General features: G+C 53.5%; 4 protein-coding genes across 5 annotated transcripts; 2 read left to right on the top strand and 2 right to left on the bottom strand.

The window, feature by feature from the left end:
* Positions 1-39,739: 39,739 nt before the first annotated feature.
* On the top strand, positions 39,740-40,660 carry LOC120650159 (non-specific lipid transfer protein GPI-anchored 5-like). The gene has a single exon (XM_039927181.1). It carries the CDS (start codon positions 39,820-39,822, stop codon positions 40,483-40,485), a length of 666 nt encoding a protein of 221 aa, XP_039783115.1. The 5' UTR covers positions 39,740-39,819; the 3' UTR covers positions 40,486-40,660.
* A 2,431-nt stretch (positions 40,661-43,091) lies between these two features.
* Positions 43,092-44,126, top strand: LOC120650158 (non-specific lipid transfer protein GPI-anchored 5-like). The gene is made up of 2 exons (XM_039927180.1): positions 43,092-43,582; positions 43,662-44,126. The coding sequence occupies exons 1-2, from the start codon at positions 43,237-43,239 to the stop codon at positions 43,994-43,996; spliced, it is 681 nt and encodes a 226-aa protein (XP_039783114.1). The 5' UTR covers positions 43,092-43,236; the 3' UTR covers positions 43,997-44,126.
* A 102-nt stretch (positions 44,127-44,228) lies between these two features.
* Positions 44,229-53,836, bottom strand: LOC120650157 (protein CDC73 homolog). 2 transcript variants are annotated; one of them, XM_039927178.1, is made up of 4 exons: positions 52,676-53,836; positions 44,925-45,007; positions 44,714-44,833; positions 44,229-44,585 (listed from the first exon to the last, which is right to left on the bottom strand). In XM_039927178.1, the coding sequence occupies exons 1-3, from the start codon at positions 53,643-53,645 to the stop codon at positions 44,747-44,749; spliced, it is 1,140 nt and encodes a 379-aa protein (XP_039783112.1). In that variant the 5' UTR covers positions 53,646-53,836; the 3' UTR covers positions 44,229-44,585; positions 44,714-44,746. The 2 variants fall into 2 exon arrangements, with proteins under 2 accessions (XP_039783112.1, XP_039783113.1); XM_039927179.1 differs by lacking the exons at positions 44,229-44,585; positions 44,714-44,833 and having other exon boundaries at positions 44,991-45,124; positions 52,676-53,810.
* Positions 53,837-56,763: 2,927 nt separating this feature from the next.
* LOC120647720 (glutathione S-transferase T3-like) lies at positions 56,764-59,471 on the bottom strand. Its single transcript, XM_039924577.1, has 3 exons — positions 58,849-59,471; positions 57,471-57,882; positions 56,764-57,384 (listed from the first exon to the last, which is right to left on the bottom strand). The coding sequence occupies exons 1-3, from the start codon at positions 59,079-59,081 to the stop codon at positions 56,764-56,766; spliced, it is 1,266 nt and encodes a 421-aa protein (XP_039780511.1). The 5' UTR covers positions 59,082-59,471.
* Between the last annotated feature and the right edge of the window lie 10,543 nt (positions 59,472-70,014).

The following is a 70,014-nucleotide window of genomic DNA, read 5'->3' as shown; positions in this document are numbered from 1 at the left end:
CCGATTCTTCCGCTCTACAACTCCATTCTGCTGTGGAGTGTAGGGAGAAGAATACTGATGTTCGAGCCCTTGATCACTGCAAAAGGCATCAAAACGAGCGTTTTTGAATTCTGTGCCATTATCACTGCGAATCGCTCGCATGGCCTGGGGTAGCTCGTTTTTCAACCTCAAGATCAAGTCTCGAACAAACTCAAAAGCCTCATCCTTGGTTCTCATGAAAAAGACCCAAGAATAGCGAGAAAAGTCGTCCACAATCATAAGCACGTACCACTTCCCACCAACAGACATCACCCTGGAAGGACCGACAGTGTCCATGTGTAGCAACTCTCCAGGGTGAGAGGTCATCACCTGATTAACAGGCGGATGTGAAGCGGCAATCATCTTACCGTGACGACAAGGATGGCAAACAAGGTTCTTCTCAAACTTCAATTTGGGAAATCCTCGGATCAGGCCAAGTGAGCTCAGTCTCGTCAACAAATCAAAGCTCAAATGTCCTAGTCTCCTATGCCACTTCCATAAATCAGAAGAAGGACCGGCCATCAAGCAATGAGAAGGGCCAAAAGGAGTTCCAGAGAAGTCAACCAAGAAAACTCGATCACGAGGTGTAATCCGGCAAACCAAATCTCCCCTGGAATCCAAAACACGCGAACAACCCTCCTTAAAGCGAACCTCAAACCCCTCATCAAGAAGTTGCGAGACAGAGAGCAAATTAAAACCAAGACTCGAAACCAAAGCAACCTCTCTCAGGGTAAAGCGATCAGAAACTCAAACAGCGCCAAGTCCACGTACCTTTCCTCTTCCATTATCCCCGAACACAATGTACTCCTTTGAGCGTATCGGGGTGAGGCTGGAGAACCATTTGTCATTTCCGGTCATGTGGCGCGAACAACCGGAGTCCATGATCCACCTGTTCTCCAAGCCTCCGACCTGCACATCAGTAGTGAGACAAAGGGTGAGCAAATGTCTCAACACTGGGGTTAGCAAAGTGAGAAGCAAACCAGTGTCGAGCCATTTGCTCTACAGAAGGGTTAGCAAAACCAGACAAAGCGTATCCCCCGTCCCGTCTACCGCGTGATTGACGAACACCACCGCGAGGAAAGCGTGGAGTCTCAAAAACTCCTCCAACGCTTCGGTCCCGTGGGCCATAGCCGTACTGAAAACGACCAGGAGCACGGCCAGCAAAGCGACCACCTGCTGGAGCATGGTAACCACCACCGTCTCCCTGACCTCCACCTACACGGCGCGCCCTAGCATCTCGCCTATCACCACGCTAAGAAGGACCATGCACCCGAGCAGAGTACATGTCCGCGTTCCGTCTCTCCTACTCTCTCCTCACAGCCCGCTTCCTCCTGAAGCAAAACTCCTCCAGGTGACCTTCCCTGTCACAGAACTCGCAGTGGTACCTCACCTCACGCTTGGGAGGTGGAGGCCTAGCCTGCGGACGAGGAGGAGCAGCCCTCTTCTTCTGGGCAACCTGGGCTGTGGCAGCAGGGAGCGTGTCGAGGGAATTCCTCAGCTCATTGGGCTTAGGAACCCAAACCTGCTTCTGCGGAGGTGCTTTCGGTGGTTCTTTAAGCACACCATCCGCGGGGTCAACAAGCGAAGGCTGCGTGCTCGTGCTAGCAGTGTTTCCAGCAGCCTTGCCAATCTTACCATACAACCTGTCAAAGTCTGACTTCGTGTATGTGTAACCGACCCCAAACCCATCACCACGCTTGAACTGCTTAATCATCATGCCCAACTGCGGCTCACTGCTAGAAACCCAACTCAGAATCGCCCTAAGATAGGTATTCTCATTCTCCAGGTTGGCTTTCTCTACCGCAAGACTATCCAAATCAGAGATCAAACCAGGGCAAACAGAGCAGTCAATAGGTGGGCTAGACTCTACGACCTTAGTCTTTCCAAAAGACTTGATCAAAGCGTTCTTCTCCTCTAGCTCCAACCTAAGCGTGGGACAAAGCTTACAAGCGCCAAGCAAAGCAGGCCTAGATCTAAGCTCCTCTAGTTCACAAACAACAGTAGTAAACTTGGACTGCAAAGAAGCTAGATCAGACTTGAAAATAGGACACTCATCACATTCAAGCACATCGCTAACAATAGGAGCATCCTTAACCAGTTCTAGTTCATGCTTGGCCTTAGCGAGCTCATGAGACACGTCAGCAAGCGAAATCTTAGCAACATCTAAGTTCGCGACGTTCTTATCATGCTTGGCACGGAGAGCAACAAGATCGTTCATGTGAGATATGCAGCCAGCGCACTCATCCTCACTAGACTTCTCCCTAGCACAAGCCAGCTCAGCCCTAAGCTTTCTACGCTCTCTAGCTGCTTCCTTAAGCAGCCTCTTCTGGTTGTCGAGAGCGGCGTACAACTCCCTAACCTCTGTATCAAGCAGGTCGATCGTGGAGTTTACCTCTGAATCGCTCTCGGATCCAGGAGAAGAGCCGGAGTGCGTCGGTGTAGCATGTCCACCCGAAGACGCACGAGCACCATTGGCTTCGCCCGCCATGGTGCAGAAGCTCTTGCGCCGACCGGCCGCCAAGGAAAGGCCGATGAAGCCGGTGGCTTCCTTGTCCCGCTTTTTCTTCTTCTTGTCGTCGTCGTCGGAAGTCGGTGAAGAAGAGCGATCGGTGTCGGAGCTCTTGTCGAGGTCGCTGAGCTGCGCCAGGAAGGCCTTCTCCCGCTTCTTGGCCTTATACTGGAAACGCTTCTTGAGCGACTCCTTGTCGAAGCGTCCTCCCCGGTCACGACTGCGGTGCTTGTGGCACCGACGCTCCTTGTTGGAGCCTCCCTCGTCGCGGTCGCGGTGGCGGTAGTAGTCGAAGGAGTTGTTCTGGCCACCGCCGGACTTCTTGGGGCAATCGGCGATGAAGTGGTTCAGGTCGCCGCAGTTGTAGCACCCGGGATTCTTCTTCCTCTGCCTGTTGTGGTAGACGCGCTGGAACTTGCTGATGAGAAGGCACAAGTCGTCGTCGCCCAGCGTCTCCAGCTGCTCATCTGAAACAGAAGGCAAAGAGGCAAGAGAAAAGCCAAGAGCAGAGTTAGCGTTAGAGCTCGATCCACCTGGGCCAGTCACAAGAGCGACGCTCTTGGAAGGAGGGGCACCATTGAGCTTGGCTCGTGTCTGGTTATCCACCTCCGTGGCCTTGAGCTTGCTGAAAAGCTCGTTCACCGTCAGAGTCTCATAGCCAGCAGACTCAATGATGGTGTTCACCTTGAGATCCCACACAGAGCGATCAAGTGTGTAAAGCAACTTAAGGGCCTTCTCGTGCTCTGTGTACTCAAGGGCACCAGCAGATCTGTTCGCATTGATCTTGTTCAAAATCGACTGAACATCAGGTCAATGCTCTCACCCGGCTCCTGTGTGAAGTTCTCGTACTCACGCCGGTGAGTCTCGAACAGTCTGGCCTTCATCTGAGGTGTACCCTCGTGGTAGTTCTCAAGGCACGTCCAAATTTTGTGGGCTTTCTGAAAACCCTGGACGCGTGAGAACTCCGCACGAGAAACGCCAGCGAACAAGGCATTGACAACCTTGGCGTTAGCCTCGTGCTGGGTCACCTGAAGAGGCGTGGTCCGAACAGCCAGCACCTCGTAGAGCTAGTTCGTGGTAATCTCCCAGACATCAGCTCCCATGCTCTGCAGGAAGGCTCTCATGCGAACCTTCCAGTAGGCATAGTCCTCGCCGGAAAACACCGGGATCTTACCAAGACTCGCCATGGTCGCCGAGTGGTTTTCGAGCCGGTTAAGGTACTGAAAACCTCAACCAAGCTCTGATACCAATTGTGGGACCGAAGCCGGCGACCAGAGGGGGGGGTGAATGGGAGCCGATCAAAATTTCTTCGAAATTCGAATCATCGGCCTATATCCCGAAAATCACCCAAGCCCTCAAGCGTTCTGGCCAAAGTTTGGAATAGCTATGGAAAAGCTAAACCAACACAAAAGGCCTCGAACGAGCGAACGAAACCACGAAGCAAATCGGAAGCGAATTGGAAAAACTGTAGAACTGATCTGCCTGGACCGGTCTGACCGGTGCGCTGGACCGGTCTGACCGGTCGTGCCTACCGGTCTGACCGGTAGCACCCAGAAAACCCCCGAGAAATTGGATTCAAACGGTGAATCCCAAGCAAACGACCACGAAAACCGACGAAACTTGGGGGATTGCTTCGCCCCTACCCCGTGAGCATATCCCCAAAAGATCTCGTCCTAAAGATCAACGATTCTTGAGAATTCGAGAGGAGATCAAAAGGGTTGTGGTTTTCTCTAAACCTCAAGAACTCGAATTCGAAAGAGCTCGTGATTCCAGAGGGTGTAGGACAGGGCTAGATGCACGGAAATCATAGCTAAGAACTCGTAGCCTCCTCTCAATCAAGTGTGCCAAAAATGAAATCGAAAATCCATTGCACAAGGCACAAAACCAGGGGATTGAATCGAATCAAAAGCCCAGAGGGCACGAGGAGGATAGGGCCTCCTTTCCCAATCAAATCCCTTACAAGGTTTCAACAATCCATGGACAAAATCAACTCAAACGAGAGGAACAGAGGGAGGGAGACGCAGGGGCGGCGGCCTGGAGAAACAGAGAGTCCACGAACAGATTACAAAAGCCGCAATTAACCTAACACAAGTGAAGGGGTATTTATACCCGCGGGACGGGTCAGACCGGTGCCAGGGACCGGTCAGACCGGTTGGCCTGCAGCACCCCCTGTACATGATCTTATCCGACGTCCGAGGTTCTTTCTTCAAAATGAAGTCTTCTCCGCGATGCCGCCGTCTTGATGGAGATCCAGTCCGCGGTTTTGGAGGGTCCGCGAAACCCGGGTAGGTGGCCGGTTTTGAGAAAAACCGCCAAAACCTCACGCGCGGGAAGATTCCCGCCTCCACGCCGTGGCCCTAGACGCCGTTCCCGCCTCGGCCTTCTGACAGCCCTAGACGCCGCCCGACGCCCGTCACCTCCTCGCCCGCAGCGAGGCCCTAGACGCCGTCGACGCCCGTCGCCTCCGTCAGTCCCGAGACCGACGCCCGTGCCTCCACGACTCGGCGTCTTCAACCGCCATCCGCCTCCTTGGTTTTGTGGCGCAAACCAAGAAACCCGCCTTCCGTCGCCGCTTGCGCCCTCGATCCAGGAGTGTACGCCACAGCTGCCGCCCGGTCCGAGCTCCGGTCTCGGCTGCCCTTCACCGCCGTCCACCGCACGGTCCATCGGCCACAGCACCTCCACAACAGCTCCCCGTCGACACTCGACGCCCGTGTACCTGCAATCCAAAGACCAAGCGCACGATCACACCGCACGGTTGACAATTCACTCATCACAAGCAGGATAGAGTACTTAACATTCCTCAGTGCTTGATTGGAGGAAGACAAGCTAGGGGTTTGTCTAGCAGCACCATGAACCGAAGTTGCTTGCATTGGATTGAAGCTGCCGAATCGGACCCCGATCCAGTGTCCCCTGGACCTTGTCTGCTCCATTTCTCATATGATCAGCTAGTACATCGAGCTTGCATTGTTCACCGTATCCACGGAGGTTTGCTCGTGTCTCATAATTTTAGTGTTTTGGGGGAGTAGTTGGCACGGCACGTACCGCGTGCAGATCGGCATGCATATCGCAAACCAATTGATATGATGTAGCTAGCTAAATACGGAGTACTCTACGTATAAGCTTACTAGCTAGCTCATATCCAAAGCTGCAGCAGGTAGCAGCAATCGATCAGGCCATCAATGGAACGAATTAGCCGCAGGCAGCTCGTCCTCTTCTTCCTCTTCCTCGCTGCTTCCTCAGCGACGGCCCTTGAGCCGGGTACTTCGCCGTACTGCGGCCCCAGGTTTCTTGCTGAGATGGCTTCCGACTGCGTAGGGGGGCTGGAGAAGCCTCGCCTGCCCTGCTGCGTGATGGTCATGGCGACCGTCGGCATGGGGTTCGACGACAAAGTGCCCTGTATCTGCCTCGTGGTGAGAGACCCCGCCTTCCTCGCCACGGGGTTTAACATCCACGACATCTTTAGCATGTACCCCGTCTGCCATGGTGCCCTTCCTGTAGGCCCCGACACCCCGGACCCCTGCAAAGGTACGGTTGGGCTTCTCTTTTATGCTCTTTTGTACTCAGCTTGGTTCCATTTTTTGGTAATGCCTTTGTGTTTTGTGTGCTTGCTTGCTGCTTCTTTTGGATTGCCGATCAGCAGCTGGGCTCTGGGCTATGGCGCCGACCTAATTGTTCAAGAAAACCCTTTCTTTTTTCAGGAATCAATTGATAAATTGTTCTTCACCGAGCCAGCGGTGAAGCTTCCTTCAATTATTCTTTTGCGACGCGCGTAAGCTGCCGCGGCTGCTAGCAGTCTAGTAACAGACTTGTAGTTGTAGCATGTGTCTCTCTGTTGTCACAAGTCACAATCATTGCAACTAGATCTCACCTCGGTGTCGTCCATTCTTGATTTTGGTAAGTCTTTTTTTTGCGACTTGATTTTGCTAAGTCTTGGTTCGTGTTATCTACTCCTGCATGTCTTGTTATACTGGGGCTTAATTATTGTTGCGAGTCGGCGCGAGGAGATTAATCGATGCAGCCAAGTATCACGCGTTGCGAAACTTGTACGGGGCACCACGCCTCCAAAACCAATCTCTAGTTCTCTCTCGCCGGCGAAACTCTTACCCAATCCCTAACAATTTTCCATCAAGATACGCAGCCTAGGTTGTTCCCTTAATTGGTGGATCAGATCGATCAGGCCAGCGATTTGAAGAGCTGCAAGATGGCCGGACTACCTCTGACCTCGCCGTCCACCGTCGCCTCAGACGCATCAACGTCCCCCTGGGCCTCGTCTCTGCCGGACGATCTGATTCGCCTGGTAGCTTCGCGCTTGCTGGCCGGCGACCTGCTGGACTACGTCCGCTTCCGCGCCGTCTGCGCCCCGTGGCGATCCGGCACCGCTTCCCCGCGCGGCCGCGGCGTCGTCGACCCGCGCTTCCACCCGCGCCGCTGGCAGATGCTCCCCGAGGGCGACGGCCTCTACCCCGGCCACCCCGACCTGCACGGCTACGTCCGCTTCTTCAATCTCGACACGGGAGCCTTCGTCCGCGTCCGCATCCCGCTGTTCGAGGACGACCACCGCGTCCTCGATTCCCACTGTTGGGATCGCCCCTCGCGAAGGTGGCTGAACCCGAAGGTTCGTAAAAAATAGTAACCTTCGCTAATCATAAAAAATCATTTTTTTCTCCATTTATCAGTGAGAGCAGGGACGACAATTGCTCCCGGTTGGCGAAGTTCGAGAAGCTCGTCAAGGGACGACAATCGCTCCCGGGCGGCGAAGGTCTTCACGAACTCGTCAGGGTCGTGCACCCGAAGGTGACGTCCGGGACCTCCGGGACTCAGCGGGCGACATGGAGGTGACAAACGACAGAGGCGGAACATCACGAAGTCCGCCGAAGGTTCTTGCCGAAGGTTGCCATGCGCCATGCTGCATGTGACTCGAGTAGGAGTGTCCAATTCGGACTGTCTTACCTGGTGAAATTACCAAATACCCCTAATGTAATCTCATGACCTTCGTAGTAACCGGAGGGGCATTCCTGGAATACTGTAATAAGGTTGGGGGTTTAAATACCCCCACCCAATGTTGTACGGGGTTGAACACTTGGAGACAATATAGTGCAATTACGATTGTGCAGATCATTCCTTTGTGTTGAACTTTTTGTTCGAAGCTTATTTTCCCCCTTTCTGTTTGGAGATCGAGTTCCGGATCCCAATAGACGCGCCCACCAGTGTTCTTAGCTCGAAAATCACCTTACGATGGCTCCACAAAGAAAGAAAACCACAAACCCAGGCGCCCCAGATGCCGAAGGTCCTAACCTTCACGAAGTCCCCATCGAACAATCCTCACCTAATGAGCTAACCTCCGCAAAATTGATTGAGAAGGAGAAGCGCATCCAAGCAGAATGTGGCATCGAGGCAAAAAAGGCCGCCGCAGCAGGCAAGAAAGCAGCAGCAGCTTCAGCAGTAAGCAAAAAGGCAGCAGCAGCCTCAGCAGCAACAACAGCCGAAGCTGAAACACTGAACAACCTTTCCCAACTCGAAGATGACCAGCTGGAACAAAACTTGCATAGTGAACTCAACCTTGAGCTTCGAGCTCTAGAAATGAAGAAAGCTCACTTAGCCAACCAATTGGCGACCAGAAAGAGGGCAGCCGAGCAAACCCAGAAACTAGCTGAAGCCAAACGCAAAGTCGCAGAAATGCAGGCAGAAATTCAAAAAAATGTAGGAAGAAGTTGGGCAACTGCAAGAGTTACCAAACACACAAGCAGCTGCCGGAACATTCAGACACCACAAAGGTTAAGACCTTCGCCAAGCAAACCACATACACCAACATCAACACTTCCAATCAAACCCTCCATTTGACCGAACATCACCACTGTCAATTGCCTTGCAACGAACATCCTGACCATACGGCTACAAGCCAGTCCAGCTGCCAAAATACGATGGATCAGTCGATCCTGCACAATTCATAATGACTTACGAAGCTACAATTGCCTCAGCTGGCGGAGATGATCCCATCATGGCAAAGTCATTCGTCATGGCCTGTGAAGGTCCAGTTGCAAGCTGGTACTCTTACATTCAACCCCTCTCAATTCTAAGCTAGGTGCAGCTCAAGGAAAGGCTCAAATAAGACTTTCAAGTCTTTAAAAGGTTGTCCATCAACACCTTGCAGCAATTTAGCTACATACAAATGGACAGAGAACCATTACCCGAGTACCTTCGGAGATTTGTGCGGAAAAAAGCACAGACTCCAAATTTTTCTGAGAAAGATGCAATAGAAAAATTCATTGAAGGTCTCCGCCCAAACCAATTGGCATCTCACCTTGACAGAGAACCACCAAGAAGCATGTCAGAGCTGTACGCAGAGGTAGAAAAATATGCAAAGTCCGACGCAGATCACAAAAAGCGCGTGGAACAAAGAAAGTTAATGAGGCAACAACTGAGCTGGCAGCAAAACAATCAAACAAACACCAATCTGCAAAATCAGTACGTGCTCCCCGTGGAACCTTCGCAAGACATGGATTAGCCAGAAGAATTTGACCCTTACATAATCCCACCTTCCACTCAACCCATGAAGGGCAAGACAATAACAACTCCAAAGAACACAACCAAAGGGGTAGGCCCAACAGAGGCCGTGGAAAAGGGAGAGGCCGAGGACGCGGACCTCCGCAAGGCTCGCAAAAATTATGCTGTCACTTTCATGGGGAAGATGCTGGCCACAGGACCAATCAATGCCCCGAAAAGAAAAGAACGTTTGAAAGAATGGAAGCTGAAAAGAAAGCCAAACTGGTGGGGAACACCAGCTAGCCCAACCAGCAGACACAACAATTCCAACCTCCGCAGCCAACTTTCAACAATCTTTTCCAAGCAATGCCAACCTTCGGCTATAACCCCTATCCAATCAACTGGCAACCTCCGCAGCAAAACCACCCAAGCCTGCCTCCTCCACCCACAACACAAGCAACCCAAGAAGAGTTGCCCCCACCTCCGCCAGGTCCACCACTCAAGCAAGAAAACCAAACCACCCAAAATGCCCAGCCTGCAGCACTACCAACTTTCGGCATGATAATGCCAATATCAGGGGGATCATCCCTAGAGTTTGAGAACAAAAAGTAGAGAAGAAACTACTTTTGACAGGTCCATTCCATCATGGTGGATGGACCCGTCCAGAAAACACAATGGTCTCACATGCCCATAGTGTTCTCTGAAGAAGATGTAAACATGCTCAGCTTCCCCCATAGAGATGCATTAGTCATCGATGCCAATATACAAGACTGGACCATTGGAAAAATCCTAGTCAACACGGGAAGCTCCGCAGATATCATCTTTTCAAGCACCTTCGACCGCATGAACATCGACCACAACCTTCTGCAGCCAGCGGATATCCTGCTCATCGGCTTCGGGGGCAAACGAGTAAATGCCCTAGGAAAGATAACTCTTCCAGTATCCTTTGGGGATCTCTCAAACCCAAGGACTGAACCTGTAACCTTCAATGTTGTGGAAATGAACTACCCCTATAATGCAATCTTCGGTCGTGGCCTCCTCAACAAGTTTGAAGCAACCGTCCATCAGCTCTACATGTGCATGAAACTGCCTGCAGTTAAAGGAGTAATCACAGTCCGAGGCAACCAACAATTGGCTAGAGACATTGAAAGGGGTGTCGCTCCCGGACAAAGAAATGTCCATCTGGTCGAAGCAGTCAGAAAACCCCCGCCACTCAAAGAGCCAAAGAGGGACAAAGAAAAAATATTCCAGCAAGACTGCGAAGTAAAAAAAGTGCCACTTGACAAGCACTTACCAGATAGGCAAGTAACAATCAGCGCGGCCCTTGAACCAGAAGAAGAGTGCGAACTCTTGGAGTTCTTAAACAAAAACAATGATGTCTTCGCTTGGTCAGCCAGCGACCTTCGCGGCGTCAGCCGAGACATCATAGAACATAAGCTGGACATTGATCCGAAGATAAAGCCCAAAAAGCAGAAGCTCCGCAAGATGTCTGATGACAAAGTCGTAGCAGTGAAGGCAGAAGTCCAAAGGCTTCTCGACGCGAAGGTCATAAGAGAAGTGAAGTACCCCACTTGGCTGGCCAACACTGTGCCAGTAAAAAAGAAAAATGGCAAATGGAGAATGTGCATAGATTTCACCGATCTAAACAAAGCCTGTCCGAAGGATGACTTCCCCTTACCAAGAATCGACAAAGTTATTGATGATGCATCTAACAGGCAACTAATGTCACTCTTAAACTGCTTCTCCGGGTACCATCAAATCTGGATGAAGAAAGAAGACGAAGAAAAAACAAGCTTCACAACCCCTTTCGGAACATATTGTTTTGTCAGAATGCCCGAAGGCTTGAAAAACGCCGGTCAGTCATTCTCGCGAATGTCCTCAAAAGTTCTGGGCCCTCAACTCAGAAGAAATGTACTGGCCTATGTCGACGACATAGTGGTCACCAGTGCGAAAAGAGAGAATCATGTGGCAGATCTGGCCGAAACCTTCGCCAACCTTCGGAAGGCAAACCTCAGTCTGAACCCAGAAAAATGCATCTTCGGAGTAGCAAAGGCAAAGTCCTCGGATGCCTTGTTTCAACAAAAGGCATAGAGGCAAACTCAGACAAAGTTAGAGCACTCCGAAACATGGAAGAACCACAATCTGTAAGAGATGTGCAAAAACTGACAGGCAGAATCGCAGCACTAAACAGATTCATCCCTCGCTCAGCGGACCGAAGCTTACCGTTCTTCAAAACCCTCTGAAGCTCTAGTAAATTTGAGTGGGGGGGGGGGGCAAAAGAAAGCATTCAGAGAATTGAAAAAATATTTGGAAAACCTAACCAAGATGACCTCACCTAACCCCGAAGAAGCTCTCCTACTCTACACATCTGCTTCCCAAATGACTGTTAGTGCAGCCCTGGTGGTGGAAAGAACAGTCGAAGGTCGACAAAAACAACTGCCTGTATACTTCGCCTCAGAGGCACTTTCCGGTTCCAAGCTATTCTATTCTAAACTAGAGAAAATTTCTTATGCTGTTGTCATGGCATCAAGAAAATTGAGACATTACTTCGAAGGTCACAAAATCGTGGCAATCACTGATCAACCACTACATGACCTCTTCCATAATAGGGAAGCTTCGGCAAGAATAAGCAAGTGGGCCTCAAAACTTTCGAAACATTACATTGACTTTGAAAAAAGAACAGCCATAAAGTCCCAGGTCCTGGCAGACTTTGTTGTGGATTGGACCTCCCCAACCTTCGAGGAAGAAGCCCCAGTTGAGCCCTGGACAGTACACTGTGATGGCGCATGGTGTAACGAAGGAGTCGGTGTCGCAGCAATCATCCAATCACCTTCGGGTGCGAAGCTAAGATATGCCGCGCGTCTGGAATTCAGCGATCCAGACCCCTGCACAAACAACACCACAGAGTACGAAGTACTACTACTAGGCCTCAGAAAGATGAAAGCTTTGGGTCATCCAAATTTTGTTATCAAATCTGACTCGAAGGTCATCACCGACCATGTGGAAAAAGAGTCCGAAGCAAAGAAGCCAGAAATGAAGATGTACTTAGATGCTATAAGAGCCATGAAAAAATATTTTAAAGGCTTCACAGCTATTCACATCCCAAGAAGCCAGAACGAAGAAGCAGACAAGCTAGCAAAGGCTGCTGCTCACAAAGAGCCACTACCTCCGGATGTTTTCTACGAGAAAATTACGAAGCCCTCCACAAAACAAGAAAAAGCAAAACAGATCGACGCCATAGCAAGCGAAGATTTGCGATCACCAATCATGGCATATCTTCGGGGCCATTTCAAACCTTCGGACAAAAAAAAAAGAAAAAAGAATGTTCCAAAGGGCAAGAAGCTACACATTGTCAGAAGGCGAGCACTACAAATCTGGTGTAGTAGCCCCCTGGCTCAAATGCATAACAGCGGCCGAAGGTCAGGAGCTATTGAAGGAAATACACTCTGGGTTTTGCGGATCTCATATCGGCATAAGACCTCTGATCGCCAAAGCCTTTAGGCAAGGTTTCTTTTGGCCATCTGCGTTAAAAGACGCCGAACAGATAGTCAAAACCTGCGAAAGATGCCAAATGATGGCACCTAAATCAAGCAGACCTCCGCAACCAATACAACTCATACCTCCGGCGTGGCCACTCCAAAAATGGGGCATGGACCTGGTTGGTCCTCTACCAATAGCTCAAGGCAACTACAAATACGCTGTGGTTGCAGTAGAATACTTCACAAAATGGATAGAGGCAAAACCACTAGTAAACATCACCTCCGAAGCTGTCAGAAAATTCTTCTGGCAAAACGTAATTTGCAGGTTCGGAGTGCCAAAAGAGCTAACCGTTGACAACGGGAAGCAATTCGATTCTCAACTGTTCAGAGAATTCTGCCACTCGGTAGGAACAAAGCTCATGTTCGCATCAGTTTATCACCCTCAGTCCAATGGTGCCGTGGAAAGAGCCAACGGCTTAATTTTCACCACCATCAAAAAATGCCTATTCGGACTGAAAAAGGGCAAATGGGCAGACGAACTACCGAAGATCATCTGGTCCCACAACACAACTGAATGCAGAGCAACAAAAGTTACCCCATTCAGACTGCTGTATGGAGCCGAGGCCATGAGCCCGGAAGAACTCAAACACAAAAGTGTCAGAGTTCTAAACAACATCGAACCTTCGATGGAAGCAGATCTCACAGAACTCAACATCTTGCAAGCTTTGGAAAATTTAGAAGCATACCAGGAAGAGACAAGGAAATGGCGAAACAAAAAAGTAGTCAACAGAGACATCGCCGAAGGAGACTGGGTTCTAAGAAGAAAGCCAAATGCCGAAACTATCGGCAAGCTTCAATCCAAATGGGATGGACCCTACATTGTGTTATACTCCAACAGGCCAGGATCTTACCACTTGGCAGACATCGAAGGAAACGAGCTGCAGCATTCCTGGAATGCTGACAGTCTCAAAAAATATCCTGGAATGCTGACAGTCTCAAAAAGTATCATGTGTAGAGTAAAAGTTGTAAAAGGCTGAGTGGCAAAAGTATAAGCACGCTCAGACCTTCGCGTCATTTTCTCTTCCTTTTGAGTCTAGGATCGTACTCTTTTCCTCACAGAAGGGAACTCCAATTCGGAGGTGAGGTTTTTGACGGGGCGGTTCCTATATAAATTCCCCAAAATCTATGAATAATTCCATTCAGAAAAATGTCTCATGTCCAAGCGATCACAGGATCGCAAACATCTACCTTCGCATTCACGCAAAGGCTGAAAATAACTAAGTCAGCACAACTCGTAACCGTAAAAAGCTGTACATACTTATTTGAAGGTGTGTATCATACACTAAAATGCCAAGGGGCTGACGACTCGAAACACGAGTCGAAGCCAAGAAACCTTCGGCCAAATCAAAAGTGTATATAAAAAGCCAAGGGGCTGTCGACTCGAAACACGAGTCGAAGCCAAGAAACCTTCGGCCTAAAATCAAAGTGTATACTATACACTAAAACGCCAAGGGGCTGATGACTCGAAACACGAGTCGAAGCCAAGAAACCTTCGGCCTAAAATCAAAGTGTATACTATACACTAAAACACTAAGGGGCTGACGGCTCGAAACACGAGTCGAAGCCACAAAACCTTCGGCCAAAATAAAAGTGTATACTATACACTAAAAAGCCAAGGGGCTGACGACTCGAAACACGAGTCGAAGCCACGAAACCTTCGGCCAAAATCAAAGTGTATACTATACACTAAAAAAACCATGGGACTGTGGACTCGAAATACGAGTCGAAGCCAAGAAACCTTCGGCCAAACTAAAAATGTATACTATACACTAAAACGCCAAGGGGCTAACAACTCGAGACGAGCCACAGCCATGAAACCTTTGGCTAAGTCAAAAGTGTGTATCGCACACTAAAAAGTATTTACTACAAAAGTCTTCAGAGCAAGACTGCAAGGGAGGGGGGAGACGCCGCAAAAACACTGCAGCCTTCCTCCAAAGACCATGCCTCGCAAAGAAAACAAAATCATGACTTCGGGGTAAGTTTGCAAGGAGAGCGGGGAGTCACTCGTGAAAATATTTTTCAAACTACCCTCGAAGGAACAACCCTCGAAGAAACAAGAGCTTGGGAGGGGGGGGGGGGGCGACGCTTTTAGAACCAAAAGCTCTTGTCCCTCCGAAGACCTAAAACCAAACCATCTCGAAGGATGGAACATAAATAAAGCCAAGCCATCACGAAGGATGGAACAGACACACCATCACAAGAATGTATCTCAGCAGTTACAAAGCCACCACGAAGGATGGGACAAGTTGTAGCGAAGCATCACCAAGTCAACCAACAACCGGTTAATTACAAGCTTCGGCCATGCGATTGCAAAAATTCTGTAACGCTGGCACCAGGATTAGCGAAACTAAACAGTTCCCAGTCAGAACCGCTTGCAACAATGCCACTACCATGAATCCGCAACGGACAAACAACAAAAGCTGGTCCGACAGGCACGATCGCCTAACACAAAGTAGCAAGCAGTTTATCACTTCCAAAAAGCTTTAGAAACAAACTCTCCTCACCTAGGGACTAAATCTACACCTGGGTTCCTCCGTCGGTGGAATCCTTCGGTGGACTGGCACCAGAACTCCCGCCGATATCCTCCGGCTGCGCCCCCTCCTCCACAATGCCCTTGGCCGCTTCCCGAGCCTGCTTCACCTACAAAGAAAAAGCAAAACATGTGTTAGCATACCCCTTCCATAGGAGATCAGTCCCGCAAAAGGGTAAAAAGAAAAGAGAACACCGACCGCTTCAAGCCTTTGCTGCGCGGCCTCCCGAACCATCTCTCTACCAGAAACTTTCCAAAACTTGCGAAGAAAAAGCTTCTTCACAGCTTGGACCTTCGCAGTATCCTCCTCAAGTTCAGAAGGTTCCGGGAAAACATAGTCCCTATTCCCAATCCTATCAAGATCCGGGCAACCTTCGTGGGTGAGAACGGCCATAACACTCTCGCAGGCCACGACTGCAGTATTGTCTGACACGCTGGCCAATATCTGGCTTAAATCTTCGAACTTGTTCAGCAGCCCATCAAGAAGCCCCGATGCGCCATCTTCGGCGTCCTCCGGAAAAGGTGAAGGCTCCGCACCAAAGGATGCCAAAGCCTTGCGGTATTCCTCGCGGATAGTCGTACTCTTGTTTAAGATGTCCTGTGAAGCGGACTCCCACATCGCACGGTCCTCCTCAACCTCCTTCTCAAGCTCCGAGATCTTGCCATTTTTTCTTTCGACATCAGCCTTAAGTTGACGAACCTCAGTTTGAAGGTTAACAACCTTCGCAACATCCTTTTCCACAATACTCCGAAGGTTTTCGAGGACACCTTCATCAAGGTTCATCTTCTCCTGCATCTTCGCGATGGTCTCCTCATGCTCCGAAACCTTCCCTTTCAAAAGCTCATTCTCCGACTTCAAAGAGCCACAAAGGTCCTCTAAGGCTTCATTTTCTTTCTTCAGAGCGCTGATTTCCTCCACCAATCGGGGCCTCTCAGCAGACTAAGCCAGATAACCATGTCTTTCCTTGCGCTGCCTACAACTGCACGACTAGCAAGCAGAGCCTGAAAGAAAGACCAGGCTCAAAAACAAGGTCACCAATCAAAAAGTCAGTGCATCATCTCACAGCACAAACCTTCGCGCATAGTGAAGCCATGATTCGGCCAAGACTCCTGATCCCATAAACCCCCAAACTCTGCATGAATCCTGCACACGCCAAGGCACATGACAAGGTCATACACACACAACTTCCAAAAGAAAGTCAGGACTAGAGCACCTTACCTTCGGCATCAAAACTCTCCACATCCTCGGGGAGAGCAGGCTGACTCTTCGACACGACTTGAGAAGTCCCGGTCTCCGGAGGTTCCAGTCCTAGCAACTCCCCGAGCTCCTTCATCACGTTCGCAACATCTACTTGAAGGGCATATCGAAGATAGGGGTCAATGTCAGGTCCTTGGAAAGCAAGGCGTCTAGAAAACCTATCTCTAGCCCCAATTAAATGGCTGCTAGTCCCCTCGGCCTCTTGAGCCTTCTTGTCGTCAATGGCCAACAAAACAGACTCCTTTAGAGCCCCCACATAGCCATCCCCCGCCATCATCATCGGATCCGCCCGCAGGAGCATTCTTCTCCTCCTCTTTATCAACATCCTTCACCGAAGGTGGAATCTCCTCGTGTATAGCTTGGAGGGGTTGTTTCGACCCTTCCACAGGCGACACCTTCGGCGGTGACGGAGGCACATCTTCGTCACTTTCCTCGTCGAGAAGATTCACAACTCGAAGCGAGGCTTTCGCCCCTCTCTGAACCGCCAACAGGACGGCGCCCGTCGTATCTGGCTCTGCACGAAACGAGCCAAATTGATCAAGATACAGGTGAACCCTCTCACCAGTTCGTGAGCGCCAGGGAACGCTACTCTTCGTAGCCCGAAGCTCTCGCATAAAAGCATCGCTACCCAAGTCTTCCTTCGCAATATGAAACGAATAACCATAAGGAGAGATACCTTTCCCCTTGGACTCCTTCGCACCCCCTGCCGCAGGCTTGATCGTAGAGGTTCGCAAAGCTTTCTCAGCAATTCCCTTCGAAACCTTCGCAGCCTGAGTCCCAGCAGCTTCTGACCTTTTGGCTTTCTTGGCGACCGGACCCTCGGCAGACTTTGCGGAGGGCGCAGAAGTATTCGCCCCCCTCTTCCTCTCTCGAGGAGTTTCACGAGGGCCGTACACAACTCCCATTTGCAAAAAGCTCCGATTCACCCTAATCTTCTCGGAGCAAATGGCCTCAAATGAATCGCGCTCCTTTGTCAGATAAGGTCCAGCGATAGCAACCGCCTCCTGCTCAATCTCTTCAACAATCATGTCGTCGGAAACTTCGTCTGACTTCCTCAAGCCAGAATTTGGAAAGGGAAGCTTGTCTTTCAGACCAGCGACCGAACCTTCGAGAAGGTCCCGGGCAGCCAATCCCTTGTCAGCGGCCAGACCTTCGCAGCCAGATACTCCTCGATTAGATCACGACCGCCCACGACGCGCGCCGCAGAAGCAAATGCGGAGTAGCATTCCTTATAGCCGGCAGAGGTTCTCCGGAAGTCTGCCTTGCTAACATGCTTGAATTCCTCAACCTTCGCGGCAAAGGGATATTAAACTCCCCCCGAAGAACTGTCACTCGGAAAGCCTATCTTGGCATAAAATCAGTATTGCTCCCAATCATCCTCCCACTTATTTTTCTGGGAGTAGGACAACTCTATTTTGTCAATTCCTTGAGTCCTATTAGTCCTCCTCGGGTGAAACGAGCAACACCCACTCTGCATAGAAAAAACTTGCAGATCTTCGTCGAAAGAAACTTTCCGCGTCTGTGGATGCATTTCGTAAAGCCTGCAGAAGGCATCCACATTCACTGGACCCTCAAAGGTTTTGACCGCCCAGAAGAACTTCGACAGTTGCACAATGGCATTGGGAGTCAGGTGGTGCATCCGAAGACCAAACCGAGCCAGAATCTTCGGAAATGCGGGATCCAGTGGAAAACGCAATCCAGCAGCAAAGAAATCCCGAAGCACCACGCACTCTCCATCGCGAGGGTCAGGAGTAATTTCATCCTCAGGCGTGCGACAAACTCTAGGGCCAAAATATCCCTTCTCCTCATAACTATCAACCAACTCCTGAGTCGCTCACGACTGACTAAAAATAAGAGTAGGAGGAGGCTTCTCACGGGAACCCATCAGCTCCGAAGGATCAGCCTCCACATTGGACAAATCTTCCCCCCCCCTCGGACAACTGCACCCTTTCCTCCACCGAAGGTTCCACGTCCTCGGATCCGATGGGTCTTGCAGTATACTTCAACTGGGCCATCCCTAAACAGGCTAAACAATTAGAGTCGCAATAGACCAGGCGCAAAAAATGGGGCGAAGATGGGAGAAGAAACTTACAAGGATTAAGTAGAGCACTCCTTTCTCAAGCACCCCCTAAGCGCCGCGAAGGATGGGGCGGAACGAGTCACTTTCACGCTTCGAAGGATGGGGCGAATCAAAAAGCGCCGCGTGTCAAATTAGACAAGCTGGCGAAGGTTCGCAAAACACGGGAACGTGAAAGCGACTCTTCACCCCCACCTCCTTTTATAGGGGGGTAACTTTGCACTGTTCACCCAACGGTAAAATCGAGGAGAAGTCAGAACGACGACGAATCAGGCCGCGACGCGTGTAAGCAAACACCTTCGGTTTACACCCACCTCCGACCTTTTGGGGAGACGCTTCCGCACAAATGTTTTGATCGATCCGTACTCTTCGAGAGTTCGATCGGTTGGAGTCGGGCCTCGCCCACGAGGGGCTACTATTGGGGATCGCCCCCTCGCGAAGGTGGCTGAACCCGAAGGTTCGTCGAAAATAGTAACCTTCGCTAACCACAAAGAATCATTTTTTTCTCCATTTATCAGTGAGAGCAGGGACGACAATTGCTCCCGGTTGGCGAAGGTTCGAGAAGCTCGTCAAGGGATGACAATCGCTCCCGGGCGGCGAAGGTCTTCACGAACTCGTCAGGGTCGTGCACCCGAAGGTGACGTCCGGAACCTCCGGGACTCAGCGAGCGACATGGAGGTGACGAACGACAGAGGCGGAACATCACGAAGCCCGCCGAAGGTTCTTGCCGAAGGTTGCCATGCGCCATGCTGCATGTGACTCAAGTAGGAGTGTCCAATTCGGACTGTCTTACCTGGTGAAATTACCGAATACCCCTGATGTAATCTCATGACCTTCGTAGTAACCGGAGGGGCATTCCTGGAATACTGTATAAGGTTGGGGGTATAAATACCCCCCACCCCACCCAACGTTGTACGGGGTTGAACACTTGGAGACAATATAGTGCAATTACGATTGTGCAGATCATTCCCTTGTGTTGAACTTTTTGTCCGAAGCTTATTTTTCCCCTTTCTGTTTGAAGAACGAGTTCCGGATCCCAACACCTACCAAGGCCTCCTCGTCCTGCAGCGGGACAGCGACACCGCCATCCTCCTGCTCTACCCTTTCTCACCAGCGACCTTGTTGACCTGCCACCACTCTCGACCCTCCTCCCGCAGATGCACGAGGAAGACGGTCTCCATCATCTATCCGCACAAGAGAAGCTCCCCTATCTCAGATGCCTCTACACTACTGCTACCTTCTCCGATGGTGTCGTCACCGTAATGCTTGTGATCAGTACGATATACCGTGTGGCCGTTGCAACCTCACAGGACCACCAATGGGCAATGGACTCTGTCACCCTGGAACCATCACTTAACCCGTCGATCATTCCCGTTCCAGGGCACGGCTTACACGGTGGCGTGTGAGTTGGGGTATGGCCGTGCAGCCAAGGTTTTCCAGATCGACACACCCCTGCCAGGTGAAGTGCCGCAACCCCCAAAGCTGATCGCCACATGCAATGCAGTTGAGCTGTATTCACCTGTCTTCTTGGTAGAGTGCGACTCGGAGATTCTGGTGATAGGCTATAGTGATGTCGTTCGTGCCAAGATGCTAGTTTACAGACTCAGGGATCTTGTCATGGGAAGGGATGTCCCTGTGACAAGAATAGGAGACAAGGCCATTTTTCTACAGAGGAGGACTCTCGTTGCCTCTGCCAAGGCATTGCCTACCGTTATAGGCGACACTATCACATGCTTCCATCCAATGAAATATTGTCTTTCGCAGTATGACCTGAGCAGTGGCTCCTGGTCGCCAGCCATGGATCAATGCAGCTTATTACGTGCAGGCACCGAACAAGGTCCATGCAGCTTCGTCCATCACATCTTTACATGTTGCTGTCCTAGGCAATGGTACGTCGTAGGTGTCTCTCACCTTGTTTCTCTTGCGTTTTTTTTTAAGTCTGAACTACAATTTCTCATTTAATCTTTCATTGTGCCAACGAGCTAGTTAGCTGATTCACCTGTGCTTATGTGCTTTACAGGAACAAAGGACTGCTGTATGGTGAGAGAGATACGATGCCAGATGACTTCGCTGGCCTGTGAAAGGGAAGCTTGCATTATATTGGTCGCAGGGAAGCTGGGTTAGTATGCTGATTCCAACGCTTTCACAAACTAATAATACACGCAGTGCAACTCCGTTGTATTAGTATTGAGCCGCCGTTTTATATAGAAGAAAAATACAGTATAGACTAAAGGTTATACATTGACCTGGGGAAGTTGTAAAAAGTCGTATCACACATTGCTAGCGCGTAGTACTATTTCTAATATAAGATGGTTCGCCACACCTTACAGAAATTATTATAACTTATTTTTTCCTAGAAACCATTCAATCCAGCAGGTTAATAAGTTTCATTCAAACAAATTTTGTGCTAGTTTCACTCTTGAAAACAAAACGTACCACTAGGTGGACCAGAGTTCTTATGCTTCTTCTTCTTTTTAAGCTCCATCACATTGTCTTACTACCTTTTGTAAATGATGAAATTGTATATAACTATAGATATATTTGACATCTCCTTTTGTAATTGTGTCCTTTTACTAGCATGAATATGATAACGGACCCAGTGGGTGGCCAGGGTATGCCGTGGCATACCCTAAGCCAGCACTTCTCTTTCTAATGACTTCTTTGACTGGGATTAATAAAATTTGAATTACAACTTGACAATCATATTGATGACACTAGACATGAGAAGAGCTTCAAAGGTCTTACCAATCTTGTTGACATCTCAGTTCTAGTTCAAATTGGGAGGTATAAGGTTTATGATATGGTTTACAATCTTCTAAAATTGGTCTTGCTTCTACCGGGTGGCAATATTTTTTTTCCAAAGCCAGCTTTTCACTAGTACAGATCCAAAAGCATTTTCTCCTACATTTACTGGCTTTTGGGCATACAAATTAGCCACTTACCATTGATTATATAGATACCGGTTTGTGTTCTTTTTTTTTACGTCACTCTCTCCTCCCTCTCGCTACCACTTCCTCGGCGCCCCTCACCTCCCCTCCCACCAGCGCACCACAAGCCTTGTCTGGCGGGTACGTGGCCCTGCTCTGATGAGCGCACGTCCCTGCCCTGATCGTCGTTGAGGCTCCGCGCCCTCCCCACGCCGCTCCCCTCCCTCGAAAGGGCCATATCGGAATGATTGTGGATGATATGTGGGTTCCCTTAATAGTTTTTTGATAAAAAAATATAGCTGCCCAACCAAATGGCCTTCTGCTTTTTTCACAGTTGTTTTTCCATGGCCCACAACAGCTTTTCCAAAAGTCACAACTCAACCAAACACACCTTTAATTTGCTTCTACTATTTATATTGTAATCTATATAAGTATTGAACCTAATTACTTGTATACCGAATTGCTCGTGGATTTTTTTATTGTGCACCAAATTTTTTAGATTGTACCGAATACCGAATTGTATATTAAAATTTTGACATGGCATACCCTAAGTTTCAATTCTAGGTCCACCACTGATTGGGACCAAACAGATATGGAGAATAAGGAGTCTATTTTTGCTGTTTTAACAGGATAAATGGACTTATTATTACAGGAAGGATTTTGGGACTCGAGAGTTGGAACAAATTTTCAGGTATGAAAAGTAAGCATGTTGTATGCATATTCTGCCCATGTGCAGTAACACGACTAGTGATGGGCAGATAATTCTACATTGTGTTCTTGGAAATGTCGTCTAAATTTGATTTATATATATGAGCCAATTATGTATAATTAATACCATGTATTGACCCCTAAAAAGAACACATATCTGTATTTAGCATATGATGATCAACGTTTAGATATATTCCCTCGAGTTGATGAACTAAATTTAGGTTTGTACTAAATTAATATTATTAAAAATTGTGAAAATATTTATTGATACTTTGACTATAGAATATAAAAAAATAGACCGACGAATTAAAAGTGGTATTAGTATATTCATTTGGAAACGAACTACCCATAAGAACATCTCCAGCGGTACCCTGAAAATCCTTTCCCAATAATTGGTATTAGGAGATGTCCCAATATTAGTTTAGGATTATTGGGGGAGTTGCTTTTGCAGTCTTCTAATAATCCCATTCCAATTCAACTATCTTATTGAAAGAGTCACAACTTCTCCTTTATTTAGGAAGAGTTGGGGTGAATTATTGAAAAAAATGGAAAGGTTAAAGAAAACTGATGGAGCACTATTTCCTTATCAACTCTCCCAGTATGGTAGTTGAATTGGAAATGGGGGACTACTAGAGATGCTCTAACTAACTAAATGGAAATGGAGATGTGCTCCAGCAGTTCCCTAATACATCTCCATTTTCCTGATAACTATTGGCTTGTCCCAATATTTCACCCCAACTCCCCTTAAATAAAGGGATGGTTCATGCTGTCCCAATATATTATTATATTAGGACAAAATTAATGGGCGACTGCAAAAGTAACTCCTCCAATAACGGAAGATCGGGCCACGTCCCCATCAACTGCTATTGGAACATCTCCCAATACCAGTTATTGAAAATAGATTATTGGAGAACTGCTGGAGTTGCTCTAACATATGTAACTTTTGTATTTGAAATAAATCATTTTTAAAGATATTTTTGGTCAAATATTGTCGGGTACCATGATTAGGGGCACCCTAATCAGGGGACTAAAATCGCCCTAAAAATGCAAACACATGCTGGGCAACAGGGCCCACGAAGGCTTACAGCCTCCTTCCAATCAAGAAGAAAGGAAAGGACTCAAAGAAGCCCAACACGCGACCCACGTATGCAGTGCGGCCCATCCGCACCCCCCTCGGACCCGCGGGGTGATCTTCGCCTCGCTCGAGGGCTCCCCGGCAAAGCCCACGACCGCGCCCCGCGCCTCCGCCTCGCTCGAGGGTAGCGAGCCTACCCTCGGGGAGGCGGATCGTCTCCGCCTCACTCGAGGGTAACGAGCTTACCCTCGGGGAGGCGGATCGTCTCTGCCTCGCTCGAGGCCACCCCTCGATGGAAAGGACAAACGGTCCTTCCACTCACCCGCCGCCGTACGGAGGCATAAATGCCAACCACTCCTCCACAGCGCCCGGGTCAGACGGCGTCAGGCCGCCATTCCCCACAGTGGCTGTGACCGGAGTCTCGTCCGCCAACTCCGGTCACTGCTCCGCCATTCCAGACGCTGTAACGACACTGTGGGAACCTGCGACGCAGTGCAAGACGTGCTCGGCATAGCTCTAGTTAATATACTGCCAACTCCCCATACCTCCTTCGTACTTTCCCTTCCGCGGAGCCCTCGAATGGCATGGGCACGACCCTTGGAAGCGGCTCCGGCCTTGACCAGGACAAGACCCTGGCCTGTAGGACCTCGGAACACCGCCACGCCACGCCTGGAGGACGGTACCTCCCACAACAACGACCACGCCGCCCGCTGGAGCCGCCAGGACGTCGGCGCGATCTCCGCAAGACCAAGGACGATGCCCAGAACGATTGCCACGCCCGGCGCCATACCCCACAGTGTACTTCCCATAGTGCTCAACCACTGCACCCCCGTGATTCGGGGAGAAGACGACGACTTCCACGATCCCCTGTACATGTACACAGTCCCTCCTTGTGTCTATAAAAGGAGGAGGCGGGCTTTCCTTTAAGGGGGTCAGCCCTTTCGGTAGAACACAGCGCTCAGCATTACTCACAGAGCACATACGCTCTTCTGAGCCCCGATATTAGCACTCACCTCAATCAACTCCCCCTCTAGCAGAGACTTGGGAGCTTCCCTCCCTCTCTCGCCTCGCTTGTACCCCCTACTACAGGCACCCCCGGTGCAAGACAGTACAGTGCTCTCGCACACCCCTTTGCTGGACGTACGGCCCTACGGCCGGAACCAGGATAAACCCGTGCGTTACTGTGTTGCCTCTTACATCAACATCTGGGACGAAGAACACGCAGCATCATCACTAGTTGGGTCCGGCCCGCCGGGTCAGGACACCGATAGTTGGCGCGCCAGGTAGGGGAGCGTTGCGTGACATTTCTCTTTTGTTCCCATTTGATCTCCATGGATGGCGAGCAGATCCAACCCATTCCCCATGGGCGCCTCGGATCCGCTCCCAGCGGGATACGTGATTTGGTTCTGGAGTCTTGAGTTCAGAGCAACCGGCAATGGTTACGTCATGGAGCTCCTCTCGCCCAGACGCAACCCTGACACTCCGACTTCACCAGCCCGGCGCAACAGGCGCTCGGGCCAGCCCTCGCGATGAGCGCGCATGGAGCGGCGCTGGGCGGCACGCCTCAGCTCCCCCATGTGGGTTGAGGTTGCCATGTCGCAGCTCAACATCGCGGCCGACGGGGCCACCGCTTCGTCATCACGTGCCTCGGCGTCATCTGCGCCGGCACCATCATCGACTGCAGCCCCAGTGCCTCCCAGGGGGGCGCGACTGCGCCGTCGCCCTTTCCCTTCGGGATGCGCAATGCTGCCACCTACGCCTCTTCGTCCAGCACCAACTTCGCCGAGTACGAGGATCTGCCGGGTCATCACCTCCTGTCGATCCGCAACCTCATCGCATCATCTCCTGACTACTCCTACCCCGAGACGGTGAGCTCGATCGCCGACGACATCAGCTTCTTCATGGACAACTTCACGGCCGAGGAGGCCGAGGACTACTCTGGGGTCCGCGACCCCGACGCTTTCTGCTCATTCCAGCTCGCGGCGGCTTACTGCCTTACCTGCTCCAAGGACTCCAGCGAGGGGGATTACGATCCCACTCGGGAGTGCTTAATGGCCGAGCTCGCGGACGGGCAAAACAACAACGCCCCGGGCAATGACGGGAGCGGCGGGGCAGACGCACAGGCAAACCAACCAGTGGTGCCAGTCGTGACCCCTTCTTCTTCATCAAGCTCGGCGGCGCGGCAGGCACAGCTGGCGCAGCTCAAGGAGCTTCAAGCCAAGCTCGACGAGCAGCGTTGGCAGACACAGGAGCTGTGCACCGCACTCGAGCAGCACCGCACCGCACGTGGCGCATAGGCCCAGGCATCGGCACGCGTGTCCCAGGAGTGGATCCTAGCCGATGACAACGTCGACAAACCTCCGGAACTGAAAACGGCCGGCGAAAAACTCGTCGCTGCGGCCTACCTACTCCAAGCAATGCCCGAGCTGTCGACGAATTCAGGTCGCAACCTGCGCCGCGAGGCACAGGCGCTCATCGAGCAAGCTGCTGTGCAGCAGGCCGAGAGCTCTGCGTCTCGCATGCGCTCTATAGTCCCGAAGCAGCCCGGTGGGACTGCACGGCAGGACCACGAGATTTCGGTGCACACTCCACCAGGAGGGAGGGGAAAGGCAGCCGCATCGCACGGTGCGAAGGCACCCTCGGTGCACGACCGCATTAGAAAGACTCCCGCAAGGGAGCGACTCCACGACGCGCGCGGACATGACGGCAACGGCGACGCCCGCAACATCATCAATGGCAGGAAGTACACCCCTCGACGGGGTGGACGTTTTGACCCCGAACATGACAGGGGCGAGTCACCAGAGCCTCCGGGCACCCGTGTGTTCAGCCGGGAGATTCGTACCGCTCCTTTTCCCCCACGCTTTCGACAGCCCACCACCCTCGTCAAGTACTCGGGCGAGACTGATCCCGCAGTCTGGCTCAACGACTACCGCCTAGCATGCCAGCTGGGCGGTGCGATGGACGACGCAATAATCATCTGCAACCTTCCCCTTCACCTTGCTGACGCCACACGAACGTGGCTCGAGCACTTGCCCGCGGACCAGATCCACAACTGGGCCAACTTATTCCAGATCTTCGTGGGCAACTTCCAGGGCACGTACGTGCACCCTGGGAACTCCTGGGACCTCAAAGGGTGCCGGCAGAAGTCCAATGAGTCCCTGCGCGACTACGTGCGACGCTTCTCCAAGCAATGCACCGAGCTCCCCAGCGTCACCCACGTCGAGGTCATCAACGCCTTCCGCGAGGGCACGACGTGCAGGAACCTGGTGTACGAGCTTGCGCGAAGCCGTCCCGCCAGCACCAACGAGTTGTTCGACGCTGCCACCAACTACGCCGTCGGCGAGGAAGCCGTTGGTTCCATTTTCGATGACAAGCCGAACAAGCGCAAGGAAGATGCGCCCGCAGAGGGCAGCAACGCCAAGACCAACGCCCCCGCCAAGAAACAAAAGTGGGGGAAGAAAGGGAAGAATCCGGCCCCCACCAAACCAGCATGGACTGGGGCAGGCGGAAGACTCCGACGAGGCCTTCGTCGCTGCCCCGGACCGCAAAGGACCTCGAGGCCCCCCTCGAGGCGGTGGCGGTCTATTCGATGACATGCTCAAGAAGCCGTGCCCTTACCACAAGGGCTCGGTCAACCACACCCTAGAGCAGTGCGAGATGCTCCGGAAATACTACAACCGTGTTTCGCATCACGACGAGGACAAGAAGAAGGATGCTGGCGACAAAGGTGGAGATGACGAGTTCCCCCCGGTGGAGAACACCTTCTTCATCTTCGGAGGACCGACGACAAACATGACCTCATGGTAGAGCAAGCGTGAGCGCTGAGAAGTCTTCTCCGTCACCAAGGCCACGCCTTCCTACCTCGACTGGTAGGAGGACACTATTTCCTTCGGCTGCGAGGACCACCCCGACTACGTCCCACACCCGGGACGGTACCCGCTTGTTGTCGACCCCATCATCGGCAACACCCGCTTCTCCAAGGTGCTCATGGACGGAGGCAGCAGCCTCAACATCATGTACGCCCACACCTTGGAGCTCATGGGGATCGGATTGAACAAGCTCCGCCCTAGCAAGTCGCCATTCCATGGCGTTGCGCCGGGGAAGCGAGTCCAACTCCTCGGCCAGATCGACCTACCCGTCTGTTTTGGCACGGCAGCCAACTTCCGCAAGGAAGTGCTCACCTTTGAGGTGGTGGGGTTTCGGGGAGCCTACCACGCCATCCTTGGTCATCCCTGCTACGCCAAATTCATGGCCATCCCCAACTACACCTATCTCAAGCTGAAGATGCAGGGCCCGTGGGGTGTCAGCACCGTCGGCTCCTCGTTCGAGCACTCCTACGAGTGCGACGTCGAGTGTGTCGAGCATGCGGAGGCTCAAGCGGAGGACGAGGCCCTCACAGCCACCCTCGACAAGATGGCAAGCGAGGCCTTGGACTCCACGCACCGACACGTGGGCAGCTTCGAACCCGCCGTGGGTATAAAGAAGGTGCCCCTCGACCCGAATCACCCCGACGACAAGGCATTGCGGGTCAGCGCCACCCTTGACAGCAAATAGGAAGTGGTGCTCGTCGACTTTCTCCACGCCAACGCAGACATCTTTGTCTGGAGCCCCTCGGACATGCCTGGCATACCGAGGGAGGTCGCCGAGCACTCCCTTGATATCCGACCCAACTCCAAGCCGGTGAAGCAGCGCCTGCGATTCTTCGACAAGCTCAAGCGCCGGATGATCGGCGAGGAGCTGCAGAAACTTCTGGCGGCCGGATTCATCAAGGAGGTATTCCATCCCGAGTGGCTAGCTAATCCTGTATTAGTGAAGAAAAAGAATGGAAGTTGGAGGATGTGCGTAGACTACACTAGTTTAAATAAAGCATGACCGAAGGTTCCCTTTCCTTTGCCGCGTATTGATCAAATCGTAGATTCAACTGCGGGATGTGAACTTTTATCCTTTCTTGATGCTTATTCCGGTTACCACCAAATCAAGATGAAAGAGTCCGACCAGCTTGCGACCTCTTTTATCACACATTTCGGCATGTACTGCTTCGTCACGATGCCCTTTGGCCTCAGAAACGCCGGAGCTACATATCAGCGGTGTATGCTCCACGTATTCGGGGACCATCTCGGGCAGAACGTAGAAGCATATGTCGACGACATCGTTGTAAAATCCAGGAAGGCGGACGACCTGGTAGCCGATCTCAGGACCGCGTTCGATAGCCTAATAGCCAATGGGGTAAAACTCAACCCCGAGAAGTGCGTGTTTGGAGTCCCTCGAGGCATGCTCTTGGGCTTCATTGTCTCCCAGCGGGGCATCAAACCCAACCCTGAGAAAGTCTCGGCCATCACTCGGATGGGACCCATCCGAGACCTAAAGGGGGTACAGAGGGTCATGGGATGCCTAGCGTCCCTCAGCCGATTCATCTCGCGTCTCAGCGAGAAAGGCTTGCCCCTGTATCGTCTCCTGAGGAAAACTAAGCGCTTCACGTGGACCCCCGAGGCTCAAGAAGCCCTCGATAGGCTAAAGGCACTGCTCACTCATGCCCCCATTCTCACACCACCCATAGACGGCGAGCCCCTCTATCTGTACGTAGCTGCGATGACCCAAGTGGTCAGCGCGGTGATCGTTGTCGAAAGACAAGAGGAGGGCCATGCTCTGCCTGTCCAACGGCCGGTGTACTACATCAACGAAGTGTTATCCGAAACCAAGACACTCTATCCACAGATCCAGAAGCTGCTATACATAGTGGTTTTGGCTCGGCACAAGCTGCGCCACTACTTCGAGGCCCATCCCGTCAACGTGGTCTCGTCTTTCCCTCTGGGAGAGATAGTCCGCAACAGGGAAGCCGAGGGTAGAATTGCCAAGTGGTCCATAGAGCTGATGGGAGAAACTCTCACCTACGCCCCTCGCAAGGCGATCAAGTCCCAAGTCTTGGCCGACTTCGTCGCTGAGTGGACGGACACTCAGCTACCCCCACCACAAATCCAAGCTGAATGCTGGACCATGTACTTCGACGGGTCGGTGATGAAAACCGGCGCCGGCGCCGGCCTCCTCTTCATCTCACCCCTCGAAAAGCACATCCGCTACGTAATACGCCTACATTTCCCTGCGTCTAACAACATGGCGGAGTACGAGGCCCTCCTTAGTGGGCTCCGCATTGCCATCGAGCTTGGTGTCAAGCGCCTCGACGTACGCGGTGACTCTCAGCTCGTCATCGACCAAGTGATGAAGGAGTCTAGCTGTCACGACCCAAAGATGGAGGCATACTGCAATGCAGTACGCCGCCTCGAAGACAAGTTCGACGGCCTTGAACTCAACCACGTCTCGCGCAAGTACAACGAGGATGCCGATGAACTAGTCAAGATCGCGTCAGGGCGGACCACCGTTACCTCGAACATCTTTGCTCGCGACATCGCCAAGCCCTCTATCAACTTCAAGGATCCGGCGGAACCAGGCCCCTCGAACGCCGGGCCCCCTGGCAGGAACCCCTCGGCGGACGAGGCCGAGCCCATGGACACTGACTTCGAGACCTCCTCCATGGACGAGGCCGAAGCAATGGAGATCGACGAGGCCCCGTCTCCGCAAGATTGGCGCACCCAGTACCTCGACTGGATGATTCGAGGGATCCTACCCTCGGACCGCGCTCAGGCGCGGTGCCTCGCTAGGCGGGCCAAGTCCTTTGGCCTAATCGACAACGAGCTGTACAAACGCAGTCCCTCGGGCATTTTGCAGCGATGCATCCCTATCCCCGATGGCAAGGAGCTGATCCGTGACATCCACGCCGGCATCTGCGGTCACCACACCACGCCACGCACCCTCGTGGGTAACGCATTTCGACAAGGCTTCTACTGGCCCACCGCGGTCGCCGACGCCACCGACGTCGTGCGGACCTGCGAGGGTTGCCAGTTCTATGCTCGAAAGACGCACCTCCCGACCCACGCTCTGCAGACCATCCCCATCACATGGCCGTTCGCCGTGTCGGGATTGGACCTCGTTGGCCCGCTGCAGAAGGCGCCCGGGGGCCACACCCACTTGTTGGTGGCAATCGACAAATTCTCCAAGTGGATCGAAGCTCGACCCATCGGCAAGATTAGATCCGAGCAAGCTGTTCTGTTCTTTACTAACATTGTCTTCAGGTTTGGGGTCCCGAACTCGATCATCACCGACAACGGCACCCTATTCACAGGCAAGAAATTCTTAGCATTCTGCGACAGCTACCACATACGCGTGGACTGGTCGGCTGTGGCGCACCCACAGACGAATGGACAAGTGGAGCGTGCCAATGGCATGATCCTCCAAGGACTGAAGCCAAGGATCTTCAGCAAGCTGAATAAGTTTGGCCGGAGGTGGCTCACAGAGCTACCCTCGGTTATTTGGAGCCTGAGGACGACCCCAAGCGGAGCCACGGGCTTTACCCCATTCTTCCTCGTCGATGGCGACGAGGCCATGCTCCCCACGGACCTGGAGTACGGGTCACCAAGGCTCAAGGCCTATCAAGAGCAGCAGAACCAACAAGCCCGTGAGTACTTACTGGATCAAGTGGACGAGGCTCAAGACGTGGCGCTCCTACACTCTGCGTGTTATCAGCAGTCCCTGCGAAGATATCAAGCATAGAGAGTTCGGCGCCGAGACCTCAATAAAGGGGACTTGGTGCTGAGGCTTCGACAGGACAACAGGGGCCGCCACAAGCTCTCACCACCGTGGGAAGGCCCATACATCATCGCCGAGGTGCTCAAGGCCGGCACGTACAAGCTGGCGAACGAAAACAGCGAAGTCATCACCAATGCTTGGAACATACAGCAGCTACGTCGCTTCTATCCTTAGAGTTCCAAGCTATTTGTACATCGTTTGTACTCACATTTACGATTTCCCGAAACAATAAAGGAGTATGCTTTACTTATTTATTTTTTGGGAACTTTCCGGACCCTCGGGGGTTCGGAGGTGCACGAACACTGAGGTACGCTTGGCTTTACCCTCGGCAAAGCCAAGCCTCCCTCGGGGGCTACTACGGGGGAACCCCCGAACGTCCCCAAAAAATCACCAACGTTTTTTCGAAAAATTTCCGTATCTAAGTTTCTTGTATACTTGGAAAAAATGGACGCGAGGCATAAGCAACTACGGTACGGGGCCGGCCGAGCCGTGGGGCCACCTACGCCTCCGGGATACGGCACCCCCCCCACCTCACGCCTAAGTTGCTTATGAACGCGAAATTCCTCGCAGAAGTTTATCAAAGTCACATACGAGAACACAGAAATAGAGTAAAGAAAACGAGGGCTCGAACGCACAAGGCCTCGATGGGCCACACTGTCGATTTACAATTACCAATTTCTTACATCCACGAGTACTATTATGATAAAGTACTAACTTATTACATGGGCTCCGAGGCCCAGACTACCTACAGGTTATCATCCCCCCCCTTGCGGGTCTTCTACAGCATCGAATTCGTCTATGGGGGGATGTCTGCTTCCAGCTTCGCGGCCAGGACAGTGGCGAACCCCTCGATGGTGGCGTCGGCATCGTCCATGATGGCCGACGCAGTGTCTGGGCTGGTGTCGTTGGGGACCACATACCCCGATGACACCAAGGCGGAAGGTGCTCTTGGCATACTCGGCGATCCGGCCACCTAGCGCTCGCAGGCGGCTGATCACCGAGCTACCAGACACGGCGCCCTCCCCCTCGAGCTCCTGGCACACGCTCACAGCGGTCCGCTCTAGGTCAGTTTATTCAGCCTGCGCCGCCATGAGTGCAGTGCTGACCGCCTCCTTCGCCGCAGTCTCGTCCGCCACTCTCTGCCTCAGCTTTGACCAAAGGAACCACGATAAGCTGCGATAAATTAGAATCCAACAACAGCGAAATCTCGAGCACTCACCCATGATATTCTTCTGCGCTTCCTCCCGCTGGACTCGGGCGGCCTCCTCGAGTGAGGACAAGGAGTCCTCCTTCTCCTTGAGGGCGGCCTCCGTGTTCCGGATGGCCACCTCCTTTTCCTCGAGGGTCCCGGTGAGCGTGGCGACGGTCGCCTTCTCACGTTGGAGCTCGGCCTCCTTGCCTTGGAGCTTGGCCTCCTTGTGCTAGAGCTCGGCCTCCTTCTGCTCGAGCGTCGTCCTAACACGCTGCAGCTCGGCAGTTTGCGCCTCGGCCTCCTAAGCCTTCTGCTCCGCCGTGGCCCTCTGGACATCGCGCTCGCCGGCGGTCCGCGCCAGCTCTTCCTCTAGCGTCCGCTGACGCGCCCCCAGATTTGTCATCTTGGTGTTGGCGTCGATGTTCTTGAGCACCAAGTCGGCATTGTGCTGCCCAAGCCAGCGCATTTGGGAGTACAGCCGGGATAGCTCGTCGCTCTTTTTGCGCGAAATGTCCCTCAGCCGCTGCAAGTGGAAGAGCGTGAATGAAACGCACAAAATCAAGGCCAAATACAAACGATTCCGGGGAGAGAGCAACCTACCTGGCTGATTTCGAAATCCGTCATTCTATGGAGCTCCAAGGCGCAGTCGAGGTGGCCCAGAATCTGAGAGCTGGCCTCGAACTACGCCTTCCAGACGGCTTCCTCCTCCTGCTCATTGCGGAGAAACTCCAAGGGGACCCCGGACTGGATGATCGCCCCGTGACGGGGCCCCTCGGACATCCCCGCGCTGAGTACCTCCTCGGAAGCCGACGTGAACTCGGCAATCTGGTCGGCGGCGCTGGCCGCAGCAGCAGGGTTGATGTCCCTCGAGTCCCCGAACTCCTCGCTGCTCTCCGGCAACTGCACCACCGGCACCACGTTCTCTGGCGCCGTTTGCGCCATCACCGCTGCAACAACACCGTCGTCCCGGGCCCCCGCAGGCGCCGGGACGCAGGTTTCATCCACTACCGATGGCCTCGGCACCGACTCCTCCTCCGTGGTACCCTCGACCCCAGCCCTCGAGGGCTCGAGGACGAGGGTCTCCACCACTATTTGGCTGACGGGGCGCTCCTACGCGCCCCCACCAGTTTCTCCTTCTCTTGCGACCGGCCGGGCCTCGCTATCCGAGTCGCCCCGACCGGCCTCGAGTTCGATGTCCGACCAGGTGGCGTCCTTTGCGCCTCCCCGGCCGACCTCCCCCTCGGCGTCAGCCTGAGCGGCTGTTACAGCGCCGCCCTGGCTGGCGTCGCCCCTGCTCTCCGGCGCTCGAACCTATTGGGCCTTCTGGGCCCCTCGAGCCATCGCCTCCTGGAGCTTCGCGGCCTCTGCCACAATGTCCACGACGGGCAGGGGCTGCGGTGCCGTGTGCGGCATGGCGCGCGCCCCGGTCTTGAGGGCCTTGGTCAGCGCAAGCTAGGCTGCATCCTTGACGATGGCCCCGGAGCTGGTAATCGGAGAAGAAGCACTGAAGTCAGCAGGATTGGGGGGTCGATTAAACGAACGCGAAGAATAAAATCAAAATCACTTACCCTGACCGGGCACTCATGCTGCGCTTTCCCGAGCCGCTCCTTCGGGCCCGCGGCACACTGACGCCTCTCGACGACTGACCCGAGGGCGTCGTCCTCGGATCAGGCTGGAGCCTTGAAGCTATCTGCGCGGGCGTCTCCGCACTCGCTGCGGACCCGCCGCCACCCGTTGACACCGCGGGCGCGAGTGTCCTCCTACCCATCACCAGTGGAGACGACCTCTGCCCTGTCACGGGCGTAGAGGATCTCCTGCCCGCTGCCGTCGTGGGCGATCTTCATCCCGCCGCTGGCGTGGGCGACCTCCGCCCCACCCCTATGAGGGGCGGATCCACCAACGACCCCGACGTGAGCCTCGCCTCAGCTAGTGTCACTGGCACATCCTCGTCGCCAGCCCCTCGATAGACCGGCGGGGAACCCGCTCCTGTCGCCACCTCATCGTCGTCCGAGAAGTTGATCTCGGCATCCGAAGAGCCCTCCTCCTCCTCAGTGGACTCGGGCGTGGCGGGCCGCGGCTTTCCCTCCGCCTGTACAATTTTGCACGCCTTATCGTGCTTTTCCTTCATCTTCCTCTTCCTGGCGGCGGCCGCCTCCACCGCGTCCTTCTGCTTCTTCACCGCCTCCGCGTGCAGGCGGTTGACTTCGCGTTCCTCCGGGACCGGAGGCCTCGAGGTGTAACCCCTGTGGCTCACCCCCCTGCGAAACGCAACCAAGTCAGAATCAGGGAGCGGGGGGAGAAGTGTCACAAATCGGAAACAAATTGAAACTGGAACATACCACAGAAAGGTACCCCATCTTGGGGCGCATCTTGATCTCCCAGAGATCGCTCGGGTTGTCAGAGAACTCCGCCACCGCGTTCTTCGCCCTCCAGGCAGCGACGTCACGGGGGAGCAACACGAGCGACATCCTCGAGCCCGAGGCCGGGGCCTCAAAAATTGGCAGGCTCCTCTTCGTGAGAGGAATTACCCTCTGCCGGTGAAAGTTCGCGACGACGGCTGCCGACCCCCTCCTCGCCAGATGCCGCAACGCGTCGGTGAGCACCTCGATCCTGGCCTGATGCATTGGGGGCGATACCCCCCGTCCCACTTCTCCGGCCTCTCCCGGAGCACCTTGTTGGTGAACGCCGGGAGCCGGTTGCTGAAGTTGCGCAGGTAAAACCACCCTTGGGTCCACCCGGCGTTGTCCGTCGTCATACTGTTGGGGATGTACAAATTCCTCCGGGACGGGCGCAAGTGAAGCATCAGACCACCGGCGCGGGCGAACCTCTTCGGCTAGCCCCGCACATTCTCGATGAAGAGCTCACCGCGGAACAAATGGATCCATAGATCCTAGTGCGCCTCGATCCCCAGATACCCCTCGCAGACAGCGACGAAGATCGCCGCCTGCGAGATGGAGTTGGGGCCGAAGTTGTGCAGCTCCACCCCGTAGTACTCGCACAGCGCCCGCATGAATCTGCCAACGGGGACGCCGAATCCCCGCTCGGGGAGTCGCACGAGGCTCACGACATAGCCCTCGGGGGGATTCGGCTCGGTCTCCTCCGGCCGCGGGGGAATCCACGCCGGCCGCTCCGAGTTGATGTTCACCGGCAGAAGCCTGTCGGCGACCAGCTGCTCCAATACCGCTGCGGTGGCGGTGGACTTCCCCCACGGCAACAGCTCCTGGACATCCGACATCGCTTCGTTCCACTGGGGGATACAGGAAGGCAAGCTCTACGGTGGCTAAGGTGCGCTCTCGCTCTCTCCTTCTTCCTCCTCTCGCTCTCGGCTCTGGGCTCAGGATGCAGGGGAGGAGGAGAAGGCAGGGGAGACGAAGGCAAAGTGGCCAGGTGAGCCCAAACAATCCCGCCTTCCCCACTTTTATCCATCAAGACGGGCGGATTCGCCGCCGTGGCCCGAATCCACCACATTGAATGCGGTAGGTTTTGCAGTCGGTGACGGCTAGGCCCCACGACTGCGGAGTCTCCCACGCGCGCACTTGGCAATAATTACAGCGCGGTAACCGACAGGCGCGGCGCAACTGTAGCACTGTTCCATCCGTCAGCCGCTGCCCACGCCTCTTCGCCTACCCGAGGCAGCCGCCTGAAAAGGCGCGCCCGCACTGCACCGCACGTACCGGGCCACGTCGCCCAAGACCAGCGGAAGACTCCGCGCCGTTTGCGAACCGTGACGGAATATTCCTTTCAGGGGCTCTTCACCCTCGAAGGAACCTTATTTCGAGGCCTTACTGATCAGGGGTTTGAAGCCTGGCCCATCGAGGGTTCGACAGGCACCCCAGATCGCCAGAGTCAGGGACTGCATGGATGTGCCGTACAAGCTACCCTTGAACGCGGAGTTCGAGACATCCTATGTAGTGTTTAAGGCCAGTTGAGGGTGCCTAGCAGGGAGATCCCATCGAGGGAGAGCATCGAGCCCTCAGACCCTATCGAACAGGTCCGAACCCCACCTAGCGAACCTTTGCGAGCGCTTTATGTGACGTGTCCATGGACCACAAGCCGACCCTTATCGAACGGGGCACGGACGTCCACTTGAACCACCCGATAACAGCTCACTGAAGCAGCCATAGCTCGCGGCCCGGGCATGGGTAGCATGGTGCGCTTCACCCCTCCTCCCTGCAGAAGGGCGACGAGGGTCGTAATAAAAGTCGAGGGTCCCCTGAACGCCTTGACACGGACCAGGGCTTGGGTGGTCCTTGCACACCGCGGCTCAGGCCGCACCCTCGAATGGATCGACAGCCGTCGATTGTGAAGTTCCATGTGTTTAGCCAAAACCCCCACTCTTAACGCGCGCCTGGCAGATGGTTCAGCAGGACTCTGAGTCACTGCACCAGCACGAAAAACGCTGAGGCCGACTGAAAGGAATGCCGATGCCGGCTGAAAAAGACGCTGGACGGCCACCCCAGTAAAGCAACCAAGCAGGGCGACATTTATAGCCCTTGGACAAGTGCAAACACTCCTCCAAGGCCTTGGGGGGGCTACACCCGCGGGTGCGCTGGTGTGCCCCCACGGAGGAAACTTCACACATTCGAGGACCAAAATCCTCTGCAGGCTTGCTCGAACGCCCTCAGCAGCACGACGTCGACATGCCCAGCGGCAGCACCATGGTACTCAAGGCGACTATGATCTGCATAGACAACTCAGAGTGGCCACCTCACTGCTTCTCCAGCGACAAACCCCGACCCTAGATCAGACTCCTTCAACAATGCTCCCCGGAGCACCGTTGTACCCTCTCCGGGCAAACTAAGGCCGCCGCGGTCAGTACTCGAGCCACACACTCGAAGGGTTAAGCCTCTACGGGGCTGATGCACACCTTTACACCCTTGGTCATCCTCTCCGCGAGGAAGAAGGAGACTTCATTGCTCTTTATAAACAAAGATTACAAAGGATTACCGGCTCGAAGCCATCGAAAAGTACAAACGCATTGCCACCTGCGTGGCAATTTTCCCTGTCTTGGGGAGGAGCGAGTGCCGATGAAGAGCACCGAGTCCTTGGCCGACATCAAAACCAGGCTGCTCGGGCTTGCGAGGAGCAGCCCCCAGGCCGCACGTGTTTGGCGGGATGCCCTTCTCGCATGCTTTCTTCTAGCGTCTCCTCCACCGAAGACCTTGCGGGGGGTCAAGCTGGCGGATAGCACCCTCTGCACCATCTCCCCGATAGCGACATTGTCGCCAAGAGGGAAGATGAGAAGAACGGCCACCAAACCTGGCGCCGACGCCATGGTCAGGCGTCTCAACGCCCCTTCAGGCTGAGGGACACCGCAGAGGTAGGGGCCCTCAGGCCCAATGTTCTTTTGCTAATCCCACTGAAGCCGAGGGATGGTGAGCACGCCCTCTCCAGCTTTCCCCCGCCGCTCACAAGCATTCTTCTAGCATCAAAGCCTAAAGAAGCCAGGCCACCCCATCCGGGGGACGACCGTGAAAGGCAAAGGGAAACATTACGAGACTTAGGCGATGCTAGAAGTAAGAGCAGGGAAGTTGGAGAGGAAAAGGAGTCCCACGACCCCTATTTATAGCTGCGTCGGGCGCCAAGCCTTAAGCCTATCGCAGGGAGAAGGCTTGGACCGCCCGTGACGGTGCGGCACCCCACGAGCAAAAGATGCCCTCGGTTACCGTGCCGAGACGTGACCAAACAACGCAAAGCCGAGCCCCTGGACGCTAAGCAGTGCAGCATCGGCGCTGGCCGACTGCCCTCCAATGGCGCGTCGCAAGGCGACCAGGGAAAGTAGGGCTGAGACCCTGAGCGCGGGACAGTGCGGCAATAGCACCAGCTGCAGAACAGCAGGCACCATTATGGCCCTGGCCCGCTCAGCACGCTGACGCGTCTCGCCACCAAAACAAGACAAGAAGGGGCGCGCGCCTCGGAGTACTTTTTCCGCAGGCGCACTACCCCGACCGACGAGTTGTCACGTCCACCAGGCAAGCACCCGGACGCGCCCATCGGGAACGCAACGCCGATCGGTCACATCAAGGGGAAAATCGCCAAAATACCCTCTGGCCGAATCCCTTGACTCGACCAAAGGCTCGGGGGCTACTGTCGGGTACCATGATTAGGGGCACCCTAATCAGGGGACTAAAATTGCCCTAAAAACACAAATACATGCTGGGCAACCGGGCCCACGAAGACCTACAGCCTCCTTCCAATATGGAAGAAAGGAAAGGACTCAAAGAAGCCCAACACAGCACCCCCCCTCAGACCCGCAGGGTGATCTCCGCCTCGCTCGAGGGCTCCCCGCCAAAGCTCTCGACCGCGCCCCGCGCCTCCACCTCGCTCGAGGGTAGCGAGCCTACCCTCGGGCAAGCGGATCGTCTCCGCCTCGCTCGAGGGTAACGAGCTTACCCTCAAGGAGGCGGATCGTCTCTGCCTCGCTCGAGGCCACCCCTCGACGGAAAGGACAAATGGCCCTTCCACTCACCCGCCCGCCGTACGGAGGCATAAATGCCAACCACTCCTCCACAGCGCCCGGGTCAGACGGCGTCAGGCCGCCATTCCCCACAGTGGCTGTGACCGGAGTCTCGTCCGCCAACTCCGGTCACTGCTCCGCCATTCCGGACGCTGTAACGACACTGTGGGAACTTGCGACGCCGTGCAAGACGTGCTCGGCACTGCTCCAGTTACTATACTGCCAACTCCCCATACCTCCTTCGTACTTTCCCTTCCGCGGAGCCCTCGAATGGCATAGGCACGACCCTTGGAAGCGGCTCCGGCCTTGACCAGGACAAGACCCTGGCATGTAGGACCCTCGGAACGCCGTCACGCCACACCTGGAGGACGGTACCTCCCACAGCAACGACCACGCCGCCCGCTGGAGCCGCCAGGACGTCGGCGCGATCTCCGCAAGACCAAGGACGATGCCTAGGACGATTGCCACGCCCGGTGCCATACCCCACAGTGTACTTCCCACAGTGCTCGACCACTGCACCCCCGCGATTTGGGGAGAAGACAACGACTTTCACGATCCCCTGTGCATGTACACCGTCCCTCCTTGTGTCTATAAAAGGAGGAGGCGGGCTTTCCTTTAAGGGGGTCGGCCCTTTCGGTAGAACATAGCGCTCAGCATTACTCACAGAGCACATACGCTCTTCTGAGCCCCGATATTGGCACTCGCCTCAATCAACTCCCCCTCTAGTAGAGACTTGAGAGCTTCCCTCCCTCTCTCGCCTCGATTGTACCCCCTACTACAGGCACCCCTGGTGTAAGACAGTACAGTGCTCTCGCACACCCATTTGCTGGACGTACGGCCCCACGGCCGGAACCAGGATAAACCTGTGCGTTACTGTGTTGCCTCTTGCATCAACATCTGGGACGAGGAACACGCAGCATCATCACTAGTTGGGTCCGGCCCACCGGGTCAGGACACCGACAAACATAAAAATGTTTGAATGAGAAACAAATGTAAATGTAGTTGTATTATAGGAGGGAGTTTTAACTTGATAGTGTCATTGTCAATTTCAAGTGGTTGACCCATCGTATCTCAGATTTTTCTCACCAAAAGTAGCTGGAGAAAGCAACGTTTATGCTGCAAAAAGTGCAACCTGCTGCTATTGGTCGCAACGCAAGGTATATCGGTCTTAAACAGTTAAACCCATCAGATGCCTCTCTTCACAAGTTAGATAGGGCAGGGCATCTACCCGACCATAAAGCAGCCTTCAGTTTGTGTCAGTGTCACATTCACACACGGACCGCGTATATAAACCACGACACATGATTGGGAACTTCACAAAACTCCCCCACCTGGTGAACGACACGGCGGCACGAACGCGTCGGGTCGGCGTCGTCGTACTCGTCGTCGTGCACTTGCTCCGATGGCTCAGCGCCGGCAGCGCAACTTCCCGCCGGCCACCATGGCGTGCCTGGCCCTCGCCGTGAGGGCCCTGATGTGCGCCGCTTCCCCCACCACGGCGCAGCCGCAGCCACCGCCGCTGCCGCTGCCACTACCGCAGCAGCCGGCGACTACGACGGCGCCCGCCGCGGTGCCGAACCTGCCGGTGGCGTGCCCGCCGGCGCAGGCCACCCTATCGCCGTGCCTGGGCTTCTTCATCGGCAACTCCTCGACGCCGCCGGCCGAGTGCTGCGCCCAGATCCGGGCCATGTTCCAGTCCCAGGCGCCGTGCCTGTGTGCCGCCATGGCGTCGGGGGCCGCGCAGCTCGGGTCCGCGATCGGCCAGCTGCTGCCGAGCTCGTGCGACCTGCCCGCCAACGCCTGCTCGGGGTCGGGGACCGCGAGCGGCGCCCCGGCTGGTCCAACGACGGCGCCGGCGTCGTCAGGGTCAGGAACAACCGCCGCGGCGGCGCCGGGGACTGGGCCGACCGGTGTGGACACGACCGCGCCGCCAGCCGGTGGTGGTGGCGGAGTGAAGTCAGTTCCAGGCGTGCTTGGCTCGGGAGCTGCCGCTGCACCGGCAGGCTGCCGCGGCGTCTATGCTGCAGCCGCTGCTCTGGTCTCGCTGTTCGTCGCCTATCTGCTCTGAACTCTGATCGGATCATCCGATCATGTGCTTCTAGGATTATTGCGAGTCGTGTACATTCAGATGTGGATTTGTAGCACGCCGTTCGTGTAGCATGTTCCGTGCTTGTTGAGAAATGTAGTGACAAACCGACAAGACTTGCAAGCAATGAAGGACATCCTCAAAATGTTTGGTGAAGTCACAGGTTTGGTCACAAACCTTGAGAAAAGCTCCATACATCCAATCAGGTGTGAAAGCATTGATCTAGATCATGTGTTACAACCATTTTCGGGTTCTCGTGGCATCTTCCCTTGCCGCTTCCTTGGTCTCCAACTACACACCCGATCCCTGCAGAAGATACATGTTCAACCCCTCATCGAGAAGATAGGCCAACGCCTTCCTGGCTGGAAGGGCCGTCTTCTCAATCGGGCTGGGAGACTAACTCTTGTCACCTCAGTACTGTCATCCATGCCGACCTATCATCTCACCATCTTTCCTCTAGCAACTTGGGCAAGGAAACAAATCGACAAGACCCGTCGCTCCTTCCTTTGGAAGGGGGATGACAATGCTAATGGGGGACACTGTTTAGTAAACTGGCCCACGGTCAGCCAACCTAAAGATTTTGGTGGACTTGGTGTACTAGATCTCGACAGATTTGGGCGAGCCCTGTGTTTGCGATGGTTGTGGCAAGAATGGACGCTGGATGACAAGCCTTGGGGCGGTTCAGAAGTACCATGCAATGCGTCGGACCGCTTCCTCTTCAATGCCTCCACCAATGTTTCAATTGGCAATGGAAAGAAAACGAAGTTTTGGCACCACAGCTGGCTAGATGGTGAGGCCCCAAAATTTCTTGCACCACACCTCTTCAAACTGGTCAGAAGGAAAAATAAAACTGTTGAACAAGAGTTGAGAAATAACTCTTGGATCAGGGCTCTACGTAACAAAATAACGACCACCACACATATTGAGGAATTTGTCTCCCTTTGGATACGTGTGCAGCAAGTTCATTTGCAGCTAGATATTGAGGACCAAATTAAGTGGAAATGGACAGCCGACGGTCAATACACCATGCAATCTGCTTATCGTGCCCAATTCATTGGGTCATATAACCGCCACCACACTAAGCTCATTTGGCGCCCACGTGCTGAGAATAAATGCAAGCTTTTCGCATGGATACTAATCCAGAACAAGATCCTCACCTCAGATAACTTGGCGCTCAGATGGTGGCCTCACCAAAATTCTTGCGTTCTTTGTAATGGGCCAATGGAAACAGGGATGCATCTCTGCCTCACATGCCCATTTGCTCAAGCAGTTTGGAGCCAAGTGTCATTATGGGAGGGCCTCAACACCTTCCAGCAAGCTCTTCCAACAAGTTTCGGCAGCATCAATGATTGGTGGGAGGCGGCGAATAAATCAGTACCAAAAGAAAGCAGACGATCCTTCAGTGGAATGGCCATATATTATGTGGAATGTTTGGAAGGAACGCAATCGTCTGATTTTTTAGCAGAAGTATCTATCGGCCCAGCAGGTGGCAAGTAAAACAAAGGAGAATTTAGAGGAATTTAAACGGGCTTTCACAACACACTAGCAAAATCTTGAGCGAGACTACTGTGTGTTGTGTCGTGTGGAGTGGTAGACAGGGTGTTTGTAGTCTCCACCCTTGTTTCGGTGCCTATGATGTCATGTGTACTCTTAAAACTTTCTTTCCCTCTTAATTGACAGGCAGGAAATAAAAATTAGGAGGAGCGACGAATCCTCTGCACTCATTGCAGAGTGCAGTTGCAGAGCGCGAGAGAGGCCATCCGGTGGCATTTGTTTGAGGCCGGCGACCGGCGGCGATGAGTTGAGTTGCTTCATTGCTCCTGGGGGCGCGGCGGGCACACAGGCTAGCTCCTCATTGTTTTTCCATGTGAATTGAATGAGAATGGCCTTGTCTCCTCTCTTGCAGGGAAAACCGCCCAACTGTTTGGCGCATCATTTTAGCTGCAGCCTGCACGCAGGTCGCGTTTTTATTTGATTTCACCGGGATTGCCTAGTAGTACCTACACGCGACTCACACCAGCGACGCCACCAACCTACTCTGGAATCGTTTCAGTTTCTGAACAGGTTGCCGCGCCCAAGAAACTGAACCTGCTTCTGCCAGGATGCACAAAGATGGCTAGCTCACTGTGAATTGCCTCTACTGGCCGAAACCGACAAGTGAAAGACTCATCCAAGGTGGCCATCAAGTCCAGCTCTCCTCTCAACTATCCATCGCCATCTTGATCGACTCCAGTAGCAACAGAGCCAAGTTAGAGGGGAAAGCAACCATTGGGACCGAGCACACAAAAGTGACCGAGCTGATCACCAACCTGCCCGGGCTGAGGTCAACACACCCACACACAACCAGATTCTGGACTGGGGCCTGCCTCTCTTCTCAGTTCTCACCATCTCGTGGAGTCGTGGACGCAGACAGAGACGTAACATTCTCCGGTCTGCTCACCCAAGAGCCCCAGGTCGCATTCGCGGCGTGCAAACCAGTAGGAACTCACGCACGCTCCAAAGCGAGTTAGATAGACCGGCCCATCCGCCTGGTGAGGCAGGACACGACACGAGCTTTTTCCCCCATCCCGCCCCCATTTTTTCGCAACCGTCCGCGGTATAAACCACCGGCGCCTCTTGACCCCCCTCCGCGTCCCGTGCAGCACAGCCGCGCCGCGTCTCGTCTCGTGCCATCGCGTAGCCGACTAGCCGCCGTACGTCCTTGCCGCCGACGACAGCCCGGCGCGTGCCACCATGGCGTGGCGGCGGCTCCAGGTGCTGGCTCTCGCCCTCGCCGTCGTGGTCACGGCGACGACGCTGACCTCGGCGCAGCAGCAGCAGCCGCCGGCGGCGGCGTTCCCGGCTCTGCCCAGCTGCCCGCCGGCGCCGCTCAGCCTGTCCCCGTGCATCGGCTACGTCTTCGGCGTCGGCTCGGCGACGCTCACCGCCTGCTGCTCCCAGCTCCGGGGCTTCCTCCGCGCGCAGGCGCCCTGCCTCTGCGCCGCGTCCAAGCTCGCGCCCAGCCCCGTCGGCCTGCTCCTCGGCCAGGCGCAGACCATCATCCCCAACATCTGCGACCTGCCCAACCCATGCGACGACGGTACGTTCCGCGTGCGCGCATTGCCGCGGCCGCTGCTGCCCGCCGGTTTGACATGTTGCCGTTGCTTGTGACGCTGCAGATGCCGCCGCCGGTGACGGCTCTGCGCCGGCGGCGGCCTCCACGCCGTCGGTGGCAGGTACTTCGCCTCCGTCCTCCGAGACGACGACTCCGGCAGCCACCACGCCGGCAACTGAGACGTCGTCGGGCACGCCGGCAGCCGATCCAGACGCGTCATCAGGAGCGCCGCCACAACCGGCCGAGGATTCTCCTGCCACCGCGACGGCACCGGCCGGCGCCGGGTCGAAGCTCCCCCAGCTGCTGCATGCAGCAGGCGCCACTAGCTCCAGAGGCACGGCAGCAGGCACTGTGTTCATCACCGTGTTTCTCGCTTCAGCTGCAGCCATGTATGTGTAGCTGTAACCTGCTAAGCTATTGCAAGTTCGCAACAGCAAATGTACTGATGTAATATGTGATGTGGTACATTATAAGTTTAAAGTGCACCCTGTTTTTGTGCAGTTACAATAAAAACGTTTATTCTACAGAATCTACAATGTAGCAAAGCTGGGCGGTAGCTGTTCACACATCAGGCCTTTGCTTACATTACACAGAGCGGTTTAAGAAGATAATTCTTTAAAGGAGTTAAACATCCGGTGCAAATGTTTCTCGTACTTACTCAGAAAATGACACAAGCATGAAAACATTATATCTTCAGCTACCAAGACTTGTTTCAAGAAATTCATTCACGACTGGCAAGTAATCACATATACTTGCCAAGAATGTTGTCAGTTAGCAGCTACAGTACAATGTTACAATTAAACAGAGCACATGGTAGACTAATGTAGTGTACGAAACATGTAATCTTGGTCTTCCAGACACGACGTTCTGCCATCTACTATCTGGACAATGGTTTGCTTTTATCCTTAGTATTCAGCAACCATAAAACCAGTATTCAGCAACCATAAAACCTCCAGCTCAACACAAGATTTGGGTCTTTAATAGTCCACTGAAAAAATGACATTGAGCAGAAAATTTTAGTCATACACAGATGACGTATCCAATCCTGTTAGAACTCAGCTGTGAAATTCAACGCTCAGGATTTTCATAGCAGTATAAGTGAATCAGAAAGCGTACATGATCACAGTTATGGTACACATGTTACTTCAATTATGTGCGAGCCCGCATAAATTCCTCCAAGCGCTCCCATATCTCAAGAGCAGCTGTCCTGTCTTGATGCCTTTTATTTTTGCTTATCTGCAGCATAATACAACCATGTTGGTGTAAGCATTTGTGGCCCTGAATTTGATTGAAACCAAGAAAATTTCAACTTTTATCCCATACTCACAGATATGATTTTCACATTCCACTGTTTGACCACCTTGGCTGCCTCCACACTATCATCTTCGAAGCGCACATAGAAACCAATAACTGAGGAAAGTTTCAAGATGTTAGACCACATGAATAGTATGCCATATCATGCTGCATGAGAAACAGAACAATCTAGAGTTCCCTTCTTTGCACTCAATGCAGCATTTACCACATATCCTGAAATGCAGCAATACAATATCAAGAAAACTTTGAAGCAAATATAGAGTAGTCAAATATGAGAGAATATGATGATCTGAACTTATAGTTATTAAAGCGTTCCTCCAGTATAAGGAGAAAATTTCGTATTTGCTATCGAAGAAACAAATGTGCATCCCTATTTGCCACTGAAAAGTTAAAACTTCCTTATCTGCCATCAAAATATCAAATATAACTTTCAAACCTTATGTGCTGCTACCGTTGGTTCCGTTAGCCAATGCCATCACATTTCTGTTTGCATATGTCAGTTTTTTGGGCTAATGACCATACTACCCTCCAATACCTGGCCACACCTCTAAAAACGACAGCACCTCCCCTCTCCCTTATCCTGTTCAAATCAGGCGTGTCTCCCTCTCCCCATTTGCTCCTCTCGAAAGCCTAGATCGAGGATTAGGCTCAGATCGGATGGAGATCTCCATGTTCGCGGATGTGGAGTGCTTCAGTCTTTCACGGCTGAGGGTTAGGAGAGGCATGCCAGTGGAGGCGTTGCCTGACACGGGCAGAGAGCTCTGAGAAGACGTAGTGTTGGCAAGGAGGTGATGACACAGCGAGGTCGAAGCGGAAGGCACCGGATGAGTGGAGCAGACTCTGCCACTATGCAGGACCTTAGTGGAGGTCCCACAGTCGGGGAATGGCAAATCCAGTGGCAAGCCCTTGCCATACATGGTTCCCAGAAGGGTAAGAACGCTCACCCCCATGTGCTTATTTTGAAGAAAAGTGCCGTTCATTCAGTAATATGTTGATGCTTTGCACCAATTTGATTCACAGGATGAATCCCAAATCAAGTTATTTACTAGAAATCAAACTTCTTGGTAACCCCAGAAAAGATTAGGAAGGATTGCCGTGCTTTTATTGTTGAGAAGGTTCTAGATTCTGACACAACAAATTTTAAGGACTTTGTCGACTCGATGGTAGAGAAGTACCCACTAGCCACCAGGACAAGGTTATAAGGAAATTGTACATGTTCACTACTATGATGATGAATCGAAAACTTTTACCCAAGTTACAATGGATCAAGGACTGCAGTTACTGGTTGACATAGTGAGAGTAAGGCTGTGTTAGAAGCTCAATTCTAACTCTCATTGAGCTGAGAGGATGACAATGAACTTGGGGCAATTTTCTGGTTTTCTCATATTCACAAACTCAAAGCCATGCCAACCCAAGGGGCTGGGGATACATACTTATAGGCAGCCAGGGCAGGCAGCCAAAAGATGCTAAGATGCTAGTCAAAAGAACTAAAGCTAGATGCTGTCCTAGCAAACTGACTGTCCTAGATGCTGTCCTAGCAAACTGACTGTCCTAGCAAACTGAAATATGCTAAAGGAATAGATGCTCTGGTCCTTGCAAGGACCCTATGCCTTATCCATCCAGCACAAAGACTTATTCATCATTCTCCCCCTAAGTCTTGTGCGTCGTCTTGTGGGAGGAGTGGACCATCCCGGTCCTGGAGCAGAGCTTAAGGAACTTGATCCTCCCAAGGGGCTTGGTGAGCAGGTCTGCAAGCGGGTCCTTGGTGTTGATGTAGCTTGCCTTAATGCTCCCGTCCTCCAAGCAGCCTCGGATGAAGTGGTACCTCACCCGGATGTGCTTGCTCCGTTCATGGAAAACGGGGTTCTTCGCCAAGGCCAGGGCGGACTTGCTGTCCACCCTGAGCTCCACCGCTCCAATGTCTCTGCCGAGTAGATCACCAAGCAGTCGAGCGAGCCAGAGCGCCTGAGTCGACGCGGTGGAGGCCGCTATGTACTCGGCCTCGCAACTGGACAAGGCCACCACCTGCTGCTTGACCGACTGCCAGCTAACAAGGCACTCGCCGAGGAAGAAGAGGATCCCGCTCGTGCTCTTGCTGGTGTCGATGTCGCCGGCGTGGTCGCTGTCGCTGTACCCGACGAAGTGTGCCGCTCCAGGGCACCTTGGGTAGTGGAGACCGTGGTCGAGAGTCCCCGCAACATAGCGGATGATCCTCTTCATGGCCTGCTGGTGCTCCGTCGTCGGTCGCTGCATGAACCGACTAACGTAGCCGACGGAGAACGCCAAGTCCGGCCGCGTGTGGGCGAGGTAGCGTAGGCTCCCCACAAGGCGCCGGTACTGAGTAGCGTCCACCTCCTCTGCCGTGCTGTCACGGCTCAGCTTCAGCCTCTCCTCCATCGGAGTGAGAGCTGGGTTGCAGTCGGTGAGCCCGGCGAGCTCGACGCGCTTGGCGTAGGCGGTCTGTCGAAGTGTGATCCCGGAGTCGTCCTGGTGCACCTCGATCCCCAGGTAGGAGAGAGGCCCCAGGTCGCTCATCTGAAAGGTGGCCTTCATCTCCTCCTTGAACGCCACCACCTCCTCATCCTTGGTGCCGGTGATCACCAAGTCGTCGACGTAGACACCCACCAACAGGGCATTGCCTCCATTGCCCCGCCGGTAGATGGCCGCCTCGTGCGGGCTTTGCTCGAAGCCCATCCCCTTGAGCGTGGAGTCCAGCTTGGCATTCCACGCCCTCGGGGCCTGCCGCAAGCCATAAAGGGCCTTGCGCAGACGTAGCACCTTACCCTCCTTGCCGGGGATCGCAAACCCCGGCGGCTGGTGCACGTAGACCTCCTCCTTCAAGTCGCCGTTGAGAAACGCCGACTTGACGTCCATGTGATGGACGCGCCAGCCCTCCTGGGCAGCCAGCGCAAGGAGAAGTCGCACGGACTCCATCCGTGCCACGGGAGCGAAGGCATCGTCGAAGTCGACTCCCTCCTGCTGTACAAAACCTCGTGCCACCAGGCGAGCCTTGTGCTTGACGACGGTGCCGGCCTCGTCCCTCTTCAGCTTGAACACCCACTTAAGGGTGATCGCGCGGTGACCACGAGGGAGATCAGCAAGCTCCCAAGTGCGGTTCTTCTCAACCGCATCCATCTCCGACTGCATCGCGGCACGCCATGCCGCGTGTCCCTCGGCCTCTGCGAAAGACCGAGGCTCGCCGTCGTCGCACACGAGGTGCAACTGCGCCTCCAGGTCGTGAGGCACCAGTCCCGGCACCGGCTGATCGCCGAGAAGGTCCTCCATCGTACGGTACCGCAGTGGCTCACCATCGTGGTACGCGTCGATGCGCTCCTCGTCGTGAGGGAGCGGAGTAGCGAACTCCACCGGGCTGTGCTCAGCATGAGCAGGTGCTGTAGTAGGCGTGCCCGGAGGAGTGGCTGTCGGTGCTGGAGTGCGCGGCGTCGCTGGCTGTGGTGGTGCAGCCGAGGAACTCGGCGCAGCCGGAGTTGTAGCTGAAGAGCGTGGTGCCGCCGGTGTGGCGGGCGCCGAAGTCGGTGGAGGCTCGGGGACCGGGGTAGGCACGCTCGGCGAAGAAGAGCTGCCTACTCCCCCGGCTCCCTCGAAGTGGACGTACTCGACGGTGAAGTCGTCGTACGTCGGAGCTGAGCCGTCGTCCACCGCCTTGTCCCACGCCCATCCTCGCCCTTCGTCGAACACAACGTCGCGCGCCGTGCGCACACGCTGTGTCTCCGGGTCGAGAATGCGGTAGGCCTTCGAACCCTCCCCGTAGCCGATGAACACTCCCGGAGTGCTCCTGTCGTCGAGCTTGCCGATGTGGCCAAGCTCCTTGGCGAATGTGAGGCAGCCGAAGACCCGCAGGTGGGAGACCCCCGGCTTACGCCCATGCCAAGCCTCATACGGCGTCATGCCGTCGAGTGCCTTGGTGGGCGAGCGGTTGAGGATGTAGACGGCCGTCACCACCGTCTCTCCCCAGAAGACAGCCGGCATCCCCCTCTGCTTAAGGAGGGCCCGGGCCATCCCCACAACCGTCTGGTTGCGCCGCTCGACGACGCCGTTCTGCTGCGGGCTGTATGGCGCGGAGTAGTGGCGCTGGATGCCCTCATCCGCGCAGTACGCCGTGAACTCGGCCGCCGTGAACTCGCCGCCGTTGTCGGTGCGCAGCACGCGCAACTTGCGGCCGCTCTCCGCCTCCGCAGCAGCCTGAGTACGCTTGATGGCGTCCGCAGCCTCTCCCTTACTGCCGAGGATCATCACCCACATGAAGCGGGAGAGGTCGTCGACGAGCAGCAGGAAGTAGCGCCGTCCTCCTGGTGTGACCGGTGTCACCGGGCCACACAAGTCCCCGTGTACGAGCTCGAGCCGCTCCTTGGCTCGGAAGCTCGCCTGCTGGGGGAAGGAGTGCCGCTTCTGCTTCGTCAACACGCAGACGTCGCAGAGCTGCTCCACGTGGTCGAGGCATGGGAGGCCTCGCACCATCTCCTTGGCGCCGAGTCGCTTCAGGGCCTCAAAGTGGAGGTGCCCAAAGCGCTCGTGCCACTGCCATGCCTCGTCGTCCCTGCGAGCTGCAAGACAAAGAGACTGGGCTACCCCGACGTGGAGGATGTAGAGGCGGTTCTTCCCTCGAACCACTCTGGCGAGAAGCTGGCGACGATGGTCCCAGATGCGGAGGACCCCGCTGTCGATCACCACGCGGGAGCCGCTCTCATCGAGCTGCCCAAGGCTGATGATGGAGTTCCGCAGCGCCGGGATGTAGTAGACTCCGGTGAGCATCCGGTGCTCTCCGGACTTGGCGGTGAAGATCACGGAGCCCACGCCCTTGATCTCCACGGCGGAGGAGTCCCCGAACCTGACGGGGCCACCTACGTCGACGTCCAGGTCGGAGAAGAACTCCCGCCGCCCGGTCATGTGGTGCGTGGCGCCAGAGTCGAGGTACCAGCCATCGACCCTGTCGTCGTCGGAGCTGTTGCCGAGGAGGGCTCGGGCACGCGGCTCGTCGAGGTGGAGTAGAGCGGTGGCAGGCGGTGCCGCCGGATGCGGCTCCATGTCCCCGTGGAGTAGGAACAGAGCCGGCTCGTCATCCGGCTGGGCCTCTGCGACGTGGGCTTGGCCCCCACGCCTCCGCTGTGGGCAGTCCCTGGCCCAGTGGCCGGGCCTGCCACAGTTGTGGCAGGCGTCGTCTCGTGCCGCCTTGGGCCTATCGGCGGCGCCGCCATGAGCATCTCCGCGGGCGCCACCCTCGGCGCGCCCTCGTGCCCCGGCTTGGGCACCTCCGCGCCCCTTTCGCGGCTTGCCGCGCTTGCGGCCACCAGTCGAGGAAGAGGGCTCCCCCCTCCTCCTGTCACCGCGCCGAGCCTCCCACTGCTCCTGAGTGAGGTGGAGCTTCCCACCGATGGAGATGCCTCCCGAGGGAGGCTGTGGCTCGTCGCTGTCGACGACCTTGAGGCGACCTATCGCCTCCTCGATCGTCATGGTGGAGAGGTCCAGCAGAGACTCGATCGAGCGAACGATCTGCCTGTACCTCTCGGGGACGCAGCGGAAGAGCTTCTCGACGGCTCTCTCCTCGTCGTAGGTGTCGTCGCCGAACTGCACCACCTTCTGCAGCAGAGTGTTGAGACGGAGGGCGAAGTCATCAACATCCTCACCTGGCTTGAAGGCCAGGTTCTCCCACTCCTTGCGAAGTGCCTAGAGAGTGGTCTTGCAGGCGCGGGCGCTGCCGATACGTGCCGCAGCGATTGAGTCCCAGACCTCCTTGGCAGTTCGCTTCTTGGAAAGCGTGAACTGCATCTCGGGCGGGGCTGCTGCGATGAGAGCATCCAGCGCCCGTCGATCCTCATCGTAGTCGACGTCGCCGTACCGGACTGCCTCCCACATATGCCGCACCTGGAGCTTCACCTCCATGACCGCGGCCCACTCGACGTAGTTGGTCTTGGTGAGGGTGGGCCACCCACCGCCGGGACCGACGTCCCTGACCACCGCCTGGAGGCCGTGGTAGCCGGGGGCGCCGCCGCGCGCACCCCAGCCAGGAGCGCCGCCACCGCCCTGCGCGCCGCCGCCAAGGGCGCGGCCGCCGCCAGGGGCGCCGCCATTGCCGCCGGGTGCGCGCCCCCCTGGACCGTCGCCGGGCGCGCCGCCTTCCAGGCCGCCGCCGGGCGCGCGGGCCCCTGGACCGCCGCCGGGCGCGCGGGCCCTTGGACCGCCGCCGGGCGCGCCGCCATCCAGACCGCCGCCGCCGGGGTGGGCTGCTGCCCACCGCGCGGTCCGCTCCCGCGCTCTCTCCCTCTCCAACTCCTCAAGGTCCTCGTCGGCGGTGGCGTCGCCGGCGATGGAGCCGCTGAGGCTGCCGCGCAAGGTCTCAACCTCGACCTCCGCCGCACGCGCTGCATCCTCCGCCGCCTCTGCTTCCACCTCCGCCCTGGCCGCCGCCAGCTCCGCTGCAGCCAGCCTGGCCGCCCTCGCCGCTGCTGCAGCGGCTTGTGCCGTCGTTCGCCTGCGCTCCTCTGCCGCGGCGAGCTCGGCATCTCGCTGACGCCGTGCGCTCGAGGCGACCGAGCGCTGAGACGGTGCGTCGGACATGGCGCGCCTCCAAGGGGCTGCTGCGTGGAGAAGGCGCAGCCTCAGACGAGCTGCTGCTCGTCTGCTCGGGTGAGGAAGGTGGAGTAGAGGGTGCAGCAGGTGCTGTTGCGCTAGCTGCCGCTGCTGCGCTAGCTGCTGCTGCTGGTGGCTGAACTGCTGCTTGGGAGGGAGAAGTGCAGGAGATGTCTAACCTACATGAAAGTACGGCTCGGATACCAGATGTTAGAAGCTCAATTCTAACTCTCATTGAGCTGAGAGGATGACAATGAACTTGGGGTAATTTTCTGGTTTTCTCATATTCACAAACTCAAAGCCATGCCAACCCAAGGGGCTGGGGATACATACTTATAGGCAGCCAGGGCAGGCAGCCAAAAGATGCTAAGATGCTAGTCAAAAGAACTAAAGCTAGATGCTGTCCTAGCAAACTGACTGTCCTAGATGCTGTCCTAGCAAACTGACTGTCCTAGCAAACTGAAATATGCTAAAGGAATAGATGCTCTGGTCCTTGCAAGGACCCTATGCCTTATCCATCCAGCACAAAGACTTATCCATCAGGCTGTGCTAGTCGATTGCATACTGTGATCCCTCAGAACCATATCAGCCATTAAGCCAGTAACTCACAAAGAAGAAAGGACAGTGGCACTGGCAAATGCCCTATCTATAAGGGCAATGGGCACCACTGGCACAAATGCAAGAAAGGTGACCCAGGCATTGCTAGGCTGAAAGTTAGATTCGACGGTAGAGGAGAAAGTTTAAATTTTCAGTGGCAAATAGAGAAGAGCATCTTTTTTATGGCAAATAGGGAATTTTCTCCAGTATTAAACAGATAGACCTCTTACAGAAAAGGGTGGGTGGTAAAGTTCAGGAGTTGTGACCAAAAGAGAAGGGGTGGATTCACATATAGTGCATTGAAGCTAAACAGGGAGTTCAAGTAGTACATGTTATTGTTTAATTCCCGAAGCAGCAACAAAAACAGTAGCAAAAACTAATTTATTGCTCAAAGCCAATGCTGAAACAAGGTAAGCTCCTAACAAAATGACACCAAAGCTACCGTGTCCTGTAATATACTCAAATGAAGCTACATGCATAATAAATTGCAACCACAATGTAGCAACAGGACCGTGTCAAACAGATTGCAAATGCTTGAAGCATGCCATGTAAAAAGAAAGGGTCACTAGGGAGCCACACCTCTGTTGAAGATCTCTACATGATCCTTAAAGGGCCAGTCCTTGAACTGCCACTCCTTGCCGAGCACAAACACGCCCACCACCCGCCCCCAATCGTCCGACTTGAGCGAAGCCGGCTTGTCCCTCACCTCGAATGAGACGGCACCCCCAGCCGCGCCCGCCCTCTCCGCACGAATCAGCTTCTTCTGCACCGTGACGCTCTCCGGCTTGCCTCCCTTGGTCGCCCGCATCCTCTCCTCGCTGGGCACGAACACCCCGTCCTCGAGGAACTCCTTGACGTTGTAGATCGTAATCAGCGTCTGCGAGGCGCTGGGCACGAGGATGATGGGCACGACGCCGTCGCCCAGGGCCCTGTCCACGACCTTGGGCTTGGCGAGGGCGGCCGCGCCGGCGCCGGAGTCGGTGCGGGAGGATGGCGCGGCGTCCTTGGCGCCGGCCTTGCGCTGCTCGTCCTGGCGGCGCAGGGCGGCCTGGAAGACGGCGAGGAAGTCGCGGCCGCGGGCGTCGAGGAGCGCGTTGCGGTCCTTGAACGGGCGCTCGAGCGCGCGGATTTGCGCCCCCGTGGTGGGCTCGTGGGCGGCAGCGGGGTCCTCGGGCGGCGGCGAGGGCGGGTGGAGGTGGGTCTCGGGCGGCGCGAAGGCGGAGGGGAGGAGCGGGTCGGCGGAGGGGAGCAAGTTGTGGCCGAAGCGGAGGAAGTCGAGGAAGGTCTTGCGGTCGGGGAGGGAGACGGGCGGGATGCGGCGGAGGCGCGCGGCCTGGATGAAGTCGGTGTGCTTGAGGTCATGGTGCTGCGCGAGGAAGACGGCGGCGGAGAGCGGGTAGGGGCGGTTGGACTGCTTGGAGGTGAAGGCGGTGGGGGTGTTGGCCGGGAAGGTGTAGTCGGAGCCGAAGAGGATGTCGTCGCCGGAGAAGATGATCTTGTCCAGCTCATTGCGGGCGGCGTAGTCGCGGAGCACGGAGAGGGGATCCATCGCCGCCGCCGGCGACGCTCACCTCCTCTGGGTTTGGGTTTTTTTGCTACCTTGCTCTTTCGGCTAGATGGATGGATCTGGCTTCGCGGCGTCGGGTTGGACAGTCGGAGACGACGACGAATTGCGTGCGTGCGTGCTCGCTCGGCCTAAGAGAACTCCAACAGTTTGATTTTCCCTTATTTTTTTCTCATTATATAGGGAAATTTTTTTTCTCATTATATAGGGAAATTTTTTTTCTAACTTTCAATTTATAGGGGAGAAGTGCTTCAGCACTTAAATTTTCCTTTTTCCCTTTTCCCTCTCCTGTCACGTGGGGTCAATTTGTCAGTCACATCTTCCTTTCCCCTCCCCTCCCCCTCGCGTTCCTTTCCGTCACGAGTAGGGTGAACCGCCGCCGCCGCCCTCCTCCTCACTCCGCAAGAAGCCCGACCTCGCCGCCCTCCGCAAGGTCCTGCTCAGCACCAAGCTCGTCCTCCTCTTCCCCGTCGTCATCCTCGCGCTCGCCGCGCGCATCTTCCACTTCGGATGCGTGCGCGGCAGGGACGCCAGCGCCCGGTCCGGCGGCAGGCCACCGCCAAGAAGCCCGTGGTCGAGCTCTCCAAGGGTCACAGGGGCGACAGCATCAGTGACAGGTCGCCCCGGTGTGGTACGCGCTGCCGGTGCCGCTCTGGGACCGCGCCACGGGCGAGCTGGCAAGCTTCAACACCGCCTTCTCCTTCTCCTTCTCGGCACCAAGCTCCAGGAGGTCCTTCTCGGCAACAAGGTCGTCCTCCTCTTCCCCGTCGCCAGCGCCCAGTCCGGCGGCGCGTCAGCGCCCTGTCCAGCGGCAGACCAGTGCCCGGTCCAGCGGCGGCGGGCTGGACCTGCCTTCCTGCGCCGGCTTTTCTTTACCTCCGTCCTGTGGAGCTCCGGTGCTGTTGTGTTGCTGCTGTGCTCCTACTGCAGATTCTCGCTCTTCGGTTGGCCGCGACTCTGAACGCAGCTCTCCTACTGCTGCAGATTCTCCTACTGCAGGTTCAGAGGTGAGGTCCAAGGTCCTTCTCTGCAGATTCCTTTTGTAATTCTTTTGCAGACTCCACCTATTGAGCAACAGCTAATCTGTGCTAATAATACTCTGCACAGGCATACAAACACAATTGTAATCTGTGCTAATAGCACTATGTGCTTGGAGTTTTTCTTTCATGGTTCTCTGATTACAAATCTGAAAATTCACATACCAAATATACACAACCAAACATTGCCTAGAACAGTTGACCTCAGTTATGATCCTATTAATCAAATTAGTTCCAGTGAAGCTAGATTAATTTTGCAACTTATTTTTCTGTGGGTTATGTGCAGATGGACTCATTGCTTCTGAGGTTGCTTGAAGATGACTCGTCATCGGATGAGGACTACGATGTGGCGGCTATTATGCTCGCTGATCTTGTAAAGAATGAGCAGCCCAACCATAGTGGTTCTGTGCAAGGTCATAAGGTGGTTCGTCGGAACAAGCAGAAAGGAGATGCAAAGCTCTTTGATGACTATTTTGCAGAAGAACCTGTGTTTGGTCCGGTCACGTTCAGACGGCGGTTTAGAATGTCAAAGAAGTTGTTCTTGCGCATTGCAGGTGCTGTAGAAGCACATTGTCCATATTTTCAGCAGAGGAGGAATGCAGCCGGGGACCTTGGCCACAGTGCTTTGAAGAAGATCACTGCAATATTGCACATGCTTGCTTATGGGGTTCCTGCTGATTCTCTTGATGAGGCGCTTTACATCGCAGAGAGCACCATAATTGAGAGCCTAAGGGAGTTTGTCAAAGCTGTGGTTGAGGTTTTTGGGGAGCAATACCTGCGAGCACCAAATGAGGAGGACACAGCAAGACTTATGCAAATGGGTGCAGCTAGAGGCTTCCCTGGGATGCTTGGATGCATAGATTGCATGCACTGGTAGTGGAAGAATTGTCCAACAGCATGGCATGGGCAATTCACCGGGCATTGCCATGATCCTACAATCATTTTGGAAGTAGTCGCATCACGTGATCTATGGATTTGGCATGCATACTTTGGGATGCCTGGTTCTCACAATGACATCAATGTCCTACACAGATCTCCTTTGTTTGCAAGGCTTGCTGCTGGGAAGGCTCCACCTGTGAACTTTCAAGTCAATGGCCATGATTACACTATGGGCTACTATCTCGCAGATGGCATTTATCCCTCATGGTCCACCTTTGTCAAGACAATTAGAAACCCAAGCAATAACAAGACAGCACACTTTGCAAAGGTTCAAGAAGCTGAGAGGAAGAATGTTGAGAGAGCTTTTGGGGTGTTGCAGTCCCGGTTTGCAATTGTCCGAGGCCCTGCTCAATTTTGGGACCAGACGACCTTGTGGCATATCATGACAGCATGTGTCATCATGCACAACATGATAATAGAGGATGTAAGGGATCAACCTGAAGATTTTGTGTATGACCATGTGGGAACACCTGTGGAACCCGAACAAGATGAAGACCGAATCTACAATTTTCTAGAAATGCATCGAAAGATCGAAGACCCCGTGGCACATAGCCAGCTTCGTGATGACCTTGTTGAGCATTTGTGGCAACTACATGGGCAATGAAAATTACTGTAGGGGATGAAATGAGCTATGAACTTGTAATTATCTGATTGATAAGCAGTCCCAAGATATTGTTGTCCCCTTGTATTCTGTAATGTTATAATAATTACAGTATTCTGTAATCTGTAATGCATATATATATTGCATTAACTGTGAGTTTCAGAAAAGTTTCAGTGGATCATTGTACAATCTGAATCTGCATTCAGCATTCAGCTTCTGTCAGTTTCTATAATGCATATATATATATATTGCATTAACTGTGAGTTTCAGAACTTGATTCTGTTGGATGAGCATCATATTTCAGGTACATCAACAGACCATCATATTTCAGCTATAGATTACTGAATTCAGTGCAAACATTCAAGGTCTACAGATACTTTCAGAACAAGGTCTACAGATTAAAAAAAGAGAGAGAGAGGCAAAAATACATTCAAGAAGCATAGCCAGCTAATCTTGATCAGTTTCAGGTACATCAAGAACTGACCCAGACCATGAAACATAGACATTTGCAGGTAATCTGAGGCAGCTAGCATCCTCCACTGCCTCCTACTATTTCAGCTAGAATTTTAGCACGCTTGGCCTCCACATATGCCCTCTGTGTGTCATCGAGAGCACTCGTGTCCATGAACATGATTTTTTCGTCCTCCTCCTTCTTCTTTGCAGCTGCTTTGCGCTCTTCCGCAGCTGCTTGAGCCCGTGCCTTCTCACCCTTGAGCCTTAGTCTTTCTTCCTCATTTGCTGCCTTGCGCTCTTCCGCAGCTGCTTTGCGCTCTTCAATTGCAACTTTGCGCTCCTCAATGGCCTTGATTTCCATCCACCTTGAGTCCTTGTCAACCGCAAGCCTCTCCTTTGATTCAGTCATCTTTTGTATCGCCTCCTTGTAGCCACCGGCATCTTTCTTCGACCTCTCTTTCTCCTTCTTCCTCCCTGCAGGCCTCTTGCTCATTTCGTCAATTCCTTCATCCTCCTCATGGGCTTCAATATCTGCTGAAGATGAACAGTTGGACCTTGGCCTCTTTGGTGGGCATTCAAACTCCCTATCTATCCACTTCTGATTGTTTTGCAGCAATGTCCAGCAATGTTGCATGGTAAAAGGCCTATGCTTCTGCTGATCCATGGCCTTGTACCTCTCCTGGGCGAGGTTGGCCTATCAAGGCAAAAAAGAGCAAAATGTCATGATCAAGTGAACAAAATGAGCAAAGAAGTTTTGAACAACATGAACAATGTACTCACTTGTTCTTGAAGTGGGACTCCACTTGGATGTTGGCGTGCAACTTGAGCAAGACATGACTTCCATTTGTTACAACATTCTTGGATTGTAGACCAACGATGCTGGAGCGAGCCGATTGTTCTAGTCGTTGTTGTATTGCCATTACCGTGAAAGTGCTCTGAGATGCGGCTCCAAAAGGTGCTACTACTTTGATCAACTCCTGCAATGGCATCAAGGGACACGGACTCCCATGCCCTGATCAAGGCAACATCTTCGTCTGATGAATAATTGGCAGCCCTTTGTCCTCTTTTCCTTGTTGGACTGATCAAAGTGTCGTCTTCACCATGCTCCTCATCAGCACTTGGCAATGGTTGGAAGAGAGAGATATTTTCTACTTCAACACTGTCATCCATCATATTGGAAAAAGATTGGGCACTGCACATTCAAACAAATTCATCATATATAGAGATGCAAGGAACACTGAACACCGATAGAGACATCCAGAAATGAAGAGCATTTAGTAAAACATAAATATTGATAAGAACCTAATAGGCATATTCTTCTATGGCTATAGCAGTAAAACATCAATATCCTGCAGTAAACTAGAATGGAAGAGCATTCAGGAAACTATAAACAATTGAATGCTACACATGTACAGCTATAGCCTATATAAGAATATGAACACATTTGGGAAATTTAGCTAGAAGAAAAATATGAACTTGTAATTTTCTAATTACTGATGACATTCAGTAATCAATCACAGTTTTGTTGAGGGTATGTTCAGTTGAAGCCTGATGGTGTTAAATTATTGTTACTTCAATTGTTTTGTCCCAAGTTAAATTAGCCTTGCATCATCTATGCAACCTGATAGTACTTTCTGTCGATAACTTTTTTTGCAGAAACTGAACTTGAAGCTGAGGGTATGTCCCCCCAAAATAAACCACAATTCAGTCAGAGAGTTTTTGCAGAAACTGAACATGAAGCTGCGCAACCAGATACTTTCATAACTTTCATAACTTAAAGCCCTTTATTCTGATATTTCAGGTACATCAACAGACCATCATACTTCTACAAAACAACAGAAGCATAGTTATGGACATTGCACGCTTCACCAGAAAATACCAATGAGATACTTATGCTTAAAGAAAACAGCATCGATGTTTTCAGGATCAGTTTATTATCTATCAAAAACAAATAATTGAAGACTCAGTACTTCGCTTGCTAATTGCTACTATGCTTGTCGATGTGGTGGCTAGTGTACTGAACTCCTAACTGCTTGCATCAGTAGTAATGCAGTGCAAGCATAACCTCTGTAACTCTAAAACAATGACACCAGTAAACAAATTTTGCAACAAGTACATGCATATCATATATTCAGAGCAAGAAACTTCTGAAATTTACCTTGCAGACATTCCATCAAACACATTGGTGGCATCATGGGTGTCTTCCTCGGTGCCACGATTGGGAGCTGCCATGCTTAACGACGATGAAGAATTTCTTGTCGGCGTTGAAGCAGAGGCCACCAGAGTTGAAGGCTTCTTCTTCTTCGGGCCCGGCTTCTTCCTTGCTGCCTTTGCCAAGCCGGTGGTACGGATCTTGGGCTTCGGTGGGGCGTTCGGCATTGGGGGCATCATCGCAGCACGAGGTGGCGCGACGCCCACGGTGCCCTTGGCCCAAGCTGGGGCGCTGCGCCCATGGGGGGCATGCCTGTGGGCGACATGGCCGGCGACCCCTCCATGGAGGGCATGCCCATGGGCAGCGCGACCAGCCACCCCTCCATGGGGAGCATGCCCGTGGCAGCCACCTGGGAGAGGTTGGCCCAGCGCACAGCCCCGGCGGCCCCGGCAGTGGATGCCATGGGCGGCGGCGGTCCCCAGTGAAGCATGGGTGCAGGAGGGGGATGAGGCTGGCGGAGGTTGACGGAGGGCTGCTGGTAGGGCTCGTCGGCGGCCATCGCGTTGCGCTGCGGGGGCTGCAGTCGGAACAGGGAAGGGCGACGGCGGGCAGGGAAGGGCGACGACGGGTTCTTGGCGACGACAGGCAGGGAGGGGCGACGGCACGCGACTGGAGGAAAGGGGCGACGGGGTTTTCCCCTTTCTATTGGGGATTTGATTGAAATTATTGGGGATTGAGAAAAAATAAAGGGGAAAGGGGAGTGTAAAATCAATCTATTGGAGTATGTTTTTTCAACATCAATTCCCTATATTGAGAAAAAATGGAAAAGGAATAGGAAAAATCAATCTGTTGGAGTTGCTCTAACTATTCAGCCCACAAACGTAGTTGGGCTGGGCCCCAGCCTGCCTGTGAGAGAGAGCAATTGGAGTCCCTCTCTAGGAGCTCTACGTGTTTTTAGCGGAAACGCCCATCTCCAAGAGTGCCCAAAACTCTGTCCAAAAATCTCGTTTTGAGAGCAAATGAGAAAATCACAGCTCCAAAAGATGCCCAATCCAACTCCCAATTTTTTCGCACGTCCAAAAACAACGGCATCTGGAGCCATATTTCTGCTGTTGCAGAGAGCTCCCAATTCTTCAACGCACTCTGCTGGTCCCACGCCTTCACCTATCTGTGCCCCAGCTCCGTGCACCATGAAACTAGGCAACTAGCAGGAGCCTCTGCCGCAAAGCATGCCGTCGAGACGCGCTCCATGCCGGCGACAGAGCTTGCTGAGGTGACAATCCCGTGCCTATGATGGCACAGGCTAGGTCACCTACGTTCGAGACCCAAACCTCCAGCTGCACCTGCTAGCTCGCTTCCTTGGATTGAGAAGAAATAGCTACACTATAACATCGAGGAGAGGATGAACAGGATAAAACTCGTCAGGAGGGAGAACCAGGGAAGAGAGTGCTAATGGAGAGGGAGAGACCGTGGAAAGAGGAGCATGGGGAGGGAGAAGAAGAGTTTACCGGCTTCGGCCACCTCGGGAGAAGGACAAACGGATGAGAACAAGAATCGCAATAGGCCCATGACTTGAGATGCATGAATGATGCTCCTCTGATCATGGTGGCAATGACATATCTGAACCAACCTTTGCGTGTGCGAATAAAAACTGACAGCATGAGTGCAGGAGAAAGAAGATTCTCTCTGGAATGGAACGACATGGCATTTTTTTTGGAAACTAAATATAGGGCAACTGTTGGAGGAAACCATTTTTTTGTGCCCAAAACTTTTTGCAAAGGTCCCAATATAGAATTATTAGGAGTAAATATATTGAGCACTCTTGGAGATGCTCTAATAGGACATTAACACAGTATAAGAAGCTAGAAGCTAAGCATAGGACCGAAGAAGCATATAAGCTGCCATAGAGTGCTACGAAGTTCCAAGAACGTGGAACAGGCCAGATAACACAAATAGAAAGGGACAGATAACACAATGACTCTGTTCGGCTGGCTGCGGCTGGTGGCTGGTGCTGATTTGTTGTGAGAGAAAAATACTCCTGGCTGGCTGGTGCTGGTGACTATTGCTGATTTAGTGTGAGAGAAAAACACTGGTGGCACCAGCCAGCAGAACATAGTGAATAAAAAGGGGCACGTGCCTCATTTATAACTTTTTTATATATAAAGGATCAATCGGCCTTTCTATCCACGAGTTGGATATATATAGCCAAGAGTTACAAGAGTTCTTAGACTTTTAACTTTAAATGACAGTTTTGGAAATATATGAAAAAACTCTAAAACAAAGAAAGAAAACTAGAAGACTAAACTTCAATCTTGTTCTTCGTTCACGTTTCATCGTTGAAAGGCCTTATCGCAGCACCAAATCATCACATCAATCATCTTCTTAGAAACCTGATCAAATTGTTTGATACCGCTGAGGTGACAAAGCTAAGCCGAAGGTCGTCTCTCAAGAAGAAAACGATATCGAACCTTGTACCCCTATTTACTGTGTGCCCTCTGGCCTTGCCAAATTGAACCTTGTACCATTGTTCTTGGTTTTGATTTTTTTTCCATCTGCCCTTTTGTTTTGCCTTCCCGTGATACTCAATTTACGTTTCATACTTATTAGAAAAACATTTGTAATTCATGATTTTTGCCAATTTCATGTATGATTTCTGTTTCTTGCTTCTCCTTGCAAAGGTTTATGCTTTTAAGCTCAAATCGTTGTACCATAACTGGTAACTGCTCAGGTTCCCTGAGAATCACACAAAGGGCCACGAAGTAGGAGCAACTCAGTGGTTCAAACTAGTGAAGCAGGGGAAATTGTGTAGCGTGAGATTTTGAGAGAGCACTCGTGCCGTTCGTTCAAAAAAAAAAAGATTTTGAGAGAGCAAACAGACGGCAAGGCAGCAGGGGCTCAATCCAGGAATATGTGGAGTCTTATCCGGAAGAAATCCGAGCAACGGCAGCAACTCTACCGCTTCCAGCTCCCTGCTCCCTGCACTTGTTTTTTTAGGCAAAAGTCTATTTTACCTCCTCCAACTATCACCAAAGTTTGGTTTTCCTCCTACAACTATAAAACCGGGTATTTCACCTCCCTCAACTTTTCAAACCGTCCATTTTACCTCCCTCGAGCGGTTTTGAAGGCTGTTTGCTACAGTAACCGTAGTTTTGTCTTTTTCTTTTTTATATAAAATTTCAGTTGAATCTTTGAAAAATCATAGTAAATCACAAAAAAATCATAAAATAGAAAATCCAATTTTGTTGGACTCCACATGAGTAGATATACGCAGTGAATATATTATATGGTATACTTTAGTACAATTTTTTTACTGTAACTTTAGATATATACTTTTCTGTAATTAATTTATAGCTACAGTTTTCGTCGTCCCATTATGGTGAAATTTTTATGGTGGGCTAATCATTATATGATTGAGCTATAGTAAAAATTTTATGATTATTAGATCATGTATGATTGAGTTATAGATTTATCTATAGATTCGTCTAGATTTTTCTATAGATTTATCTAGTTTATATAGATAAATCTATAGATCAGTCAAACATGATCTAATAATTATAAAATTTTTACTACAGCTCAATCATATAATGATTAGCTCACCATAAAAATTTCACCATAATGGGACGACGAAAACTGTAGCTATAAATTAATTACAGAAAAGTATATATCTAAAGTTACAGTAAAAAAATTGTACTAAAGTATACCATATAATATATTCACTGCGTATATCTACTCATGTGGAGTCCAACAAAATTGGATTTTCTATTTTATGATTTTTTTGTGATTTACTATGATTTTTCAAAGATTCAACTGAAATTTTTTTAAAAAAGGAAAAGACAAAACTACGGTTACTGTAGCAAAACAGTCTTCAAAACCGCTCAAGGGAGGTAAAATGGACGGTTTGAAAAGTTGAGGGAGGTGAAATACCCGGTTTTATAGTTGTAGGAGGAAAACCAAACTTTGGTGATAGTTGGAGGAGGTAAAATAGACTTTTGACTTTTTTTTACCCTATCGCTCCACCACTTCTACCGTGGGCTGCATTCTTTTTGGGCCTTCCACTGCCTACATCATGGGCCATACCTCCGATAAGCATCGTCGGTGCCCATTTCAATATTTTTAGTAGTTTCCTGCTGCAAAAAAAAAACATAGTTTCCTGCTGCAGTGTCAAGATCCTAATCCTGCTGCCCCGTCGTTGTTTGGTGGGGCGCCTGCCACCTCCACTTTCTATGGGCGGTGCTCCGTCTCGGCTGCTTCGCTGACTGCCTTCACTCTCGCCGCCATAGCCCACTTCCCTGTCATAGAAAAGGACGCCCACCATGTTCATAGAATTTTAAAAAAAAATGTGTGCACAGCAAACAACATCCACTATGTCACCACAACACATGCTAAACAAATACATCACTGCCACCACACAAAACTTACCTGACGCCTGAGCTTCGCCGGCCGTGACGACCCATCCCATTCAGCAACCCTTTTCATCCCCGACATCTTCGCAACCATGGATACCTCAAAAAAAAAATTGTCCGATGTCTTCAAAGTAACCTCTCTGGTGTCCACCGCTTCAGGATGAGGGACACACTTATACACGGTGGACCAAAGTTGCGATAATCCATTCCGGCAACACGTGGCCATCCAAGACGAGCACAGCAACACAGTGGCGCCGGCCGTCCAAATATTAAAACTAGACTACTTAGAGCAACTCCAGTGGAGTGATTGATTTTGAGTGACTAAAATTCATTTTAGTCGCTCATTTTCAAGTTTAGTCACTTAAAATATAGTCTCTACTTCAGCAGCACCGACTAAATAGACTAAAAAATGGTGGCCTTACTTTTGGTAGCCTAATTAGAGGGTGACCAAATTGAGGGGGTGGAAGAGGAAATTTAGTCACTCCCTCATTTTAGTCACTCAAATAGAGGTCCTGCTAGAGATGAAAATTTGAGCAAAATAACTAAAATGTGGATTTAGTCACTCAAATAGAAGTCCTGCTGGAGTTGCTCTTAGTAACACAAAAAGCCCCCCATATAATAACACAGCTAGCCCAAAAAAAAGATCCAACTAAAAACTACAGTACTTAGAATTTCCAGGCCTGATAAAAAAAGATACACACAGCGGCACAACACTTCATCAGTGCAGCCCCATCCATGGGCGCGGCAACGCGCGCCTCCCGACCTAGTAATGGTGGTCGCACGTGGCTGTGACGGGACACCTCGCAGAACGCTCACCAGCGGCTCACTGCCGCTCCCGCGACCATGGGCCTACAGGCCACCCGTACGCCGCTAGCTAGGCTCCAGCCGGGCTGCGCGGACGGATGGGCGTCTCGCTCCAAAGTCGGCGCGAATCATAAAGCAATGTCCACTAGGATCTTTTTTTTAACTTCATATATGTGAAGCTTCGAGTGTTTTCACATCCATTGGATCTCTGATTCTCTAACGGTGGTTAAATCACTTGGTACCTACTCTTACTCTTAAGAATGCAACTCTCGCTCTCGGAGTAGTCAAATAATTTTAAATTTGATCAAATTTATATAAAATAGTATTAATATTTATACTATAAAATATGTATCATTATATTAATTACGTAATATATTTTTATACTAAATCTGTTTGGAGATATAAATATTAGTAATTTTATATATAAATATAAAATATGTACCATAAAAAAAGAGAGACTCATGACCAAAACACTCATTGCAACATCATAAATTGTCACTTGCGACATTTCAAACAACTTGCTGTAACATCATGAAATCACAACCGCAACATGGCAAAATTCGGTTTGCAACATGTTGATTAATTGAAAGAAGCCTAAAAGCATCATTGTCACAAATCAATCTGCTATAACATCACGAAATACCGACTGCAACATCACAAAATCACGATTGAAACCTGTCATTGGCTCAACTTTTCTTCTTCCTTCTTCCTTTCTCTCTTCTCCCTCCCTCCTCTCCCCGTTCTCCTCCTACACCGATGGCATAGGACCGAGATGGGGGTGCGACGAGGTGGGGATGAGCGGGCGACGGCCTTCATGCGGTGCTGCCGTGCAATGCCGGGGGTGTCGGTGTCCTGAACCCGTGGCCTGGCACCAACTAGTAAAATATGCTGCGTGTCCCTGTCCCCAGATGGTCGATGCAAGAGAAACACAAGAAGACCGGGTTTATCCTGGTTCCGGCCGAGGGGGTCGTACGTCCAGCAGAGGAGGGTGTACTGTATTACTTGCACCGGGGTGCTTGTAGTAGGGGGTACAAGCTTGAGCGGGAGAGGGAGGGAAGCTCCCAAGTCCCTGGTGTTGAGCGAGTGCTAATGAGAGTTGCGAGTGAACGTGTTCATGCGTGCTCGCTTGTTGCATGTGTTCTCGTCCGTGTCCCCCTATGCCAGGGGGTCTGCCTCCTCCTTTTATAGACCAAGGAGGGGAGAATTACACGTGTAGGACTTCTACTGGGCTACCTTTCTCCCCCCGACCCGGGGGAGAATAGTGGTTGTTCCTGTCGCCTAGCGTTGTGGAGCATGACGCCGGGCGCAGTCATCGTCCTTGCGGGTCCTTTGACTGTTTTTAGGGCATGTTCGTGCCCTGTGGCGCGAGTCGACGGCGTAGCGGTCACTGTTGTGAGTGCAGTGTCTTGCGTCGGATGAGGTAGGGCGTCGAGGGTGCGGAAGATTCCGGTCCTGCCCTGGACAAGGGCCGCACTGTATCCGAGGGTCGTCGCCCATGCCCGCCGAGGGTCCTGCAGGGGAGAAAAGTACAAAGGTAGGCAGCACGGTGGCGAGGGTGTGTCAGGCAAGTCCGCACAGGGCGCCGAAGACCGGCACTGCGCTGGGAATAACGGCACAGTGGCGGGCGCAGGCCGACGGGACGCCGGTCACGTCCGCTGTGCGGCATGGTAGCCGACGCCAGCTGATGTCGCCTGACACCTTCTGGCTCCCGCCCATGCCGTGGAGTGGTTAGCGAGTAAATGCGCCCTGTCCCGTCGGGTGGTTGGGCCGCCGCCCCGGTTTGCCGAGGGTGGCTTCGGACGAGGCAGTGATTTCCCCCGTGCCGAGGCCCTGTGGGGGGCTCGGCTGAGGGAGCCTCGAATGAGTCAGAGATTGCCTGTGCTTCGTGGGGCCTCGGCAGAGCACCCTCGAGCGAGGCGGAGATTGTTCCATGGCTGGCGAGGCCTCGGAGGGGCCGTACCATGGTGCTGGGCCGTGGGCCAAGTGTGCACTTGGGCTTCCTGTGCCTGAAGAGGCTTCGGGCGTCCAAGTTTGGGCATCGGTACTGCCCCAGGAAGAGAATCAGCCCATGTGCCTAATCTTGTTTTGTGCATGTTGAGGGTGTTTTAGCTCCTGGTTAGGGTGCCCCATGTTTATGGTACCCGATAGTAGCCCCGAGCCTTTGGATGAGTCAGGGACTCGGCCAGAAGGTCAGTTTGCATTTTTACTCCATGAGCTGACCGATCGGCGCGGTCTTTTTCCGCTGGGCACGTCTGAGCGCTCCCAGCGGGTGCAGCCCCCGAGTCCGCGCACGGCGCGACGATTCGCGTGGTGGGGTAGTGCGCCTGCATAAAAAGTGCTCTGGGGGTGCGCCCCTTCTTGTTTTGTTTCGGTGACGAGACTTGTCGGCGCGCTGAGCGGGTCAGAGTCATGATGGCACCTACCACTCTGCGGCCAGCACTGACGCCGCACAGGGTCCCAGCCTTGCCTTGCCTGGTCGCCTCGCGATGCGCCGTTCGACGGCAGTTGGCCAGCACTGATGCTGCGCTGCTCGGCGTCCAGGGACTCGGCTTTGTCTTGTACGGTCATGTCTCGGTGCGGTAACCGAGGGCATCTTTTGTTCGTGGGGTGTCGCGCCGTCATGGGCAACCCAAACCTTGCCCTCGCGACAGGCTAAGGCTAGGCGCCCGATATGGCTATAAGTAGGGGTCCTGGGACTCCCTTTCTTCTCTAACTTTCCCTGCTCTTGCTTCTAGCCTCTCCCAAGTTTTGCAATGTTCCTTTCCGTCTTCCACAGCCGGCCCCTGGACTGGGCAGCCTGGTTTTGTTAGGCACCGATGCTAGAAGAATGCTTGCTAGCGGCGGGCGATAGTTGGAGAGAGCGTCCTCAACATCCCTCAGCTTTAGCGGAATCAGCAGAAGAACATCGGGCCCGTGAGGACCTGCTTCTGTGATGTCCGTCAACCTGAAGGGGCGTTGAGACGCCTGATCATGACATCGGCGCCAGGCTCGGTGGTTGTTCTTCGTAACGTCCCTGTCGGTGGCAAGGTCGCTCTCAGGGAGACGGCGTCGAGGGTGCTGTCCGTCAGCTTGACCCCCCGCAAGGTCTTCAGAGGAGGAGAGGCTAGAAGAAAGCTTGTGAGAAGGACATCCCTTCAGACCTGCACAGTCTGGAGATTGCTTTTTGTGCTTTCCTCATAGCCTGGCCAAAATGTCAGCCAAGGACTTGGTGTCCTTTAACGGTGGCCATTCCTCCCCAAGACAGAAAAGATTGCCACATAGGTGGCAACGTGTTTGTATCTTTCGACGGCATTGAGCTGGTAACCCTTTGTAACCTTTGTTTGCAAAAAGCAATGAAGTTTTTACTTCTTTGGCGCGGCTTGCCTTTTTTCTTGATTACTTGGGGTTTTGTCTCTCGAATTGGTGAAGTTCTTTCTATGGGGGCGCGTCAGCGCATCCACGGGTGTAGCCCCCGAGGCCTTGGAGGAGTGGAAACACTCGTCCAAGGGCTATGAACATAATGCTTGTATGGTTGGTTGGGTAGCAGGGCTTCACAGCGTTCGTTTCAACCGGCCTCAGCATTATTTCAGCCGGCCTCGGCGTTCTTTTCAGCTGTTGATGCGACCCGCGTTCCCCTTTGACCAATACGAACAGTTCGTCGAGCGTGAAAGGGGGTCTATTTGTCTCATAGGAATTCACCACCGGGCGGCAGCCGGTTCGTTCGAGGGTGCGGCTTCTGTCGAGGTGTGCGAGGAGCCCCCGAGCCCCAGCCCGTGTGAGGGCGATCAGGGGAACCCTCGTCTTTCAGTTACGACCCCCGGTCTGCCTTTTTGCAAGGAGGAAGGGTGAAACAGGCCATGCTACCCTTGCCTGGGCCGCGAGTCTTGGATGTTTCGGTGAGCTGTTAATGGGTAGTTCGAGTGAACGTCCGTGCCCCATTCGATGAGGGTCGGCTCGTGGCCCGGAGACACGTTCCTTAAAGCACTTGTAGAGGTTCGCTAGGCAGGGCTCAGACCTATTTGATTGGGTCCGAGGGCTCGATACTCTCCCTTGATGGGATCCCTCGTACTAGCCGCCTCTGTCCGGCCTCGAACACAACGTAGGGCATCTCGAACTCCGCATTCGAGGCTTAGGCTTTGTATGAGCATGCCCATGTTGCCCCTGACTCTGTTGATCTGGGGCGGCTGTTCGGACCATCGGCGGGTCAGCCTTCGAACCCCTGATCAGTAGGGCTCGGAATAGCTGTTCCTTCATTGCTAAGAAACCCCCCCGGAGGGGAATATTCCGTCACAGTTTTCGGCGAAGCCCGCAGATTCGTGGAGTAATGCGCGGCCTGACGTGGCCTGAGGCATGGAGAGCAGTTGTGCCTTTTGAGGCAGTGTTTTCGGGCAGATGGAATGGCACGGGCGGCCGTGGAGTGATGGGACGCCAGCGACAGTGCGCCGCGTCGCTTCGAAAACCACCCGGCCGTAGTTACTACACGTGCGCGTGAGTTTTCACGACTGATGCCTGCAATAATGTGCCCGTGGCGCTTCGAAAAATGCCCTGCTGCAGTTACTGTGCGCGCGTGCGCTCAAGCGATCGTGGGGCCCAGCTGGCAGCGTCAGCGGTATCTACCGCAATGAATGTGGTAGATTCAGAACCGCCGCAGCGAATTCGCCCCCTACTATGGTTAAATAGGGATGTACGGGCGTGGTGGTTCGGCTTACCTTTGCCGTTGCCTTCTTCCTCCTCTCGCCGTTCTCCGCTCGAGCGAACAGACGAAAGAGAAACACACACACAGAGAGAGAGAGAGAGCAAGCACACCTTCCCCTTCCTCTGGCCTTCTTTCCCCGCTTCCTTCCGCCATCGCGATGGTGAAGCCTGTGTAGCTAGTTGACCCCGCGCCCTGGGGCAGGTTCACCGCCGACCGGCTGTACCTGGAGTCGCTAGTCGCCGCCGGGCAGTTGCCGCCCAACACTGACCCGGCACGCCCGGTGTGGATACCGCCGAGGTCGGAGATGGTGCAAAAGGCCCTGAGCGGCTACGTCGTCAGCTTGGCGCGGCTGCATGAGCGGGGCTTCGACGTTCCAGCCGGTGACTTCATCCGCGCGCTCTGCCACTACTACGGGGTCATCGCCAACTTCAACCGACGGAGGGTGCTTCCCCGCATGGAGAGGAAGCTTCCTCTTTTCAAGATGACGAAGGGTGCCCCATCCTAGGGTACCTAGATGATGGCGGAGCCGCTGTCCGACGAGGTGGCCGCTCTGCGAGCGGCGCGAGCGGTGTCCCAGCCCCCGAACAACCCCCGGGACTTTTGGAGGGTCGCGATGCACCCCGACGAGAGGTACATCCACGTGGTAAGTCTCGTTCCCAAGCCTCGGCGAAGATATCATTTTCCTTTCCTAATCCGAGCCCTGTTCACAGGGGGTGCGTGGCCAGGGGTACACCTCGAACCCTCCGCTCCCAGAGGTTCGAGCCGTGAACCGCGACTTTGCAGAGCGGAAGAAGGAGCGGAAGGATGCGGAGAAGCGCCACGCGGAGAGGAAAAGGAAGAACAAGGAGTGGCGCGAGAAGGAGAACTGGGCACGGGAGAGGCAAGGCAAGTCACCCATCCTAACGCCCGACTCCACACAGGAGCCGGAGTCCTCGCCCTCGGCGGAGGGCGAGGTCAACTATTCGGCGCTGCCCGACCCCAACACGGAGGAGGCCGGAGGCCAATCGCCGAGCCAACAGCATGCTGGCACCGAGCCCTCGACGGAGGTCGAAGGCGAAGACACGCGCGTGCGGTCACTAGCCGAGAGGCCGCTCGCGCAACCGAGCGCTGGGCCCCTCAGACTGGCGTCGCCGCCGAGGTGATGCCCGCCCAGGCGCCGCGCCCGGCGGCCGTTCGATCGGAGCCGGTAGTTCAGCACGGGCCCCGAAGAGTGGCTCGAAGAAGTGCAGGCTAGATGCCACCTCGGGGTAAGTTTCTTTTTTGCTCATTTTTCAATTTCCGTCTTCCCCT

The sequence above is a fragment of the Panicum virgatum genome, chromosome 9K (genome assembly GCF_016808335.1).
Source record: "Panicum virgatum strain AP13 chromosome 9K, P.virgatum_v5, whole genome shotgun sequence".
NCBI lineage: Eukaryota > Viridiplantae > Streptophyta > Magnoliopsida > Poales > Poaceae > Panicum > Panicum virgatum.
The sequence above is the reverse complement of the archived record's forward strand: the minus strand, read 5'-3'. Positions and strand labels throughout refer to the sequence as shown.

Coding starts and splice junctions, on each gene's coding strand:
- LOC120650159 (XM_039927181.1), top strand. CDS start 39,820: ATGGCTCAGCGCCGGCAGCGCAACTTCCCGCCGGCCACCATGGCGTGC.
- LOC120650158 (XM_039927180.1), top strand. CDS start 43,237: ATGGCGTGGCGGCGGCTCCAGGTGCTGGCTCTCGCCCTCGCCGTCGTG. Junction 43,583..43,661: donor GCCCAACCCATGCGACGACG/GTACGTTCCGCG, acceptor GTGACGCTGCAG/ATGCCGCCGCCGGTGACGGC.
- LOC120650157 (XM_039927178.1), bottom strand. CDS start 53,645: ATGGATCCCCTCTCCGTGCTCCGCGACTACGCCGCCCGCAATGAGCTG. Junction 45,008..52,675: donor TGTAGAGATCTTCAACAGAG/GTGTGGCTCCCT, acceptor AACTTTCCTCAG/TTATTGGTTTCTATGTGCGC. Junction 44,834..44,924: donor GGAATGTGAAAATCATATCT/GTGAGTATGGGA, acceptor ATTATGCTGCAG/ATAAGCAAAAATAAAAGGCA.
- LOC120647720 (XM_039924577.1), bottom strand. CDS start 59,081: ATGATGCCCCCAATGCCGAACGCCCCACCGAAGCCCAAGATCCGTACC. Junction 57,883..58,848: donor TTTGATGGAATGTCTGCAAG/GTAAATTTCAGA, acceptor TTGAATGTGCAG/TGCCCAATCTTTTTCCAATA. Junction 57,385..57,470: donor GAGTCCCACTTCAAGAACAA/GTGAGTACATTG, acceptor TTGCCTTGATAG/GCCAACCTCGCCCAGGAGAG.